The sequence below is a fragment of the Strongylocentrotus purpuratus genome, unplaced genomic scaffold, assembly GCF_000002235.5.
Source record: "Strongylocentrotus purpuratus isolate Spur 01 unplaced genomic scaffold, Spur_5.0 spur5_scaffold_17, whole genome shotgun sequence".
Lineage (NCBI taxonomy): Eukaryota > Metazoa > Echinodermata > Echinoidea > Camarodonta > Strongylocentrotidae > Strongylocentrotus > Strongylocentrotus purpuratus.
Window position 1 is genome coordinate 5,449,678 of NW_022145602.1, and position 58,762 is coordinate 5,508,439.

Below are 58,762 nucleotides of genomic sequence, written 5' to 3' on the forward strand. Positions count from 1 at the left end.
TCAATTATATATCAATGGAATGCTGAAATTTACAGTTAGGACACTTGTAATACTGAAGAAAATGAGGCTTGCTTTAGGCATGTTAGGTCTACATCTGATCTAAGAGGAATTAATAGAGAAAAAAAAAAAATAAGCAGAGCCTTTCTGCCGGGCGGTCCAGATTGACATATACATGTACATGTATGCTGCGGTTGCTCATGTATATTTATATTGTTCTCAGCGATATTACAACTTATTTCAACAATGTAGCAATAAAAGAAAAATATTATTGTTGCCAATTTGAAGAACATTATGTGATCAATTTAGCCCGAATTATAAATCCTGACCTGAAGGGGTAATAAAACTTCATGTTACTTAAAGGGGAAGTCCACCCTGAAATTAAGTTAGTTTTAATAGGAGTAGAAAAATGAGAGAAACAAGTCAGTGAAAGTTTGAGCAAATTATGATTAAAAATAAGGAAGTTAGGATTTTCGAAGTTGTGATCAATCAAACACAAATTGGCAACTCTATGATGTATCATGCGAGCTCAACTTCCATTTGCTCAGTACTAAAAAAATCTAAAATTTTCATTTTCCCTCAAGAAAAATTTCAACCATACATGCACCCTAAATATAATAATTGCAAATATGTTTCTATACTCCCCCTGCAAGGAACAAATATATATTCCGTCATCAATAACGAAGAAAACATGATTTTATGGAATATTATGCACAAAGCAAATGAAGGAGAGCTCGTATAATAAGTCACAGAGTTGCCAATTTGTATTTGATTGATCACAACTTCAATAATTCATAACTTTCTCATTTTCATTCAGAATTTGCTCAAACTTTCACTCACCTGATTTTCTTATTATTCTGCCTCTATCGAAACAAACTTATTTGGGGGGTGGACTTTCCCTTTAAAATGCCTGAACAAATATAAAGTGGAATGGTTTAGCAACACAGTCGTTTGTTGACGGCAAGAAAGGCAATAGAAAATGTAGGTCTGTGTAAAAGACATTGCGAGTTACAGCCTTCTGGCCATTTCCCCTTGACTGTGAAAGTGAAAAGTTGTGTAAATTGTGTTAATATTAATTTATTAGTTTGTTATTGGCTAAATTTCACACAAATCTCCTTTCTTTTAATGGAGAAGATTAGTAGCCCGACATATCCAAAATGATTTGCATGAATAATTTGCCATAGAGCAAGAATGTTAAGAAGAACCTTTAATTATTATACATGGAGGTTTACAATACATGTACATCATTTGCCTGTGACTATGCCTTTTAAACGAGAAGAATTTAATGCAGTGGTCATGGTTAATTAATGCAGTATTGCATAATATGAAAAAGTGGGATTATCTAGTGTAATCTTGAAAGGTCCATTATCCGTTGCTACGATGAAGGAAGATGAGTGGAGAATGTTGAGTGATCGTGAGGGGTTCGTTAGATGAGAAGGGTACTAATGGCCATTGAGAGAGATAGAGAGAGAGAGGGAGAGAGAGTTAGGGAAAGAGACAGGAGAGACAGAAAGAGAAGAAGAAGAGAGATAGAGAGAGAGAGAGAGAGAGACAGTTAGGGAAAGAGACATGAGAGACAGAAAGAGAAGAAGAAGAAGAGAGAGAGAGAGAAAGGGAAAGAGACAGGAGAGACAGAAAGAGAAGAAGAAGAAGAAGAGAGAGAGAGTTAGGGAAAGAGACAGGAGAGACAGAAAGAGAAGAAGAAGAAGAGAGAGAGAGAGAAAGGGAAAGAGACAGGAGAGACAGAAAGAGAAGAAGAAGAGAGATAGAGAGAGAGAGAGAGAGAGAGAGAGACAGTTAGGGAAAGAGACATGAGAGACAGAAAGAGAAGAAGAAGAAGAGAGAGAGAGAGAAAGGGAAAGAGACAGGAGAGACAGAAAGAGAAGAAGAAGAAGAAGAGAGAGAGAGTTAGGGAAAGAGACAGGAGAGACAGAAAGAGAAGAAGAAGAAGAGAGAGAGAGAGAAAGGGAAAGAGACAGGAGAGACAGAAAGAGAAGAAGAAGAGAGATAGAGAGAGAGAGAGAGAGAGAGAGACAGTTAGGGAAAGAGACATGAGAGACAGAAAGAGAAGAAGAAGAAGAGAGAGAGAGAGAAAGGGAAAGAGACAGGAGAGACAGAAAGAGAAGAAGAGAGAGAGAGAGAAAGGGAAAGAGACAGGAGAGACAGAAAGAGAAGAAGAAGGAGAAGAAGAGAGAGAGTTAGGGAAAGAGACAGGAGAGACAGAAAGAGAAGAAGAAGAGAGAGAGAGAGAGTAAGGGAAAGAGACAGGAGAGACAGAAAGAGAAGAAGAAGAGAGATAGAGAGAGAGAGAGAGAGAGAGAGACAGTTAGGGAAAGAGACATGAGAGACAGAAAGAGAAGAAGAAGAAGAAGAAGAAGAGAGAGAGAGTTAGGGAACAAGACAGGAGAGACAGAAAGAGAAGAAGAAGGAGAAGAAGAGAGTGAGAGAGTAAGGGAAAGAGATAGGAGAGACAGAAAGAGAAGAAGAAGAAGAAGAAGAAGAGAGAGAGAGAGAGAGAGAGAGAAAGAAAGAGGAGCAAAAGATAGGAAAGCTGGGTTTATATTTTGAATGGTCCATTATTCTTTTTGAGGATGAAGGAAGATAATTCTAAAAAGTATAAGTCAGTAAGTAAGTGATGAGGAATGCATAATATGAGAGATGGGGAGAGAAGAAGAAAATGAGGGGCAGAGATGGAAAGGCAGAAGGAGAAAAAGGAAAGAGGAGAGGAGGAGATGGGAATTATGGGCATTGAGAGAGAGAGATAGAGTGATAGAGACTGGAGGGACAGAAAGAGGAGAGAGAGAGAGAGAGAGAGAGAGAGAGAGAGAGAGAGAGAGAGAGAGAAAGAGGAGTCTATGTTTCGAATGGTCCCATTCTTATTTTGCTAGGATGAAGGAAGATAATTTAAAAGATGTAATAAGTGATGACGACTGCATGACATTAGAGCGGCATGAGATGAGAGATGGAGAGATATAAAGGAAATGAGGGGTAGAGATGGAAAAGCAAAAGTAGAAAAGAAAGATGAGAGAGAGAGAGAGAGAGAGAGAGAGAAAGGTGTAAACATAGAAGAGATTGTATCATGGAAAGTCTAGATCTTGAGCTAGGAAAAAGGAGTATGTGGAGTGATAAGGTGATGTGAGAAGGAAATGAGGGGCAGAGAGAGAGAGAGAGAGAGATGATAGAATCAGAATGAGAAGCAAGGAAAGAGGAGGAGAAAGATAAAGATTAGGGAAAGAGAGGTAGAACTGTTTGCATTGTGAAAGGTCCATTAGCTGTTGCTAGGTTGGATGGAGCTGGCTAAAGAATGTGAGGTGATGTGGGGTGGCGAGGTGGTGTGAGGTGGAGTTCATAGCAAGAATTGAAGAGAGTCGGGGGAGAGGAAATGAAAGGAGGCAGAGAAAAAGAAGGGGCATGGAAAGTAAGACTGATGGAAAGAGACAAGAGAAACAAAAAGAAAGACAGAGAAAGGAGAGAAATGGGGAGAGAAAGAGAGAGATAAAGAGTGAGAGAGAGAGAGAAAGAAAGAGAGAGAGAGAGAGAGAGAAAGAAAGAGAGATAGATAGAGAAAGAAAGAGAGAGATAGATGGAGAGAAAGAGATGGAGAGAGAGAAAGAGAGAGAGAGAGAGAGAAAGAAAGAGAGAGAGAGAGAAAGAAAGAGAGATAGATAGAGAAAGAAAGAGAGATAGATGGAGAGAAAGAGATGGAGAGAGAGAAAGAGAGAGAGAGAGAGAGAAAGAAAGAGAGATAGATAGAGAAAGAAAGAGAGAGAGATAGATGGAGAGAAAGAGATGGAGAGAGAGAGAGAGAGAGAGAGAGAGATGGATTTATAGGCATGATCAATGCATTTATTTATGCATTCATTACATAAGTTCTTCCCTGACATTTGCAAATCTAGTGGGGAGAAATATATTGTTATGTACTTTGTTTCCAAGTACTGTTGAGCTGGTTTTCCTTGAAACAGACAAATTAATCAGTGTCTATTTGCTTTGTGGCAATTAAGGAATGTACTCTTCGTTGGTGTCATTTTTATTTGACAAAACCATTTTTCTGTCCTATTTTTCCTAGTTGATTTTTCTCAAGGGTGCAATGAATGCAATAGAATTATATTGTACAAATTCAGTTTCTGCATTTTGATTGTTTATAATTTAGTTCACATGAATATAAACTATGTGGAAGTACATTATTAGAAAGGACATCATTGGAAGTCTTGGTTACATAGAATTGAATCCTTGGAATTGTTCAAATCTTATACTGGAAGAACACTTTTAGTACACATTTGACTTGATTAGTAGAATATTTTTAATGTAATTTATGAAAGAAAGCAATTGGATTTCAATTTAAAGATTACTGTTACTAGAAAAACCGTCTACAAGGCATAAAAGGGCAACTGACGAGAGGATATTATGTGCATTCCTAGAAAAATGTATAAAATATCAATTTCTAGAAAAATGCATAAAAATCAAAGTTATGACATTTATTTAACTACACATGACGTTTCAGTAAAATTTGATTTTTTTTTTGGTTGAAATTTGAGCAAAAATTGTGTCTGAGCCCTACACCTTGTAGCAAATTCAGCAATTTTCATAAATTACTAAATGTGAGCAATATTCTCTCATCTTCCCTTCTAGGTACACTACCTCATCGTCACAAGATAGTCATTGCAGGTAACCATGAACTTACCTTTGACCAGCAGCTCATGACGGAGAGGAATAGTCACGTCTTCATGAGCTTTGCATCTGCCTTTGAAGGTAAGCTGTTCACCTTGTTATTCACATTGACCATTGTCTAATGTTCTTCGGCAAGACATTATATTATCTACATTTGCCACTCTTCACCCATCAACATTAACCAATTGATAATGTCCTTTGGCAAGACATTAATCTACATTTGCCACTCTCCACCCAAGTGAAGTAAATGGGTACCTTGTCATTCACATTGACCATTGTCTAATGTTCTTTGGCAAGACAATATTAAATCTACATTTGCCACTCTCCACCCAAGTGAAGTAAATGGGTACCTTGTCATTCACATTGACCATTGTCTAATGTTCTTTGGCAAGACAATATTAAATCTACATTTGCCACTCTCCACCCAAGTGAAGTAAATGGGTACCTTGTCATTCACATTGACCATTGTCTAATGTTCTTTGGCAAGACAATATTAAATCTACATTTGCCACTCTCCACCCAAGTGAAGTAAATGGGTACCTTGTCATTCACATTGACCATTGTCTAATGTTCTTTGGCAAGACAATATTAAATCTACATTTGCCACTCTCCACCCAAGTGAAGTAAATGGGTACCTTGTCATTCACATTGACCATTGTCTAATGTTCTTTGGCAAGACATTATTTAATCTACATTTGCCACTCTCCACCCTGGTGAAGTAAATGGGTACCTTGTCATTCACATTGACCATTGTCTAATGTTCTTTGGCAAGACATTATTTAATCTACATTTGCCACTCTCCACCCTGGTGAAGTAAATGACCCGCGGTTGGAAGAAATTTTTGAACGCTTTAGCGCCTTATTATGGCAGCTCAGCTACAATCGAGGTAATAATGTGATACCTTGTAATATGCGCCGGAGAGTATTCACATAGTAACTGCGCTTTATTATATAAATATCATTTATTCAATTTCATTTATTTTTACATTGAAATAAGCTGTGAAAATTCAAGCAAAAGGTGCAGTATGAAGTGTAACCTTTGTTATATTTTAAACAATTGCTGATGGTGTGAGCCACGTAAACCCATGGAATGACCCCCATATTTCTTCTGCTTACCCATACATAATGAAAAGTGTAATGTTATTCATGTTTTATACAGGACTCAAGACGAATGAGTGGAAGGATATCAGATCTCTGCTAACCAATTGTACCTACTTAGAAGATTCAGAAATACAGGTGATGGGATTCAGGATCTATGGATCACCATGGTAATTTGTTTATCTCTTCTCACTCTCTATCTCTTTCCCCTCCACATCTCTCTCTCTCTCTCTCTCTCTCTATGTCTTTGTAGGCCTATCTCTCTCCTCTCTCTCTCTCACTCTCTTTCTATGTCTTTGTAGGCCTATCTCTCTCTCTCTCTCCTCTCTCTCTCTCTTTCGCTTTCTCTTTCTCTCTCTTTCTCTCTCTCTCTCTCTATGTCTTTGTAGGCCTATCTCTCTCTCCCCTCTCTCTCTCTCTCTCTCTCTTTCTCTCCCTCTGTCTTTGTAGGCCTATCTCTCTCTCTCTCTCTCTTTCTCTTTCTCTCTCTCTCTCTCTCCCTCTCTTTCTCTCTCTCTATGTATTTGTAGGCCTATCTCTCTCTAATCCACACTTGTTCCTTCTCTCTCTCTCTTACTATTTCTTTTTCTTTCCTTCTCTCTTACTTTCTTTTTCTAATCCACATTCGTTCCTTCTCTCTCTCTTTCTCTCTTACTATTTCTTTTTCTTTCCTTCTCTCTTTCTCTTTCTTTTTCTAGACCACATTCGTTCCTTCTCCCTCTCTCTTACTATTTCTTTTTCTTCCCTTCTCTTCTCATTTTAGTATGTTCTTCACAACTTTTATTTTCAGAGTATGTAAACTCTAAAATTAAAAAGCAAGGTTAAGGAATGCTTGCATAAAGTGTGTCGGCCAGGGGGAGGTGATTTAGAAGATAAAGAGTGAGCGCTTTTCCTTTTCATTGTCTTCATGCTTTCATCTACATGTAGGTAAATAATATCTATAAAGTGCTTTATCAGAGAGGGTATTTTTTTGATTAAGCGCTCTACAAATCTAGAATCCAGATTTATTATTATTGTCTCATGTTTTGTTTTTTAGGGGCAGGGGGAGGGGAAGGGGAAGGATGTTAATTGAAAGAGAACACTTTCTCTTTTCTCTTCTTCTTTTATCATGATTGTTCACCCTTTCTTAATTCTAAGTTTAAATTTTTTTCACGCAGTGTTCAATATTACCATCTTTCTATCATTTCTAGAGTATTCTTATTTGTGTCTTCATGTTTCTTTCTTACAGGCAACCAGTGTTTTGCGACTGGGGTTTTAATTTACCACGAGGACAACCCCTACTAGATAAATGGAACAAGATCCCAGAGGGAACCGATATACTCATTACACATGGGCCACCTCTAGGTAAAGAAAGCTTTTAAATATAATCTCTCTCTAGGCCTATCTTCATCAGCTCAAGATTGCCAAATATCCGGCTATTTTAACTATCCCCATTAAAGGTATAGACAAGTTCTGGTCATGCGATTGCATTGTGAAAGAAACGTTGTGGAATCGATCAGACAGGTTTTAGATGACTATTGTGAAAATTACCATGGCAACATATTTTTTTCTTCATCAGATAAACCTTTACTCTCAATCTAAAATTGTGCTGTATGAAATTGGTTGTACATGTACATGTCTAGGAGATTATTACATTGATTGCTTTAATGTCAGTATGCTTTTTATCACAAAAATCCTTGCTTTTGATCAGAAAGTGTGATTTATGAAGCAATCATATTTCTTGGATTATTATTAGGGTAATTATCATAGGATATTGTCATTAATTGGAGTGTACATGTACTTTTTATCCAATAGTACTTTTGCTTTTAAATTGAATGTTTGCTTTATGATATAATACCATATCTGGGTAATCATGGTTTTATATACTACTATAAAACCAAATATGTTTTCTATCCAAATTTGTTTTTGATTTTTTTAAAATCTAAAAGTATGTTTCATAATTATTTGTTTGTGTGTGTGACTATATCTGTGTTCCCAATAAAAAATGTTTATGAAAAAATGACATGTATTTTTGTTTTAAGCCCATCTGTACTAGTTTACAGGAGGGATAAGCCCACACTGCAAGGTCACTGGACAGGTGGGTTATCTCATCAACTCAGCTCTCAATTAACAAAAGAAAAAGAGGATGATGAGGGACCAATGGTCACTGATTAGGTATTGTTTTCTATATGGAGGGCGCAAGTAGCTTTAAGTAGTGCAGTGGTGCTTTAAACCAGATCATGAGTTGTAGAAATAATATCTCTTCGGCAATCACTGTCCTGAACAATTTCATAGTTAACTTTTTTATCTTCTTTTCCTTTTTTTTGTTCTTTTTCATCCTTGCAGGTCATGGCGATCTAGCCAGCAACGGTTGCCGGGCAGGGTGCGTGGAGCTACTATCCACCGTCCAGCGACGCGTCCGCCCGAAATACCACGTCTTTGGTCACATCCACGAGGGTTACGGAGTGACGACGGACGGCCAGACGACTTTCGTCAACGCTGCTATATGCGATGTACACTACCGTCCGTGCAATCCACCCATAGTTTTCGATCTTCCAACGCCTCGGGTACCCACAGTAGAAGCGGAGAGCTCAGTGTAATAGGGTTTATTTACACCAGTGTTTTTTCGGTATCTTCCGACGTAGCATGTATGGACATGGGTGGCAAAGAGGGCAATATGATGAATGTGTTTACCCTGCCTTGCTGTATTCTGATATTAGGATAACAGAAATTTGATGCAGAGATACTTTCGCACGGTTCAGTGTAAGAGGTTCATTTACACCAGTGTTTATTCCGTATCTTCCGACGTAGCATGTATGGACATTGGAGGTAGAGAGGGCAATATGATGAATGTATGTACACTGCCTTGCTGTATTCTGATACCGAGTATAAGGAAAGTTAATGCAGAGAGTTTAGTCTAATTGATGGTTTTCGCACAGGATTAATTGTGTTATTTTTTATTGAGACAGCCTGTATTAATTGTGTTATTTTTTTTGGAGATAGCCTGTATTGACAGTGGAAGCAGGGAGTTTAATTTTCTGCATTCACACCAGCATCAATCGCTTGTTTCCAACACCATGGGTGGTATTCTCATAAGTTAAGCCGGGACTAAGTCCAGACTAAACAAGAATATTTGGTCACACTTCTATGGAATGCTAGGTTTCATCTTCCTCCTTCAATATTCATGACAAAGATAATCTACCAAAGACTTTGTTGAAATTCAGTTCATACGGTACTCATATTGTCTTTTTCTTCCCATTTCATTGCAAAATTAATTTTTTGGACACTTTTCATTGAAGAATTAAAATAATATGTACAGGGTAAATGAGTTGGCAACAGGCATTCCATAAAAGTGTGGACTAACTTAGTACGAGCTAACTTAGTATGCGCTACCAGAATACCACCCAATGTGTAAAGACAGTGGAGACTGATACCTGGGCACCTTTTCACAAAGGCGCATAACTTCAAGTTTGCTGGCAACCTATTGAGACGCATATATGAAAACTCACTGTTTCAATGGGATGTCAGTGATTTGTGCGGGTGACGGTTTTGTGAAACGATGCCCGGGGTCTCATTGTTCCTTTCACACCTGTTGTAATGACGCTATTCAGACGTAGCATGTGAGGGAGAGAGGTTGATCTAATGGAGGTGTTTACACTGCCTTTGATTGCTCAATTCCAATGCCATGTTTACAGACAGTGCAGGATGAGAGCTAGGTCTCATTAATGAGTTCACACCACTATTAATCATGCCATTTGGGCGCATCCTGTTTGGACATCTGAAGGTGAGAAGTCAATGATATCTAATAAGCGTGTTAATTTTAAACCTCCATGAATCGTGCTATTTCAACACACTTGTTTACCGACTGTAGAGTCCGAGAGTGTGGTCTATTGGATGAGTTCACACTGGCATCGATCGCATATTGTGACTTGGCCTGACAAGGTGAGAGGGAGAGAGAGAGAGCAGTCAGATTGTCATTAATCACTTTATTCTGACACTGTGTTAACCGCCAGCGAAGGCCAAGAGCTCAGTCTAATTCTTGTGTTCACAACATCAATGATTGCTCTCGTTGAGTAACAATGGAAGCTGCAAGCTCACTCTCATATCGAGGCGTTCACACTGCAATAACTAAAGGTAGACCTGGGGAGCTTGGTTCAGTAGATACGTTCACACTATCTTTGATTGGTTTCTATTCCAAACCCCTGTGTATTGAGATTGGAAGTGGGGGAATCCCCTAGTTTTAATCACATGGTTTTTCACTCTCGAGTTCTTTCTTCCAGTACAAAGTGTACCGACAGAGTTAAGTAAGGAGAAACCTCAGTCAATGAATGTGTTCCGACTTGAATTGGTTGATCGCTTCTGGCTAAGCTTCTTCTTAACGATGTTTGCTGAGAACTCGTTCCAATAGACCTGGGAACATTTCATCAAATCGTCATAAGTACAAGTTTGCACACATTCGATTAAAACATGTGCATTATAATGAGCACACGATTCTATGGGATGTTGGCAAACTTGCCTTTATAACGGTTTAGTGAAACAATTCCTTTACTAACTGTATGCATACTTCTTGAAAAGAGGTTTAATTAACAACTCAAAAGCTTGCCAGGCATAGCAACAGTCAATGTAAGCAAAGATGATTCCATCTGTACTATGATGCCACAGTGCATAGCAGGCGAATCAAATAGTTAAATCCAGGGGTTGTGGAGAGAGAGAAACATGCATAAATTTGAATACATTAGCAAACAGGTCATTTCAGTGTATTCATACCCTGACTGATTTTCTGTGAATGCATGTGATGATAAGACGGAAAACTGACTCTTGTGAATTGTTAACACTTCCAATGATCACTCCTGCACTACGATTGAAACAACGTTTCACAGTAGGTGATATACGAACCAGCTCATTTCATTTGTGTCTTTCAGAGCTGTTGTGGTATTCGTCCTCTTTCAAAGATGACAGACAGAATTCGCTCAATCCTTCAAGAAAAAACAAAGGCTGATATTATATTGTGCAATTTTAGCAGAACGCATCTCAGCATTATAAAGAAATTCTTGTCAGTCTGATTTCGGTCGTGCGGTGTGACTTGGGTAATAGGGATAGATCAAGTGTAGAAAGCCACGCAATGGCATCATCTGAAACAAGAAAAATAATAATCATGAAAACATTTATAATGTGCTACATATCCGCCCAGAGGGTGCTCAAGGAGCTTACAATGTGCTACATATAAACTATACTTAGATACAATTATGCTTACATTACATTATACATGATGAAAAAAGATGATATAAGTTAAAGTTGGGCATTAGATAAGTTTTCAGACTGGCCTTGAAATGATCTACTGATTTACCGTCCTTAAGTGTGTTAGGGAGACTGTTCCACAATCGGGGAGTTGCTGGGGCAAATGCTCGATCTCCCCGTGATCGTCTGGTTTTAGGGGTGATCAGAGTTGATGTATTGGAAGAACAGAGACCAGAACGACCAGGCTTGCGAAAGTTGAGTAGAAAAGAGATGTACTGTGGTGAGGAGAACTTCAGAAGGATTTTGTAGGTGAGACGATGTTCAACAGGAAGCCAATACAGTTCCTTTCATATAATGTGTTGCAGCTCCATGTATAGAGACGGATCAAGTTTTACGAAGCCACGCAATGGCACCATCTGAAACAAGATGGAGTACCTTGAGGTCTCTCTGGAACAGTTTTCAGATCGTTGTTGAAGATTTATTGAAGTTGAAAGGTTAAAATCGGAAATACAATGATGATGTATTTCTGATAACTCCATCCAGACCAGAGGATGATTGGTTGGCTTTCCATTGAAAAGCAACAGAGTGAATCAAACTAAAGAATCCCTGTGGTGTAATTAATGTTGAATTTCTTGAGGTCTCTCTTGCAGCGATATCATTATCTCCTAATGCTTTAAACATTCAAGCAGTGGGCTGGAGCGGGGCAAATTCAGTGTGTTGGCGCTGGTCTGATCACCATGCCATTGTTTAGCACAAAACTTGTTTGGAGCCAGCAACCTTTACAACTTGGCCAGGATGAAGTCATACTTCGTTAATCTATAAGAGTCGAGAAAAGGGATGGTGAGCTTTACTTAGAGCCTTTTGGTTCTCAATGTTTCAATCGGTATGCTCTGAAGCTTTTTCAGCCTTGGTTTCTTAGTTGGAGGCGCAATGGCTCAGTGGTAGAGCAATGGTCTTGCAGCCGAGAGGTCAAGGGTTCAAATCCAAGTGGATGCGCTAGTGCCATTTGGTAAGGCATTAATCCTCAGTACCAAGTCCCTCAGAGAGGACTTGAAGCTGTCAGTCCCCTGGGCAGCATCTCATGAATTTGTCATAAGTACAAGTTCACCGCCATCCCATTGAAACGTGTGTTAAACTTAATACACAATTTCAATGGGATGTTGTTGGACTTGTACTTATGACGGTTTCGTGAGACGCTGCCCTGGTTACTTACTTATAGGCATATAGATGCTTTGTTAGCAGTCGGGTAAAAAAATATTCCACCAACCATCAAAGAATTGATCTACATTGTGGGCATATTGGATGCTAGTGTTAACCTTCAGTCAGATGTGGCGTGATGTACCTTGGAATGAAAGATGAGAAGTACAAATTTCTCCCTCAATCCTTACATTTACCAATGCTATGTCAGGTCAAAGAGATTTGTAGTATGATCTCTTTGGTCAGGTAGACTTGTATTTTGATGATGATGGTGTTTAACTCTTTGTATATGCCACATAAATAACATCCATATGTGACACTGTATTTATCATTGGATAGATATACCAAAGGTTTCAAGATTATGTAACCGTTTCCAGTGCAATATAAATCTATGCCGATGTTAAAAGGGTTGTCATGAAGCTCATCAAGACAGGTAATTGGTAATCCTGCAAAGCCGTGGTGTTGCATGAAGCAATCCTTCTGTTTGTTGGTGCATATTGTTTTGTGCAAAACTGCACGTTTGGCTAACAATTGACAGTGCAGAGAGGTGACGAAAGCAACCGAAGTGTTAATGAATTATTCACAGGTGTTTACAAAGCCAAGAGATGGAATGATGGTGGAAATATGCTGGAGCTGGGGGTGTTCCATAAAGCTGTTCGTAAAGTTACGCATGACTTTAGGAACGACTTGAATATGAAGTTCCAAATGGGATGCCCAAAGTTTTTCCTAATTTTTCCAATAACCTCAATTAAATTATGGCAAAAAATATACTTTGCATTAAAAATGTTTGTTATAATACGAATGTTTATTTACATCTGCACAGTTCAACTTTAGTTGATGCTGTTAAAAATGATTGAGCATCCCATTTGGCTTTTCATATTAAAGTCACTCGTAAAGTCATGCGTAACTTTACGAACAGCTTTATGAAACCCCACCCAGGTCTTTTGAAACGCTTCTATTTGATTGTTTTATTAATATGCAACTTACTGTATGTGACCAAATTACCAAAGACCAAAGTTTGTTTATGTAAAACCCCTTTGGTTCTTTTTTTACAAATCCTTTTGTATTTCATTTTTAAAGTCTAGCTAATAATAGTTTGTCTATATCTTGCGGGACTTCCATTTGTTCTACATGCATAATCATTTGATACATTTTTTTAGTACTTTTATGAGTATCGTAAATTTATTGTTATATTAATGTAAAATAAGAATTTAATATAACCTTTGATATCTGACACTGCCATTATTGTTTGTGGTTAAATTTTTTGTGGAAAGAAAGGAAATGTGAGAAGTTTTACATGATGTTAATGTTTGTGTGTTGGTAACAGTCAGAAAAAGATGGTAAATAATTGTTTGCGTGAAGTACAAATTATACTCAAAGACTCGCTATGGCTGGCTAAAAGGAGCACAAAAGCAAAAGAGGTCAGAATTAATTGAGTTGTTATTTTGTTGAAGCGTGACAAACCGTATTCTGAAAGTTTCTGTGATAAAGTTAAATGAAGCACAACTCTTGTATCAGAAAATATAATGTGCAATTGTGTCTGTTCAGTAAATCAGTGAAGATATTTGACAGAACAAAGTATTTCACTGTCACAGTTGATCTAATATGATGCAAAAATCATGGATTTGAAGATGGATGGTCATTCTAGTGAAATTTGAATAACTAATCAATATTTTGTGTCCAAAATATTGGCAAAAATGTGCAATATATATAGCTTGTACCTCTCATAGTTGTTTTATTAATGACTGCTACATGTACAGTGTACATGTTTTTATTAAGAGGAAAACATACGATGCATGGTACTTAACATTGTCCATTCGGAACCAGGGGGGTGCTTCACAAAGATCCTTAGTTCAACTTATCTTAAAGTTGGACTTAACAATTATGGAAAGCCATTAGCATGTTTGAAATTGTTTTGTAAAATTTATTTTAAAAGACATAAACTGTTGATTGAAATCATTCATATATTCTATCGTCAAGGAGATTTCATGTTCTTGATGTGAAATTTATGATAAGTCTAAAATACTTGAGTTTTTGCTTTTGAATATATTTTATTCTAAGACTACGAATGGCTCTCCATAATTTTTAAGTCCAACTTAGAGTTAAGTTCGACTTAGGATGTTTGTGACACATCCCGAGAAGGGCATTAACTATGTATTTAAGTATACAAGATACTGCCCTTCTGGCTCCAAACAGATTATATGATATAACAATGAAAGGAAAATAGACAGAAAGTTGCACATGATTATAGACGTAATGAAATAAAACGTGTCTCAAAGGAGTCGTAATCATGAGTTATAAAACAGCAATTTGTTAAGAGCAGATAAGGGGAGGGGGAAATAGAGGTTAGGGATATAATGGGGATGTCAAAGGTTATGTAAGCCACTGGCAAAGTTACATTCATCATAGGAAAAAAAAGTTTGACTCTGGAGTGAATCTAAACTATATTATGCTCATTGCAGTTAATGACATGGAAGTAATTTGCATAGTTAATGAATATGCATGTTATTAATATTATTTCAAGGTTGAGTTCATAAACGGTATGACAAAAGAAACTAGGGTCATGGTGATTTGATTTAAACTGAGGTTTCAAAAAGGATATTGGTGTGAATAACATTGCAACTACTCTTAAATTGTGTCACATTTATTAATGAGAGGATAGAAATGTTTCAGGAAAGTATCGGTATGTGATGCTCGGAATTGTGACATTAAATATCAATCGAGCATAATTGAGAGTTTTAAATGATGCATGTGCAATGTGCACATTTCTGGCCAATGTTGCATGAGATTTTACTGACATGGCAGTATCTGATGCACATAACACAGGTCTGAATAGTGAGAACGAAAATGTTAAAGTTTTAAAATTTGAATGTCGGAGTTGATGGCACTAGATTGGGTACATGCAATAGTGAAAGATATGTAGAATCTGGGTCCCTTTAACACAAAGCGTAAATTAGAAATAAACCAGTTTACTAAAATATTCACAGTAGCTGACCTGAGGATGGAAATGGGTTATATAAATGAATATTGCAAAATTGTTTACTTTACTTGTATCAAAGAGAACTGTTGCTGAGCTAGCGCCATGAGCGTCCTGCAGGTGTATGTGCTCTATAACTTTACACTATTATCATTATTATATTCATACTTTTTTAACAAAGGTTGTATCTGACAACCTGCAAGCATGCCTGATGCTTGACTGACATAGCAACACATAATGTATGCAGCAACACAAAATATATGACTGGATTCTAAGTATTGTAGTCCATTCATTATTAACGGGGGATAACTCGTAACAACGTCTGCAGGAAAGAAACCTCCATGAGCGTGAGTATGTTAGTAAATTGGTTTATTGGTCGCTATTTTGCATCTAATCAACCTTTGTGTTAAGGGGCCTTGGACCCTGTTTCATGAAACTTGATATCAATAACAAGTTACAAGCTATTGTTATAAGCTACTGAAATCAAGGCATCTGATTGGCTGAGAGCAAATTTATCATAGAAATCTAGCATTTGTTAAAGATAAAAAGTTTTATGAAGCAGGCCCCAGAATTCATGCTCTTAATGATGGGAGAGTTGGATCTACTCCCTTATGGGTATATGGCAATATTCTGCACAACAGAGTGAATTTATTTGAATTCTTATTTATTGTCTTGGTATTAGAAGTACTCGTCATATTGGGTAAGATGTGCTTCTTTTTATATTGCCATTTCATGGCCATTTGTACTTGATTGTTTTGATAACTTTTAACAAGAAAATGTTACAAAGGATTATCATTTTGTTGATGTCTACTTTGTTTTAAATTTCACATAATTGTGTGATCGAGACGAAGTATTGATTGCAATCGGAAGTATGGTAGTGATGTATGCAATAGTGGTGGCATGGAGATTTAGATCAAGAGTTGGGTACTTCAATTATGGTAGTGATGGTAATATACAACTTTTCTTATGTTGTTGCTGATGGAGGTGGTAGTGGTGATGATGATGATGATACTGATAGTGATAATGATGATGATGGTGATGATGATGAGGACAATGATGATGAGGAAGATGATGGTGGTAATGAAAGAGAAGAAGAACAAAGTAAAAGAGGAAGAAGAAGTAGGAGAAGAAGAAGGAACAAATAAATAAAAATAAATAGAAGATAATGATGATGATGATGATGATCGATGGTGGTGGTGATGAAAAAAAAGAAAAAAAGTAGAAGACGATGGAGAAGAAGAAGTAGAAGAAAGAAAAAAAAGACGAAAAAGAGATGGGGGTGGTACTTGTAATTCACTACCCTGATGGGACATAACATGGTTTTGAACACCCCCCCCCCCCCCCCCCCCCCCCCCCCTCATAGTCTAGTATGTAGTGCGTGACGACTGTATGTCATAAGATCACGAGATGGCGCTATGCACAATTGGCATCAGAGAGATTCGATCGGAGTCGGCTAACTCGGACCACGGGACAACTCGGCCCAGATGCAAAAACGGTCATTTTTTGCATGTTTAGGTTTATGGTTAGGGTTAGGGTTAGGGTTAGGGTTAGGGTTAGAGTTAGGGTTAGAGTTAGGGTAAAATGACAAAAACTTACCGTTTTTGCAGCTGGGCCGAGTTGTCCCCTAGTTAGCCCGGATCCATTCGATCATACACAATAAATTATGTCCTCCGTTGGCATACAGACCGGCATACAGATCCTAACTTGCCACGGACCCGATATGGCAAGGCACTGTGTTAGATCCAACAAAAAAACATTTGGTTGCCCTCGATCGCTTTTCTGGAGTAGGGGCGGGCGGGCGGATTTTTTTTATTTATTTGTTATTATTATTATTATTTTTTCTTCATTTTTTGGGGGTCTTTTTTTGATTTTTTTTTTCCCCCATTTTTTTTTTTTTAAACAAATAATTATTTGTCCATAAGTGTCAAGCATTTAAACAAACGAAGTCAATAAAACACTTGAATATGGTAAAAGACTAGTTTAATGTACAATGAATATCAAGACTTACACAGAAAGTAATTTTGGCTTTGAAATACAGCACCTTTTAAATCCCCACTGTACTATATAGCTACTTGCTCCCTCTATATAGCAAACAATGCCTAATCGGTGACCATTAGTTCCCCATGATCCTCTTTATCTTATGTTAAGTAAGAGCTGATTTGACCTTGCAGGGTGGTCTAATCCCTCCTGTAATCTAGTACAGATGGGCTTTAAAATGAGTTAAAGAATTCTCAGAACCTTATTTAAATGAACGGCATTTTGACATAGAAAAATAAAAAGTACTGAAAAGACCAAACTGGCAACGGGACGGATTTTGATCCTTGCAAAATGCATAACATGATAATGTTTGGCGTTTAAGATTGCTCCGCCCCCCTCCCCCCCCCCCCATGAATGATCCCGAGAATGATCACGCATATATCATTTTAACCTAATTTATGTTCGTCATTATAGATGCATCCAATTCAGCTTATATAGAGACCAAGCAGTTTGGGATTGGAGTGGGGGCGGGGGTGGGGGGGGGGGGGGGCAAACATTCCAGGGGGCTCACCTTTCACGGGCATGCATGGCGTAATGAGCAAAAAACGTTTGGGGGGGGCAGAAGAAAAATCTGCATCACCACAACTCTTATTATGTTACATGCAGGCCCCACGGAACGTTTTTTCAAAGTGGAGTAATAACGATCAAGTAGAGCGTAAGTTGGCGTGGGGTCCAGGGGATTTGCGCTGGCGGGGGCTGAGCCCGACCATGAATTAAGCTCAGGTTTTTTTTAGGCATTTAATTATGGTCAGGTAACCACTTCAGGGGCCCGACTTAGGGCTCCTGGTGGGTCAAGGAGACTGAGACCCCGGAAGCTCAGTTTTTTTAAGGCATTTAATTACGGTAATATGAGCATCAAGGGGCCCGTCTTAGGGCCCTTGTGGGGTCCAGGGGGCAGAGCCCCCGGGAGCTCATGGAAAAACAATGCCATTTTGTCATCACTGGTATCGAATTAGAAATAATCCGGGGGGGGGGGTGGGGGGACGCTTCGCCCCTTGTCCACACTAACCAAAGATGACAGAGCGCGCACGTCTATAATATTTTCTATAACTAGCTAGGCGGCGGGCGCAGCTAGGCTTCGGTCGGTAGTCTGGTCAATAGGCAATTATTACCCCTTTCTTTGTTTCCCCCGGTCGGACCCTGAGGGCTAGACAAATACCGGCGCGTACAGCAGGATTTCGAACCATTTTGAAAAAGGAGGGCCTACCCTTTTTTTTTTTTAAATGACCCGAAATTTACCCCTTTTTTGGGGGGGGGGGGTTGTGATGGGTGATATGTCGGAGCAAATATTCCAGCAAGTGAGTCTAAAATTTACCAACATGCCATTCAAGAGGGTCCTCCAATTTTCGCATTTGCCGCCAGATATTGTACATGATTTTGTAAACCGGCAAACAGATAAATAATTTAGAGAACGCGAAAAAAAGCAAGTTATCATCTTTCCCTAAAGTTCTCCGAAAAGAAGGAAAAGAAAGTTAAGACATTTTTCGATATTTTATGATATTTTATGATTTTATGACATCTGAATTAGTTGCTGGAGAGGGGGGGGGGGTGTGATAGGGACACGTTTGCCTTTTTTTTTGTTACTTGAAGAAACTATGTTCCTTTTGCAGCAAACTTCAAATTCTGTAGAACTTTGCAGGAATTATTATGAATATGTCATGTATGTCCTATTTGTGAAATTTAATCTTTTGGCAGTGTCCTCGTATCTAAATAGCGCAAGGAAACCCGTTTACTTTCTAAACTATAATAATAATCTTTTTAAAGTCCACTCCAAATTTTATTATGTTAAACCGAAAATGGCAAAAAATGGGGGGGGGGGGGGAGGGGGGGTTAGTGAGCACATTTTTTTTTTGGCCCTCGGAAATTTGAAAAATCGCACCCCCCCCCCCCTGAGCGCCAAGGGGGGGGGGGGCGGGCTCCCTCGGACCCCCTGGATCCGCCACTGCAAGGGTCTGAAAATCATACTATTACTTAATGGTCGTTATTTTTTCCACAAAAAGCCATTTTCCAACTCTTTCGTTTTGAGGGAAGTTCTAAAAAGTGTTTTTCAATTGCCGTTGGAATTGAACCTTTTCATATTTTTTAACCTGCAAATGGAAATAGTACCTTTAAAGGGCAAGTCCACTCCATAAATAAATTACTTTCAATAGAAGCAGACAAATCAGAAAAACCAATCAAAAAAGTATGAGCCAAATCGGATATTTAATAAGACAGTTATGAATTTTCAACGACATGAAAAACGTCATTGCCTCACTGTCCACTAATTTTTTTGTTTATATTGATATTACTAATTTCCCATTTCCCCCCTAAGAAATTTGTACAATTCCTAAATAGTACTCCAAATAGTATTCTCATATAGTACTTTTTCAGAGCAACCTTCGATACACTGTTGCTCATAAAGTTGGAATTTTTTTTTAACCCAAATGTATGGAATTATTTTGACAATGATTTATTCCTAATATACTGTCGCTCATATAGTTGGAATATTTTTTTAAACCTCAATTTATGGAATTATTTTGACAATGATTTATTCCTAATAGATCTAGATAATAGTATACATTCTCAGATTTTATTAAATAATAATTTGCCATTGTTTGTTTTGCGTGACTGCTAAAGCATGTGTATGCTACTATGCTTATCAACTAGGGGACCTACGCCCTTAAGTAATAAATGACAGTAATGAGGATTAATGCCCCACACAAGGGCACTAATATAGCACATCGACAAGGTTTTGATCCTGTGGCCTCACAGTTATGAGGCTATTGCTTTGCCACTGAACCATGACTGTAGGCCTACGCAGCGGGGGCTCGGGTGGGGGGCAGTTCCCACAAATAAATAAATACAAAGAAAATGCAATAAATTATCAATAATTCAACTAATTCCCCCCCCCCCCCCGGTCCCCAACAACAAAAAATATTCTGTGTGCCCATGCCTTGAGCCATAATGCATGGCCGTACAGAGGATTTTTGTATGTTGGGGACCGGGGTAAAATCCCGCCCCCCCCCCACTCAGTGTTTTTTTAGGGTACATATATGCATGTTCCCTCCTTTTGAAAACACCCCCCTAAGTCTGGTGTGTAAAGTCAATACGGAACGGATTTTTGCGTACTATTCGAGACGGACTTTGGTGCGTTCAAAGTACCCCTTTACCGGACATTTTGGGAACACGCATGGTATCCCTCCGTTCTCGGAGTGGGGGGGGGGGGGGGGGGGGGGGGGGGGGGGGGCGGGGGTAAAATGCAATGAATTATTGATAATTTATTGCATTTTATTTTTTTTAATTTTTTTTTTAATGTAAGCTAGAATGCGCCGAAGTCTCGGGTAGAAAGTTGTACAGAATAATAAGCGAGTTCGTTAATAGCTCTGGAACGCATGACCCCAAAATATCCACAGATCTTAGACACGATGAATACTTCCCACCTGTGCATTTTAAAATAATCACTGCCAAAGTGATGGAGGTGCTTCATGAATACCCGTTGTTTGCCTCTTGAGAAGAATACTTCCACCTGTGTATCAGATAAATGTACTGTTGGTGCATAAATGAGTACTGATTACATAACTTTCATGAGCACGATCCGAGTATAGAGTTGTGAAGTGTGACGTCATCAAAAATCTATTTTTAGAATTTCTCAATTTTTTTTCTTCATATTCCGAAAGAACATCAAAAATAATGTCCAAATGTCGAAAACCAATTGAATATGTTAAGTATTGGCTGAGATATGACCATCTGTATGAATATATGTCCTATGGGAACTCAGTGTTATATGCTCTGGCTCCTAATAGGAGCCAGAGCATATAACACTGAGTTACTATGGGGAGTATATTTATTCAGATGGTCATATCTCAGCCAATACTTAACATATTCAATTGGTTTTCGACATTTGGACATTATTTTTGATGTTCTTTCGGAATATGAAGAAAACATTGAGAAATTCTAAAAAAAGGCCCCAAAAAAGAAAAGGTTAAATTCCAATGGCATTTGAAAGATAATACTAATTTAGAACTCCCCTTAAAAAAATGGGGCTTGAAAATGTTTTTAATTGGGAAAATAACGACTATTAATAGTTGTCAAATCGACTTAGAAGCTAAAGAGCCAATAAGAAATAGTCTTGATTTTCAGACCATTGTACACATTGCACACAAAAAATCCAATCTCAGTAGATCATATGAAAATTTATATACACTTGGCTTAAAAATGTGCAGCCCTATATGCACAAGAATTCAATGATACACTGTCGCTCATAAAGGTTGATTTTTTTTTTAAATCCCAATTTATGGGATTATTTTAAAAATAATTAAAAAATAATAGATAGATAATAGTATACATTCTCAGATTTTATTGAATAATAGTTTGCCAAATGTGTGTTTTGCGGGACTGCTAAAGCATGTGTATGCTACTATGCTTATCAACTAGGGGACCTACGCCCTTAAGTCATAAATGACAGTAATGAGGATTAAAGGTATTACAAAGTTTTGGTATGGGGTCATGAATTTGGTTCAAATGAACATATTGGAAGCATATGCGTTCCTACAATATTCATTGTTCGTTGTCCCGGTTGAAATCGAGTCTAAAGTTATGAAATTATAAATAATAAACTCTTTATGTTGTATAGCTCCCTCTCAAGGTCAAGATATCAATTTAGCTATGAAACAATGTTTCTTGACTAAAATCGACCAATTAGCTATTCCCGTTTGGAAATTATATATCACAACTACATATTCTGAGATTTTCATGGTCGCAGCTACCTTTGTACGGCCGTAGGCGCTATTTGAAATTTATCAAAATTTACCGGGAGAACCGGTAAATTTTTATATACGATTTTTCTCGAAAACAGAAGTGTTTTAGGGGTTAATTTTTTTAGTGCTTATAATACATCCACAGGGGTATCCAAATATAGGTATATCAAAATTGTAAAGATTCACTATCCACCCAATTTTCAAAATTTCCCAAAACTTTGTATTACCTTTAATGCGCCCCACAAGGGCACTAGTAATATAGCACATCGACACGGTTTTGATCCTGGGGCCTCACAATTACGAGGCCATTGTTTTGTCACCGAACCATGACTGTACGCAGCGGGGGCTAGGGTACGTAGGGGGCAGTTTCCATAAATAAAATAAAAAACAGAAAATGCAATAATTTTTCAATCATTTATTGCATTTTACCCCGGTTCCCAACATAACCCAGGACCAAAATCCAATTGAAACCAGTTGAAATCTCCAACTGGTTTCAATTGGTTTCAACTGGTTTCAATTGGTTTCAATTGGTTTCAATTGGTTTCAATTGGTTTCAATTGGAATAGAAAATTTCCAGTTGAAACCAATTGCCGAACTGGAAAATATTGTTATGGGTACTCATTTCCAGTTCAAACCAATAAGAAGTGCAACTGGAACCAGTAAGATAATTTTTCCAGTTACTCAATTGGTTCCAGTTAGAAGTCATTTCCAGTTACCCAACTGGTTCCAGTTAAGTTCAACTGGAAACAGTAAGATGATTTTCCTGTTACTCAATTGGTTCCAGTTAGAATTCATTTCCAGTTACCCAACTGGTTCCAGTTAACATTCATTTCCAGTTAGAAGTCATTTCCAGTTACCCAACTGGTTCCAGTTAGAATTCATTTCCAGTTACCCTATTGGTTCCAGTGAGAAGTCATTTCCAGTTACCCAACTGGTTCCAGTTAGAATTCATTTCCAGTTACCCAACTGGTTCCAGTTAGAAGTCATTTCCAGTTACCCAACTGGTTCCAGTTAACATTCATTTCCAGTTAGAAGTCATTTCCAGTTACCCAACTGGTTCCAGTTAGAATTCATTTCCAGTTACCCAACTGGTTCCAGTTAGAATTCATTTCCAGTTACCCAACTGGTTCCAGTTAACATTCATTTCCAGTTAGAAGTCATTTCCAGTTACCCAACTGGTTCCAGTTAGAATTCATTTCCAGTTACCCAATTGGTTCCAGTTAGAAGTCATTTCCAGTTACCCAACTGGTTCCAGTTAGCATTCATTTCCAGTTAGCATTCATTTCCAGTTAGAAGTCATTTCCAGTTACCCAACTGGTTCCAGTTAGAATTCATTTCCAGTTACCCAACTGGTTCCAGTTAGAATTCATTTCCAGTTACCCAACTGGTTCCAGTTAGCATTCATTTCCAGTTAGAAGTCATTTCCAGTTACCCAACTGGTTCCAGTTAGAAGTCATTTCCAGTTACCCAACTGGTTCCAGTTAGAAGTCATTTCCAGTTAACTGGTTCCAGTTAGAATTCATTTCCAGTTACCCAACTGGTTCCAGTTATAATTCATTTCCAGCAACTGGTTCCAGTTAGAAGTAATTTCCAGTTACCCAACTGGTTCCAGTTAGAATTCATTTCCAGTTACCCAATTGGTTCCAATTGGAAATATTTCCAGTTACCCAACTGGATCCAATTGAAACCAGTTAATTTGCATATTATCTGCTTGTGTGCAGATCTATGTTTTATGTAATTTATTTTGATTTACAATGTATTCATTAATTAATTTTCATTTGCAAGTAATGCATTTGTTTTAGATAAATATAAAGATTAATTAGCAATGATAAGCATGTTCATTAGTAACATATTTTTGTAATTACACAGATTAAAAGACACTAACCATGTACAAAATACATCAAATACAAACATATATAATGGCAATACCTTCCTTGTTAAGTATATTATATGGTCTGCATATTATAATGCCCTTTACATTGTACTTAATGTAGACACATATTACAATGCTTCTGTGTTGACATGAGCGATAATTAGTGCAAGAGCTAATTAACTTATAACTAATTAAGTTTATGCCAACTGTAAGTTTCAATTGGATCCAATTGAAACCAATTGAAACCAATTAGGCAACTGGAACCAGTTGGCAATTGGTTTCAACTGGTTTCAATTGGAACCAGTTGGCAATTGGTTTCAACTGGTTTCAATTGGAACCAGTTGGCAACTGGTTTCAATTGGAACCAGTTGTTCCAATTTCCCTATTGAAACCAGTTGGCAACTGGTTTCAATTGGTTTTGCTCCAATTGGTTTCAACTGGATTTTGGTCCTGGGAAACAAATCCTCTGTGTGCCCATGCCTTGAGCCGTAATGCATGGCCGTCTAGAGGATACATTTCGCGGCTCATAGAATGACAACAAACTGAGTTGTGTATATGACGCGACGACGTGTTCGGAGGATCGAGGTGGAAGTTGTCGCTCGACTCATTAATACAAATTTATCTTAGCAAATCCTATACTTTAGTGCGTTTTATTATTTTGGGTTTCTAACTTCAGTTAACAGCTCTACGTGCATGTAGTACATACGTTGTGTCATATGGCCATGCACAGGGGCGCACACACGCAGATTTTAAAGTGACACACTGGTTATTGAATCTACAGTCCTGACCTACTTTTTCAGGGAAGGCATAGTCATGTAGCCTGGATAGGTAGGGACTAGTGGTGGGGATGGTGGGGGGGGGGGGGATCAGGAAGGGGCGTTAAGGGGATAAAAATGAGTGATTATTGCCTAGTTCGTTTTTAGGGGTTTTATTAATTAAGAACAGTGGGCAAGATTGGGGGGTTGGGCGTAGTGATGTAGTCTAGATGATTAGGGGCTCGGGAGGGGGGGGGGGGGGTTGGGGGTAAGGGGATATTAAGGAGCGTATATTACCTACTTCGTTTTAAGGGTCTTTATTATTAATGAAAAGAGGGCAGTATTGTTTAAGGGTGATGAAAAGAGATAGCCTGGATAATTAGGGGATAGAGTGGTGGGGGTGGTGGGGGGGGGGGGGAGGGGGGGGGGGGGGGGAGGGGGGAGGGGTCCAGGAAGGGGCGTTGAGGGGATACAAAAGGAGTGTTTATTACCTACTTCGTTTTAAGGGGTTTTATTATTAATGAACAGAGGGCAGTATTGTTTAAGGGTGATGAAAAGAGGGAAGGCATTGTCATGTAGCCTGGATGATTAGGGGCTAGAGTGGTTGGGGGGGGGGGGGGGAGGGGTCCAGGAAGGGGCGTTAAGGGGATTTAAAGGAGTTTATATTACCTACTTCGTTTTAAGGGGTTTATTATTAATGAACAGAGGGCAGTATTGTTTAAGGGTGATGAAAAGAGGGAAGGCATTGTCATGTAGCCTCGATGATTAGGGGCTAGAGTGGTGGGGCTGGTGGGGGGGGGGGGGGGGGGGTGTCCAGGAAGGGGCGTTAAGGGGATACAAAAGGAGTGTTTATTACCTACTTCGTTTTAAGGGGTTTTATTAATTATTAACAGTGGGCAGGATTGTCTAAAGGTGATGAAAAGAAGTAAGGCATAGTTACGTAGCCTGGATGATAAGGGGCGAGTGGTGGGGGTGGTGGGGGTGGTGGGGGCACCTGGAAGGGGCGTTAATTGGATAAAAAAAAGATGTATATTATCTACTTCGTTTTAAGGGGTTTTATTAATTATTAACAGTGGGCAGGATTGTCTAAAGGTGATGAAAAGAAGAAGGGCATATATAGTAACGTAGCCTGGATTATAAGGGACTAGTGGTGGGGGTGGTGGGGTGGTGGGGGCACCGGGAAGGGGCGTTAATTGGAGAAAAAAAAAGGATGTATATTATCTACTTCGTTTTAAGGGGTTTTATTAATTTTTAACAGTGTGCAGGATTGTCTAAAGGTGATGAAAAGAAGTAAGGCATAGTAACTTTCGGCCCCCCCCCGATCCACATGTTGTTGGCGGGATTAATCGCAACTGAATGTAAATTTAGGAATTTGTAATTCTTCAACAGACGCATACAAAAGTATAATTTACTAAAAAAAGAGGAAAAATCTCGGAAAATTATGTCATTTCACCAACATTTGTAAATCATTGGTATCGAATTAGATATGAACCACGTTTGAATTTTTATTGTGACACTGGCAGGACACTAATTGCCCCCCCCCCCATCAGTACGCCAGTGGCCCGATCTACACCTTGTTGGCGGGAAAAATCGCAACTGATCTCCCCTTCTTTTCACCCTTCTCTTTTCTTCTTCCTCTTTTTTGTTCCCTTTTAGCTCTCCTCTTTCCCTTTCCCTTCTCTCTTTTTTTTTGGCGTGGGGGGACAGGCAAGGACCTTTTGCCCCCCCCCCCCCGATCCACAACTTGTTGGCTGGAAAATAACAACTGATATCCCCCTTTTTTTAATTCTTCTTCCTCTTTTTCCTTCCCTTTATCTCCTCTTTTCCTTTTGTCTTTCCCTTTCCTTCCTTCTTTCTTATTTTTGATGGGGGGGGGGGGAACAGCCTGGGAGGCAAGGCCCTTTCGGCCCCCCCGATCTCCTTCTTTTTCCCCCATTTTCTTTTCTTCTTCCTCTTCCCTTCTGTTCCTTCTCTCTCTCTCTCTCTCTTTTTTCTTTCTTTTTCTTTGCCGGGGGGGGGGGGGAGGCCCTTTCGCCCCCCCCCGATCTCCTTCCCCCCCCCCCCATTTTTCTTCTTCCTCTTCTTTCTTTCCCTTTCTCTCCTCTTTCCCTTTCCCTTCTCTCTCTCTTTTTTTTTCTTTGCCGGGGGGTCGGACAAGGCCCGCTCGCCCCCCCTCCTGGATCCGTGCCTGTGGAACATTCCCTTCCGGAAATGACCCTCCTCGCCACATCCAAAACAAAACCCTGGGTGCAGGAAACTTCGCATTCCCCCGCGTACCGCCTAGAGCTGCCACGATCTTCTCGAAGTTCTTCTCTAGGCTATCCAGACTTTTCGCTAAACTGGATATACGGTTATTATCTAATAGTGTTACTGTTAGTGGCCACTAAGGCCCATTTAGTGACTATAAAACAAATATGCTCTTCCTGGCTATTTGGGAATGTGTCAGTTTGCAACAGAAATGGAGAAACGCTTTTTGTTGAAAATCATGTGATATCACGAACATTTATAAATCACTTGTATGGAATTGAAAATAAAGTCATGGTTTCATTTTATTGGGGGGGGGGGGGGCTAGCGCCCCTAAGCCCCCCCCCCACCAGTACGCCAGTGGTCTCAAACATGTAACCAATTTATATAGGGGAAACGATCAGGTTTCATAAATAATGTTGACGAAAATCTTAATTCACTTCAATTCAATTCAGTTCAATTCAAATTAATTAAAAAATAAAAATTACTTTCCTGCTGTTTCTGCAAATACATATAAGATAAATATACATACAATCAATTTATACAAAATCAGGAATAAATACAACACACAATTGAACATGAATACAAAATGATATAGGCCTAACATAAACATACATGTACATGACTAGGCAAAGCACAAACAAAAAACAGTAGAACCGTAGAGGTAGAGGAAGAGAAAACCAGATATTTGGTGAAACTAACGGAAGGAACATAAGCAGAGAGAAGGAGGTGGAGACATGTACAGCAACGCCCCACAATTTTTCTATCTAAATTGTTCCATTAATGCTGAAATTTCCATGTCATGTCATGGTAAGTACCGGTAAGCTTTAAAACGGGCATTTACGAAACTTCCCTCCCGTTCATCACCAAGCGATAGCAGAGTTTTCATTTATAAACAGAAATGAATTAATTGTAATTAATTATGTTGTCACTGATATCGTATTAAATGAATATGATTAAGACATGATAAAATAAATTGGCAAAAAGTTATACATGTGTAATTTCTTTTTATTATTGGACGAGTGGTTCCAGTAGGTCATTTGTGAAATTTAAATAACCAGATAATGAACATTACACAGCTCTGTTAATAATGTGTGAATCTTCTTTTAAACAACCCAACTATGCAATAATATTGAATAAACAACAGTGTTCAAATCTAAAACAACCGCAACGTTAAGGGGATAACAAAAAGGTGTGTTTAATATCTACTTCGTTTTAAGGGGTTTTATTATTAATGATATAAACACTCCTTTTGTGTCCCCTTAACGCCCTTTCCTGGACCCCCCCACCACCCCCACCACTCTAGCCCCTAATCATCCAGGCTACATGACAATGCCTTCCCTCTTTTCATCACCCTTAAACAATACTGCCCTCTGTTCATTAATAATAAAACTCCTTAAAACGAAGTAGGTAATATAAACTCCTTTAAATCCCCTTAACGCCCTTTCCTGGACCCCCCCAACCACTCTAGCCCCTAATCATCCAGGCTACATGACTATGCCTTTCCTCTTTTCATCACCCTTAAACAATACTGCCCTCTGTTCATTAATAATAAAACCCCTTAAAACAAAGTAGGTAATATAAACTCCTTTAAATCCCCTTATAACGCCCCTTCCTGGACCCCTCCCCCCCCCAACCACTCTAGCCCCTAATCAATCAGGCCACATGACTATGCCTTTCCTCTTTTCATCACCTTTAGACAATCCTGCCCAATGTTAATAATTAATAAAACCCCTTAAAACGAAGTAGGTAATAAACACTCCTTTTGTATCCCCTTAACGCCCCTTCCTGACCCCCCCCCCCCCCCCCCCACCATCCCCACCACTATAGTCCCTACCTATCCAGGCTACATGACTATGCCTTCCCTCTTGTCATCACCTTTAGACAATTCTGCCCACTGTTCTTAATTAATAAAACCCCTTAAAACGAAGTAGGTAATTTACGGCATACATATATAGATCTACATCCCCTTTTTGAAAGCAGGCCACTGAACAAGTAGGTCAGGACTGTAGATTCAATAACCAGTGTGTCACTTTAAAATCCGCGTGTGCGCGCCCCTGTGCACGGCCGTATGACACAACGTATGTACTACATGCACGTAGAGCTGTAAACTGAAGTTAGAAACCCAAAATAATAAAACGCACTAAAGTATAGGATTGTTCGCAGTTTTGTGAAACACTTAGCATTAGCCTAGAGTTGAGCGACATGACAGCCAGCGTCCAAAATTTTGTCAAAGAGCATTGTACTTCAAGTTCAACTGTAGCCGCATTAGATCCTCTCTAGGCTCTACGGGTACGCGGGTGAACTGGTTTATCTCCTTCTTCGATCTACTTCCTTGTTGAGTACAGACCTCTTTACAGAGTACCGTAGGCCTATGCTGGGCGTGCACGGTGTGTGCAGGTGGACCACTAGCTACACCGGGGTTTCCCCCTTCTCTATATACGAATAGTGCAGTGGGTTCTTAACGTGCAAAGGTAGTGACTCTTCTCAACACGGGGCCTCCATTTAACATAACCTGCGTCTGACTATGTCTATGAACAAGGGAAGGGGCACGTTAACACACAACGCAGGCTTCAATCATCCGCCTTGGTTGGTTGGGAGTCGAACCCAGTATCTTTGGTTCGACAGGCGGACGCTTTACCGACTGAGCCAACTCGCCTCTCACACATAGAGTAGACTAGACTCTAGACCTCTACTCTAGGCCTAGAAATTCTACTGTAGATCTAGATCTACATTGTACATGAAGCTACATTACTATCCTGGCTGTGTATTACAAACTGTAGACTAGCTATGTATACAATTACCTCTAGAGACCTAGATCTATTGGAGTAATGATTCTCAAAATTTCAAACACCACTGACACTGTACAAAATTCAACTGGATTCACTCAAAATCGGTACTTGATGACACCTAAATAGCAGTAAAATACAATCTTTTCAACTTACCGATGTCAGAAAGAATACTTTGAATTGAAATCGTGAGTCTACTGTCAAACTTGCCGATCATGATCAGCCACTTTGTATTCATTGTGTCCATTAGTGTGCAATGTATTGTGTGCAATTGCTGCCTCTCAGCACGTACAGCGCTAGATGTCAATACGGGCATGAGCATTGACTATGCTTTGCTGGAGTGGTTTATCTCCTAGAAAAGATTTGGAATCTCATTTGTAACATTTGGAAGTGGAGCGTAATAATGAGAGAAGTAGACGATTACAATTTTTTACAAAGATTAGTCTTTTTTTGTTAGGTCTTAGGATGTCTCATATTATTCTTAAACCGGTGTTTCAATTAGGCCTAGATCTAGATTTGTTTCTAGGCCTACGTGATTTTAATTTTTTATGGAAAAATTACGAGGGCATAAAACAGCTTCATGAGGCAGCATTGAGGGGTAACCAGGCAGACCAAGATGAAAACACATCCTTACATATAGATGTAGAGAAGGTGACTTTGGATGAACAAACACCCTTACATCTTGCTGCATCACTCGGACGTCTTGAAGCTGAAGCAACCAAATGTGTACTTGGCCAAGAAGACAAGGACAGTTACTCTGCATTAGACATCGCTGTAAGGAATGGTGATCTTGAAGAAGTAAGGCATTTTATCGGTCAAGGGGCAGAGGTAAATAAGGTGTACAAGGGTAGGACTGCATTATTCAATGCTGCTTTCAATGGTCATCTTGATGTCACCAAATATCTCATCAGCCAAGGAGCTGAGGTGAATAAAGCAGATAATGAGGGTGTGACTGCATTACACATTGCTTCCAAGAATGGTGATCTTAACGTCACGAAGCATCTCATCAGTCGAGGAGCTGAGGTCAATAAGAGTAATAATTATGACGGTTGGACTGCATTACACATTGCTTCCCAAAATGGTGATCTTAACGTCACCAAGCATCTCATCAGTCAAGGAGCTGAGGTGAATAAGGATAATGATAGTGGTTTGACTGCATTACACATCGCTGCTTACCATGGTCATCTTGATGTCACGAAACATCTCATCAGTCAAGGAGCTGAGGTGAATAAGGGTAATGATAGGGGTTTGACTGCATTACACATCGCTGCTTACCATGGTCATCTTGATGTCAAGAAACATCTCACCAGTCAAGGAGCTGAGGTGAATAAAGCAGATAATGAGGTTGTGACTGCATTACACAGAGCTGCTTCCAATGGTCACCTTGAAATCATCAAATATCTCATTAGTGAAGGAGCCGAAATGAATCAGGGAGATAGTGACGGCAGGACTGCATTACACATTGCTGCCCAGAATGGTCATCTCGATGTCACCAAATATTTCATCAGCCAAGGGGCTGAGGTGAATCAGGAAGATAATGACAGCAGGACTGCATTATGCTTTGCTGCTTTTAATGGTCACCTTGATGTCACCAAATATCTCAACAGTCAAGGAGTTGAGGTTAAAGGAGAAAGCGAATGGACTGCATTACACAGTGCTGTTTACAATGGTCGTCTTGAAGTCACCAAATATCTCATCAGTCTAGGAGCTGAGGTGAATAAGGGTAATGATAGGGGTTCGACTGCATTACACATTGCTGCCCAGAATGGTCATCTTGATGTCACCAAATATCTCGTAAGTCAAGGGGCTGAGGTGAATCAGGAAGATAATGACAGTAGGACTGCACTAGGCTTTTCTGCTTTTAATGGTCAACTTGAAGTCACCAAATATCTCATCAGTCATGGAGCTGAGGTGAATAAGGGTAACAATAGGGGTTTGACTGCATTACACCTTGCTGCTTTCAATGGTCACCTTGAAGATATCAAATATCTCATAATTCAAGGAGCCGAGATGAATAAAGGAAATAATGACGGTATGACTGCTTTACATAGTGCGGCTCGGAAGGGTCATCGTGTTATCACTGAAAATCTCATCAGTCAAGGAGCTGAGGTGAATAAGGGAGATAATGACGACTGGACTGCATTACACATTGCTGCTTTCAATGGTCAACTTGAAGTCACCAAATATCTCATCAGTCAAGGAGCTAAAGTGAGGAAGGTAGATAGTAACGGTAGTACTGCCTTAATCGATGCTGCATTTAATGGTCATCTTGATATCACCGAATATCTCATCAGTCAAGGAGCCGAGGTGAATAAGGGTAACAATAGGGGTTTGACTGCATTACACCATGCTGCTTTCAATGCTCAACTTGAAGTCACCAAATATCTCATCAGTCAAGGAGCTGAGGTGAATAAGGGAGATAATGACGACTGGACTGCATTACACAGTGCTGCTTTCAATGGTCAACTTGAAGTCACCAAATATCTCATCAGTCAAGGAGCTAAAGTGAGGAAGGTAGATAGTAACGGTAGTACTGCCTTAATCGATGCTGCATTTAATGGTCATCTTGATATCACCGAATATCTCATCAGTCAAGGAGCCGAGGTGAATAAGGGTAACAATAGGGGTTTGACTGCAGTACACCTTGCTGCTAGTAAGGGTCATCTGGATATCACCAAATATCTCATCAGTCAAGGAGCCGAGGTGAATAAAGGAAATAATGACGGTATGACTGCTTTACATAGTGCAGCTCGGAAGGGTCATCTTGATATCACTGAATATCTCATCAGTCAAGGAGCCGAGGTGAATAAAGGAAAAAATAACGGTATGACTGCATTACATAGTGCTGTTAGTGAGGGTCATCTTGATATCACTGAATATCTCATCAGTCAAGGAGCCGAGGTGAATAAAGGAAATAATGACGGTATGACTGCTTTACATAGTGCGGCTCGGAAGGGTCATCGTGTTATCACTGAATATCTCATCAGTCAAGGAGCTGAGGTGAATAAGGGTAACAATAGGGGTTTGACTGCATTACACCTTGCTGCTTTCAATGTTAAACTTGAAGTCACCAAATATCTCATCAGTCAAGGAGCTGAGGTGAATAAGGGAAATAATGACGGTTGGACTGCATTACACATTGCTGCCAAGAATGGCCATCATGATGTCACCAAATATCTCATCAGTCAAGGAGCTGAGGTCAGTAAGGGATATAATGACGGTTGTACTGCATTACACATTGCTGCCTTCAATGGTCAACTTGAAGTCACCAAATATCTCATCAGTCAAGGAGCCAAGGTGAATCAGGGAAATAATGACGGTTTGACTGCATTACACATTGCTGCCTTCAATGGTCAACTTGAAGTCACCAAATCTCTCATCAGTCAAGGAGCCAAGGCGAATCGTGGAAATAATGACGGTTTTACTGCATTACACAGTGCTGCAAAGAATGGCCATCATGATGTCACCAAATATCTCATCAGTCAAGGAGCCAAGCTGAATCAAGGAAATAATGACGGTAGGACTGCATTACACATTGCTGCCGAGAATGGTCATCTTGTTGTTACCAAATATCTCATCGGTCAAAGAGCTGAGTTGAATAAGGGAGATAATGACGGTTGGACTGCATTACACATTGCTGCCAAGAATGGCCATCTTGATGTCACCAAATATCTCATCAGTCAAGGAGCCAAGCTGAATCAAGGAAATAATGACGGTAGGACTGCATTACACATTGCTGCCGAGAATGGTCATCTTGTTGTTACCAAATATCTCATCGGTCAAAGAGCTGAGGTGAATAAGGGAGATAATGATGGTTTTACTGCATTACACAGTGCTGCCTTCTATGGTCAACTTGAAGTCACCAAATCTCTCATCAGTCAAGGAGCCAAGGCGAATCGTGGAAATAATGACGGTAGGACTGCTTTACACCTTGCTGCCAAGAATGGCCATCATGATGTTACCACATATCTCATCAGTCAAGGAGCTAAAGTCACCAAGGGTAATAATGACGGTTGGACTGCTTTACACCTAGCTGCCGAGAATGGTCATCTTGATGTCACTAAATATCTCATCAGCCAAGGGGCTGAGGTGAATAAGGGAGATAATGACGGTATTTCTCCATTATTATTTGCTGCTTACAATGGTCGTCTTGATGTCACCAAATATCTCATCAGTCAAGGAGCTGAGGTGAATAAGGGTTGTAACAACGGTAGGACTCCTTTACACCATGCTGTTCAGGATGGTAACCTTGAAGTCGTTAAAGTCCTCCTGACAGGAGGAGCACGCTCTGACACTGGAGACATTGACGGGCACACACCTCTACAGTTTGCTTTATTCCACGGGTACCGAAGCATCGTTGATCTATTGATCAACCATTCAAATTGCAAGGTAAACATATTAAAAAAAACACACTTTATGTTGAATTTATCTACCTTAAATAATGTATGTTATACATGACTGTAGAACAACAAGTACTGAAATTCAATGAAGTGAATATTAGTCGAAGGTTTCCTATCATAATTATGTTCAGACTTGATCAGTTTGATTTTGTAACGCCAATAATAATCATTACCGGGTAATAATTAAAACACCAGTTAGACTTCAATGCTGTACTTCATGGACAAATTATAATGGTCGCTTAAAACGTATTTGAATCATTGCAAGTAATTGATCATCTGGAAGTACATTTGTTCTCTGAAGTTGGACTTTACTAGCATTTAAGAAAGAAAAATGAATTCTCAAGTTTTTCTGCCGCGTATTTTCTTATGTCCAGCTCAAACAGAATGATTTAACAGGTATCCATCTTGCCATCCAAGACGGTCATACCTCCACTATTAAGAAGTTAGTTTCTGAGGGAGCTGATCTCAATGTCCAGTCAAGTGACGGCCAGACGTGTCTCCATAGAGCCATTAAACTCAGCTACAAGAGCGGCAGAATTATGCATGACACGGATACACTAAAAGAGGTGAGTTGTATACCAGGAACACAAACGAGACTGATGCCAGACCGACGAGAGTCTGAACAACAAATTACGATACGGCCAAATATTGGTATGTTTTTGGAGTCAACATGCAGTCGTTACGGCGGTGTCACTGACATATAATGCTCCTCTAGGTCATCAGGGAATCCTAAAATATTGTGGCGAAAATGCCTATCAAATTATTTTTATCTTTCTCTTATGTTGTTGAATTTGACAACACGGTAGATTTTCGGTCCAGAAATGTGACCTACTTTCAAAGCAAAGGTTTTTTTGCCCTTTTTAATTGATAAGCGTATTTTATATACGCGCGCGCAAGTTGAGTTTAGATACGCGCAATATCACTAATCAGTGCTAGCTACTGCAGCAGCAGAAACCATATATGGATTAGTAGGAATTTACGTAAAAAAACGTAAATAAAATGAATTATTAATATGCAATAATATAACAACTTACCTAGATGTGTGTATAGTGCATGGAAGTTGGAATTTCGGATTTTGGTCGTAGTTTCTTGTAATATTTATATTGAAGAGTAGTATTTTTCCTTTATCTGGAAAGTGATTCCTATGATGAAGCATTTGAATTAATCCTTATGGACGCACCGTGCGTGCGTAATAGTTTTGGTTAGGACATATGAGAGTTTTTGTGCGTAAGCCCTTAAGTACAGGAATAAGCGCGAAATACAAAATTTTGTCGGCTGCCCAAAATCTATAAATAGGGGTACATTTTTGGGAAGAATTAAGTTGTTGGGGAAGACCTCCCCAAGTGAGCTGGAGAAAAACCAGAACTAAGCAACCATCTCTGGACGTTTTGTTTTCCTCTTCACTGGATCTGGCCATAAGCAGTGAGTACACATTTAGCCTTAGGTTATTATTTAGAAGTTGAGTAGATTATTTGGGCATATCAAATTAGGTTTTGGCACCCGGTTATTTGGAATTTTCTGGTATTAGTGCCTCGCCTTGTCAACCTCGGTTGATCCTGGCATAGGCGCAGTGTAGCTGCATACACATTCATGATGGTAGCATTCTGATGACAAGCTTGTTTTTTTTTCCTACTTATTTTACATGCATAAGGATTTGAATTATAACAAGACTGAGGTTTTGTAATTATATAAACATACTTGGAATATTGATGGGTGTGTAAAGATATTGATATGTGATAGTTAATGTTTAAAACTCTCAGTGACATGTTCAAGTACATGTATAAATATGACAGTTGAGAATGGATATTGACTTTATTATAAACATGTGTTTTCTGAGGTTCGCTGAGTGGATCAGTTAATCTTATTATTTTTATACAAGATGTATTTATCTGAAATTATCTTCTCAATGCAACCAACCTGGAAAGAAGCTGTTTTGTTAGAGCTATTAAAGTTCTTGTCTATAATTCTGAAAGTTTAGTTGGTCATGAATTGATTGACATTTTGGGATGGTTATTCAGATGGTACACTGTACATGTATGTTAACATCAGCTTATTTCCAAATTGGTTCCATTTATCAATGGAATACTGGATTTCAAACGATAGACATAATTAGGCAATGCAAGCGAATTCATTGTTTGATTAGTGAATTCTACTTTAGTATTTATTCTTTTCTTCCTCTTGTGCTATTTCATAGTCACAAAACCCTTGCCCACCATGATTTGGGTTAGAATACTGCGATCTTTCGTTACGTAATACTGTCAAGCGTACAACTCCCATAAATAATAATCATTTAAATGATTATCGTAGCGTGTACATAAGTTAAATAGGAATTATTAATCTGACATGTAAATTGTAAATAGACATTTAACTATACAAATAGAAAAGTACAAAAATTACAAAGCCAATTGTAATAACTTCTTCAGCTGCATCTAGAAGCTGATAATTATTTGATGTTACAGTAATACAGATTATTTATCAGAGACATAAAAATGAGATAACTTAAGTTATTCACTTTAAGTAGTAATCAACTTGAGAGCTGTTTTATATTTAACTGTTGCTCAGACAGCAGAGAGAGGTTAGAGTTGGTCGACAAGTTCTAATGCTTAGAAAGATAACTGTGTGAATGTATTCTCGAACCCATAGTAGTTAGGGAGTTCAAGGAATCTGAGACTAGTCTACTATATAGAATGTTGGTTATATTACAAGTTTGCACCGACAAAGTGAGTGGAACTTGGTAATGAGCTATAAGGCTGCTGAATAAGGCCCGTTGAGAGGTTGTCAGGAATTGAATCAAGAGGAAGTTTCCCCACGGTTGGTAATTAGCAAGGACAAGTTATTGAGTAACTGCAGGCAGTTGAGATAGGATTATTCACATTAGTGCGATCGCCAGATAAGTTTCTTTGATCTTGGATCATTGTGGTTAGAAGCTTTCAGTATAAGATATAAATAACTTCTCGAAATTTTGATTACAACTCTACGGAGTAATAAGTACATGTAACTCAGAAGGTAGCATCTTAAAATTGTAACACTAAATAATAGGACTAAATTCTTATACTTAGCTAAATTAGACTAACATTTGTATATAAATTGCCATGCTCACTTATACTCAATGAATTGATGGAGTTGAAATTTATGGTACCAGTATTTGCAACAAGTTGGAATTGTTATGCATCTTGAACCTGTAAATATTTGGAGTTAGTGTTATTAAAGTTCATTGAACTTACTTCAATTCGTAGAATAATTTTATAACGTATACAATGCACACCTGTGAGAAAGAATTGAATGATTAGTGTTTAGCGATTGATTGTTCAATGAAGATTGATTGATTGATGTTGATGCAAATTAGTTTAGTCAAGACTTAAGTTAGAATTACAGTTTAAGATTAGAAGTCTTAGTTTAGATAATTAGAAGTTGAAGCTAATTAACTTAGATGAGAAGGCCAATCTTGTATATTTCAAGAAAACGGAACTCGCCATTAAGCTCGATTACTACGTCTACCTAGTGAGACCCAGTGAGAAAGGATTAAGTTTGAGAGTTAGAATAATTGATTGTTGGAGCCGTGTTTGGGATGATCGATTGATCCGATGAGTGATTGTGGTGCTACGTGTTGTAGCTGATTGTACGCATGTTGAACAAACACAGACACTGAGCGAACGTACGTATTCGTGTAGGTGAATGAGACGTGCCGCATGATTTGTTTTGTCAGAGACAAGGTTGGACAAAAATCTGAGTTAGAAATGAAATGTAGCAAATCACTCAGTGGGGAAAACTCACCATTATTTCCTGTATGAGAGTCCGGGTCATTTGATTATTAGATGATAATATTAAACCCTGGAGAGACAGCAAATTTCCTTCAGAATTCAGGAGCTTCATTTCACGATCTTGGTTCTGGCGGCCTGAGAGAGATTAGCACAGCTGGCGCGAGAATCTACCAATGACAAGGCCTGACAGTGGAGTTCGGCGTTATGAACATTACGGCTCTTCTGATTGGATAATCTTCGGCTCTTTAAAATAAGTTGAGGCGGAGGGATAATTTGTTTTATTGTTACCGAAGCATAATTGACTTCGGTCCAGAGCTCAATAACTCTATAAAATTATTGTGGTGGCAGCAAACTACTTTAAGGGGGGGGGGGGGGGGTCGCACGTTACAATATGATACCTGTGATTGACACAAGAAAATATGTGTGTTGGTGTCTGGGCGCGTGTTCGTGCGTGTGGGGGAAGTTTACAACGTAAATAGGGATTTCCACTACTGCGAATTGATGGACGATACTGTTCTAATACAAAAGTATATATTTGTGTAATGTTCCAGATCTCTGATGAGTATTACAATGGCGAACTATCTCCTGAGAAGGCCTTGGTGTTTTATCTCCTGGAGAATGGAGCCAAGTTAGATGTGAGGGACAAGAAAGGCAACTTACCAATCCACTATGCCAAAGACGAAGTGGTCAAGCAGATGATTTTGTCGAGGTGATACTTTTAAATATATTTTTTGTAAACCAAACTGAATTCGTTTCTTTTTAATGTATTGATTTTGTGAGAATTGTACGCATAGCCAGGTAAAAAAATGTGTATTTTTTTCTTTTTCTAGATTATCCTAAGATAAGAGTATCTTTCTTTAAATAATGGGCCTCGATTATCGATAAGTGTCTGACAATAAACAGTTGTTCGATTCATGTCGATACCATTTAAGTAATTTTTCATACGTTGAAACAAATACATCTGTTCACAGCACAAATTGTATATAAATAACTTATATCCACTTTATTACATTTGCACTGAATAATTTCAGATTACCTTCTTTGGAGGAGATCCAGTCTTACCGAGGTAAGAACGTCCTTCAAACACAAACAACTTTTCTCTTATCCAGAACGTCACATATTAAAGTCTAGCGATGATCATTTTTTTTTCCATTCCAAAGAAGAGAGAATTTGATAATTCATTGTCTGGGCCATTTACTTAATCGCACACACAAATTTCACTCGGGTACTCCCTAAAAAACGGCATTCCAAATACGAGCCATGAACGTTGGATGAGCCCCAAATTTAAAAAAGCATATATAAATAAACAAATGGATATAATAAAGATGCAATACCGATAATAAATTATAGATTTACCATATACCGTAATTCAACTATTACAAACCAGGAGGGAACGTCAGTGTTTGGGTAATTAACTCAACTTGTCAGTTGTAATAGAGTGAATCCTTTTTGAGAACAGAAATGAGATGAGAACTATATTTATATATTGGTATATCATTCCAATGACTATCCCGATCTGAATTTACAGTTACTTTGTCGATTATATCTGTTCTTATTATTGTGTCATTTTCCTTTGTTTAAAATAAATGACAGCTGAACCATCGACACCTGCCATCGTCTCCGTTGAAGTCGTAAGGAATACCAGTCAGGAAATTGAACTAGAAGACCATGGCGTATCAATGTTTATTCCTCCTGGGGCTGTTCATCAGAGTGACCCATGCAAGATCACTTTAACCCTCTTACAAGACACTCCTAGTGTTGACATCAAAGATGATGAATCAGTGGCCTGCTACGGGATCAGATGTGATCCTCCAAACATGATCTTCCATCAACCTGTTAAGATCAAGATACCACACTATGCCTTGGTCATGAACCCTGATCAAGTGAAACCAAACATCGTTTCCCGTGTATTGTATCCAGGCATGGGTAAGTCTATTAGATTAGAATTAGATTAAGAAAATTACCTATATTTATTGCTGGGATAAATGCAAATTGATGCACTGAGATCCATGTTTAGCATTGTTGAGCAAGCGCCATGAGCACCCATCTGAGGCGGAAACCGGCGCCATAGCATAAGCCATCATCATCTTAAAAACTATAATGTATTATTTTACCTCTTCGCTAGTAGTACATGTAAATCTTAGATTTCACTGTTCAAAGGACAAATCAGCCCCATGACGTTCTCAACAAAAAAAGTGCATTTTTTTTGTTATTCACTGACACCAGATGTAACAATAACATCAAGAAAAAGATCATCCAGCTCACCACACGAACCACCATACTGCAAAGTGTACAAGAGACATCTTGAGCTGTACATTGGAAAATGTGCTGAGTGGTGGGTTCTTATTCCTCTCGAACAACAGGTGATCCAACACCAACTTATATGCACTCCATACATCCCAGACAACATAGAGCGAGGACAAGAGTTTGAAGTTCACCTGCAGATGCATGCGGATCTTCCTGGGATGGAAACGGTCAGTAAAAAGCACCTGGGTATTGGCATCAATTGCAGCAATTTATTACTTACAATTTCTTACTTACAACTACTCCGCGACGTTTCACCAGTTCCTACTGGTTTCTTCAGGCAGTCTGATTTCTGTTTTAGGGGAAGCCCCTCTTATTCCTACGCGTTGAATCAAAGTCTTCATGAAACTGTAAAGGAATTATAGGCAATGTTTACTCGTTTTAAATGATATAATTAAAAACTGCAAAGCTATCAGACGTATTCAGCCCGCATTTATTTCCACAAGTGATATCAACCACTTTTGTGTTCACGCAAATGATCATTTCCGTAGTGTAATCAAATTTAAAACACAAATATCTGTTAAGTGCCTCGTTGCAAATCATTTTACGAATAACTGTATTTCAATTGTCAGAATGCAGATCGATTTGATTAATTATTGCTAGATACACATCTTTGTCAAGTGCCTTGTTACTAATTATTATACGAATAACTGTATTGAACTAGTAAAAATGCGGATTGCATACATTAATTGTTGCTATGTTGGATAAACACATGGCTTGTCCTACCTAACAACACGTAATGTATGCAATTTGCGTTCTGACTATTGAAATACAATTATTCATAATTGGTGAATGGAATACTTTGTAGCAAAACACTTCACAAAGATGTGTGCATTAAATTTGATTACATTACGAAAATGGTCCATAGATCTAAAAAAAAAATTCCCCAAACGCTGGGATTGTTAAAAATAAAAAAATATTAAACCTTCAAATGTTTCTAGGAGTCAGTATGGATGTTAACGAACTGCGATTTCTCACTGCCCATACATATTTAGAACCACTTCATTCTAAAAGTGATAAACTAGTTAATAGTTTTCTGTTGAGGTTCAAAACATTTTCTCCACCGTTTTCTCATTAATGTGTATTGACGATACCTAGTCTTTACCTATGAAATAGGACATACGAAAGGAGAAGCAGCAGCAGTCGTACCACAAGAGCCATCGCTCCATTCCCTTCAGTGTTGAGTCTAAGTCTGGTGACGTTACAGTGACGTGTCATCGTGAGGGCGACCAAGTTGATAGCAAGGTAATCAAAACTCAAAAGAATGTTTATGACGTGTCAATGTTTTCTATAATAATCTGTAGCAAATATATAACGTTTGTGTTTTCATAGCAAAGGTTATATTTGATGATCAAGCTATTTTTTCTTCTTAAAATTTACCCAGGTTTAATTAAAAATGTCAGAGATAAAAATGTTGGAGGTAAACATGTCAGAGGTAAACAAAAGGGGTCTGTCTCTCCTTTTACCCTCTATTTTTACCTTTGGCATTCTTACCACGGAAATGTTTACCTCTGACATTCTTACCTCTATCATTTTCTGGTACTTAAACTTTTTTTTAAAAGTTTGATAAAGTTATCCGACACGAACATCATCCTATTGATGCCTAAGGTTTGATGGAGATGCAGTTTTACACCAATGATGAAGAGAGGGGCGTTTACCATCTATCATATGAATTAAGTGCTTACCGTACGCACTCCTCTAATTGGTACGTTTGGTACTCTTGGGGAATATATCCATGGTAAACGCAATCGCATCTTCTTAAACAAACAAAAACTATATTATATTACCCTCGCCTAACACTTATTGAATTATGTGAAATGTAAAATTATGACAATGACGTAGTTGAACATTATTTGTAGGGGGAATACAATAAGGTATTGAAATCGCCCTTGAGCTGATTTATCGCAAAAAAGTCGTGATTAGTGTTGGTAACAGGAAATTTACACAACTCGACTTCGTTATATTTTTTTTAATACTTGTAATGACATTGTTTTAAATTTAGTATTGTTATTTTTTCTTTAATTCAATATCACAGGTTCTCTCTTTGAGGGATGTTTGTGGCAAGATGAGACACAACATATTGTTGTCCGTGACTCCTACTGATGATGATGTCAAATTCACAGTGATAACCATTACAATTACACAAGCTGGAAGACAAGAGGTGTCTCAATCACTTGATTTTATCATCAGACAAACGGGTATAGTTAATCTATATTTATCAAATTATCAGTTAGTTCGTGGTTAGTATTAAACTCAAGAGTATGATCAAAGAAAGAACGTGAAATATTTGGATAAATCTCACAAGAAAAGATTCTGGCGCTTAGAGATAATTGCATCCGAATGCAATGTTTTTCAATAAGCAATGAATGCCTAAGATTATCCGAAAAATTTAGCCAAAATACAGCTCGGAATGGGTTTTTTCATTTTTCAATTGGCATTTACGGTCATGAAATACGAAATGCGGGCATATGTTCATTCTCTTTTTTGTATATGTTCAATTTCACATGACTCATTATACATATACTTCTACTTCTATTAGTTTAATCATTAGACACAGGGTTCAGCAAACTGTTCGAAAACTAGAGACCATAAGCAGAGGAAGTTGTATAATATTAGTAATGATAATAATTATAAAAAAAGCTCAAGTCATTCTTGTATTTTCTCTTTAATTTGCCCTTTCTTCATTTTTTTTTTAGATGGACAGGAATACCTTTCTCCTTCTGAGCCCCTTTCATTTGTTGGGTAAGCTTAAAATCATACATCATAGATGATAATGCTGTTTCGTTTGGACAAAACTACATGTACATCAGCTTTATCGGAATGGAATTTTATAATCTTTAAGAATAATCGTTGTGGAATAAATCCAAACAATACTTCTGTTTTTCATTTTTAGGACCTGAAGAAAATAATTATAAATTCAAGTACTTTTCGTATCTCATTATGTCTACGTTGCAGAAGGTGAAAAGAAACGTATTCGATGACATTTCTCCGTTTCAACGCTCTGAAAGAGCCGATGAGGCAATAAGAATTTAAGTTGCCTTTATAGATTGAAATGAATGTAACATTTGGTCCTGAGTTGAATTTAGGCATTTGTCTAGTAAATAGATAATAAAGCTGTTTTATTTGAACAAAGCTACATGTAGGAATGAAACTTTATCCTTTTTAAGAATTTTGAATACATTAAACCAATACCTCTGTTTTCTTTCTTCACTTCAAGACTTGACCAAAATAATTATGAATTAGAATAGATCACGTGAAAGACGACCAATTTTGTTTCCCCACCTCATTATTTTTAAACTTTGCAAAGGCGATCAGAAATTGATTCGGTAGTCTCCGTTTCGATTCCGTCAAAGATATTCATAGGGCCAATGAAGCAATCGAACTTTTGGTTAATTTTATAAATCAGAATGGATGTAACATTTGGTCTTGAGAAGAAGTTCCTGTATCAAATTGTTTGATGCTATACCGGTACATATACACTATGAAGCCATTGCCTTCGGAACATTTGTCGTGTAGTCATTATTGGGTCTATAATGTATATGGACAAATATAAAGAAATGTCCTGCCATAATTCATTAGCGCCAGGTTGTTGTTCATACATTTACAACCATCGTTTTAAAGTAGTTTCAACGAAGCAAATTTATCAGAAAACCTTCACTTTGTCTTGCAGTGCTGTGGAAGAAGTCTTGAAAAGTGACCTGTCGGACATTGATGTCCTTACAATAGCCCAAACAATGACAGTAGACCAGTTCTATGATTTGGGAGTAGCTCTTGGTTTCACCATACAACAACTGGATGTCATAGAATACAGGAGGTTCCGTGACAGAGAGCAGGCCATCTATGACATGTTGGTGACATGGAGAGAGAGACAACCGTCCGGCCAAGCAGCAAAGGAAACCTTCCTCTCACTCATGGAATCTTTAGATCCACCAGCAGAAGGAATCGCCATAACAGGTCTGACTTTTGAACAAAGTATCGGTTTGTATTTCTAGTTGATGTCAATTTAAAATGAAAAAAATTACTCCCCTATAATACACTAGAAAAAAATAATTAGAATCAGGATAACTTTGGATCATAAATATGGTTACATGGCAAATTGACACCCATTTCAAATTGTATTTCAGTGTTGTGTGCTGATAGAAGTTAGGGTTGAGGATAGAATTAAGAATAGGTTTCAGTGAATCTATTCCGAGACGCTTATGAAGCATAACAGTCAATAAATATGTTAGAGCTGTAGATAACTGTTAATAGTGCATTGGACCAAGGGCTGAAATGTAGTGAAAATTAAGTATTTGAGTTATTTCGAGATATTATATACAGTCAAACCTGCTTTAGTGACCACCCGTCTAAAAATCCCACTTTTTGTGTTTCCCTTGGGCGGTCGCTGTAGACAGGTTTGACTGCAATACACAATACCGGTACATGTCATTTTATTCTACAACAGAGAAAACATAGAAAAAATAGTGGGTGGGATATCAAAAAAACTACTTTTCTAGAATTCGCACATCATACACGTAGAAGGGAGTGTGAGAGAAAATACATGACTTTAATTGGCTTGGCGTATTTAAACGAGGCTAACATCTAGTTTTATTTCATTTTTTAAAAATAAATTGTTTATTCTTACAATCTTATTCTTTATTTGTTTTTATGTTTATATCTTTATGTTCTACTTTTGCCTCACCTACGTGCACCAGACATTGGACTCACTGGGTAAGATTCTAATTTATGGCAACTAAGGTGTTTATAGAATCGATATTGTACGTGGGTTGTATTTATTACCGCCAATGAAAATAAACTGGCGGCAGTGTTATCAATACAATTTTTTACACAAACGCCTGATGATTACAATTGGGAAACTAGACATGGAATTCGTCACAGAGACGAATTAGGTGATCTGCTGCTTTGATGGAGACATAACACATGTAGAAACCCAAAGGAAGATTTGGTCTTTAACAAAATTACACCCTCCACTCATATAGTATGCCTATGTACAAGCTCAATTAGTAATCAAGGATGTAGAAACATTAGAAATGATTGCCATGACTATTGTTTAGTATAAACTGTTACCATTAAATTAATGACAGGAGTAGGCGAACAAGCAGCCAAAAAACATGTCGTTCATGAAGTTAAATTTCTGATTATTTATTATACATATATGTTGGATCGAAAACATGACACAAACTCAATAGGAGATAGCACGTACAAGTAGAAACCATAATGGCAGATTTTGCAGTCTTCATCTTAAATCAGAATTTTTACTACGCTCCCGTCTTCTTAAAAAAATAAATAATCACAGAAAATTTGTAGAGTAAATTCTAAGCTACAACATAGTAAAATATGGGAAACATTAGAGAAGGGATAGACGGGATATATTCAAAACAACAACGGCAAATATTACCTAATCAAATCATATTCAATCGTTTTTTTTTAATTGGCACTATGTTAACATCAAAGCATTCTAACAGCAAACGTGATACATGAAATCGCATCTACAATTCATACCCTATCAGAACATAAAAAAATAAAAAAAAAGGGGGGGGGGGGGGGGGGTAACCAGCCATTCTGAAGAGTTATAGAAATTAAAAATAGGTACTTTTTTAACCACTTTTGGAAATTTCTGCAAAAGCGTGCATGCGTCAATTTTGAGGTTAAATTAATGTTTATGAGCTAAATTTAGTTCAATAAAAGCAAAACGTGACTTAAACATTGCTAAGAATAGTATCAGCAACACAAAACAAGTGAAAAACTTGAATTAATACCATCAGTACGGACGGCACGCACAAGAGCGTCTGAACTTGCAGTAAATTAGTCCAATAAGCATCTTGACCAATTTTTGATTTTGAAGCACGCGTACGCATTCGCCGTGACGCTTGAACGTACATGGTTGTGACCAAAAGTGTACGCATGAAATCAAGTTTATGCATATCACATATCATTCAGAAATGACAATGTATGAATGAAATATGGTCAACATTGAAATGGAAATTAACAAAAGAGAACAAGATTTACACACGCGCACGCCCACATACCAGTACCTTGAAACTCTCAATATAATATCTCGGTGAGTTGATGCATTACTTTGAAGAAGCGATGAAACTATACGTGAGGGTTTCTTGACTTATGACTTTATCCAATGATACAGAGAAATTCCTGACAGGACACTGCTCGCGTTCGCCCGTCAGATCAGACCGGAAAAGTTCTTTGAGATTGGCGAGAAGCTGGGATTCAACACGTCAGAGTTACAACACATTGAACATCGGATACTATACAACAGGAAAAATGCTAACATCCAAATGCTCTCAAGTTGGAAAGCATCTCAGACTTCAGGGCCCGAAGCAAAGCAGACACTGAAGCTGGTTTGGGAGTCTGTGCAGGACGTTTCGAAAGCAGAGAAAACCAAGGGTATCATAAATCATGCAATTACAGTCTTCTACTTATCTCAAGTACAACATAAGAAGGAATCATTCAATTTTATCATTTTGGAATAGTTTTGGAATAATTGATTGGCCTAGTGAGTGTATACGACAATATTTAGTCAAATCACACTCTTGTATTCCACAGTTATATATTGAGAGTATTCCCCTTTAGCTTATTATATATCCAAAATATAATACTTTCTTCCTATATTCATATATATATATATATGTTTAAAATTGCGATGGGCAGCTTCAATGAGTATAAAGTAGCTTTTACGTGAAATAAACATTAAAGTAGATATTCATTGATTTTAAAAACTAACTTTATTTTCATTATTGCAAAGCTGAAACTTTGATTTGACAAGGTTATCAAAAGTCAATGCTTGGAAACTTTCGAAGTAATGATTATTATAAATTACAAAACGCTTAAACACAGCCCCGGCATAGCACCTGAAGAGCTCTCCGAACGCTGCTGAGATGTGTTAGATCACAGTATGGACATGACTTGCACAAGCAGACGATGTCCCATGACATCTCACACATTTTCAGTGCCTGTGTTTTCATCTTCTCTTGAGTTCTTTCTCTTACTTCACTACCGTCGGGCTAAATGTATAATCTATTGTCTCACCCTAAACCCCGTGCATGGTTTTATTTTGATGACAAATGCAGCAATACAAAAATAAAGGAATCTGTCGCTTGTAAACAAAATAAGACGCCATTGTATATTCAGCTGCACACACCGGGGTATGTTCGGCGTTTCGAGAGGGAACAAATGTCGTCCTTAATATCATTCCGGGGGTTTTTCAATTTGAAAGTCTGATTTCTTTGATTGTTAATTAACACCTATCCTGTTTATATACAGGCAAAAGATTTTAGTTCCCAGAATCGGGTCATATCCCCTTTTGAATGGTTTGACATGCCATTACATTTATATACACTAAACTCATTATAATTTGAGAAATTATAACTCTGCAATTATGTTCATTCTCTATGGGATGTCGTCTGCTTGGGCAGTGTTGGTCCATATAGTGACGTCATTAAAACATCGTTATTTTTCCGGCGAATCTCTCGTATATCCCAGCTGCTATGGAGGTGGTTGTATTTTTATTTTTTATAAATCACCCGATATGTAGGTGACCTAAAACTTGTCCGATGGCCATCTGTTAGCTTACCAGTTTCTAGTGATACATTAGTTGACATATTTGTGATCTTCTTTGAATTTCACCTTTAACATGTATTTAAACCATGACCACTGTAAATTCCTCGTACACCTCGCATCCATCGTCTACAATAATTTGATAGATTTAATTGTTGTAATTATTTTTTATTTCTTTTTAACTCTTGTATTTTGTTTTAGGTTATGTTTTAAATTTGCTTGACATCATAATGTTTGCTTTTACGTTAGAATGATGTCAAGCATCTGGATGTTCGGGGTGTTAGATCGATCACTTTCCTCCATGTATACTAAATTGTAAAGGATCTAACACCATTAAAATAATTTAAAAATTGCATTTTTGAATGTGAAATACTGTGCGGTGCGTGTGGGTTGGGGGTATCATTCAATATTTCATTCATTGGTACATGTATTGTATTGGCTTCTTATTTGATGAGGATATAAATTGATGTCGGTATTAATAATGGGATCATTCACATTAATTATAATCTGTCAGTACCCCATGTCAATACTGCCTTAATAACATTTCATTAATCTTCAGATAGTGGAAAGGGCATTGCTCTCTTGAATACGAAAACTGCTGGCACATTTCAAGCTTTAGCTGAGGAATCAGATCAGTAAGTTTAAGTGTTCATGAGTCTATCTCGCAATCTAATGTCATGTGCTGATGCTTGTATTACAGCGGCATTTCTCTTCCCGCTCACCTTCGTAAAATCAGCATGCAAATTAACATTCAGTTAACTCAGTATTGTGCGAAATTGAATGTTGGCTTTGATCATAATTCCCAAAGTGATATTTTAAATTCTGGTTTAATTTTAGGGTCATGGGTCATTTCATTTTGAAGTGTATGATGAGATTTCAATTTCGAAACACACGAAAAGAGCATCCGATTTCGTGCCTGTCCGTATGCAGCAGACATTCATCATTCTCGTTATAGTGAATGGGCATGCGATTTTGACACTTGTGCAATACATTTCATCAATTTTAAAAGGTAGTCAAGTTATGTCTTTAAACATGTATTTGAAATTCTTTGCAAACTTTTGCACAAGAAAATAAAAGTGAATGCAATGAAAGAATAGATCCTGTAGGAAAAGAAGATAAAAAGCAATACGTACATAGACGAAAAATGAGCGCCATATTTGAAAAGAAATAGAGAAGGCTGCACATTATGTTCTACATTGAATGTCCAAAATGTGGCTGTCCATTGGCGCAAACAAAATTGAAATACGGCGGGAAAACCCATATTCCAGTCAAGATCGCCAACAGGCAATTTGAAAAAAATGAAAACTGTTTGAATGGATTTGATATTTACAGTGTACTACTACTCGCTATTGAATTCATACATTTCTTAAATTTGTGATGTAGCTCACTATACTCTCCTGCTAATTATAGATAGGGATAATTATCTTTAATTTTCATTTTTGCTTCCGACTGCTATGACAAGGAAAATTCGAAGGCTTTCATTTAGAAGGTGTTGTGGTTTAGTGGTTCAAGTTGTTATCTCTCGATTATTGGGTTGTTGATATGAATCCCACCCATACGAAAGTCATTACAGTTTGCTCAGCATTGTGGGCGGATATGAGCATCAGTGCACAGGCGGCAAAGCAGGTTTTTTTTTAGACATGAAATATTATAAAGGGTGTTGGGTATCAACATGTCCAGAGCACCTCACTAGTTCTTCTTGGACAACCTTGGATTTAAATAAATTTATTTAAAAAATGGCCGTCGTGTATAACTAATGTTGAACGATAACTCAATAGTGTCTGACAGTGAAGTCTAGAAAGTAAACGGGTTTCCTTGCATGATTTGAATACTGGGACACTGCTAACGTTTAAATTTCTCCGATATGACAGATTGGGTGTCCTCTAAATGAAAGATAATTCACTAAACGTTAATAGGTACAATGTACATGAACTTCAACGTAGTTCAATGTACAGATGATAACTAAATTAGTTTTGTCATCATTGTGTAAAAAATTGATTTGCCCCGATGTATGTTTCATGAGAATATGACATAATAAAGTTTACATCTAAAAGTATTCAACAAATGTCCTAATTTAACCAGTCCACTTTTCATTCTTAAGTAACGAAAAATTTACCAATTTATAAGGCTTTTATAATAACGTAGTGGTTAAACTGTTTAATTTTTTTATTTTATTTGTTTGTTGTTTGTTTTTTCAACAGAGGAACTGCGGAGGCCGAGAAGAACGATTATGACAATCTTCCGGAAGAGGCGCAAAGTGATGGAACAGACAGTGTAGAGCCAATAGACTACGCCTTAGGTGAGATACGTTTTATGCATCTGAGGCAGGTGAATATTTTTACGCAAGAACACATAGGTATATTCACCTCCAAATTAGGAATCTTTATTTTGATATAGATCTGTGTAGTCAGCAGTGATTATGTTGATCAAGATTTTTTAAACAAAATATATGTCTTGTAAATGATATGGGGTTTTCTTTATTGTGTGGTTTGTGTCAAATATCTCGAGTCCTAAATATTACCTTTTCTCATTTCCAAAAAGCAGGACTAGATTTCCTCGAAGCAGCGCATGAGCAAGGGCCCTCAGGAGGACAGACCATGACACAGGAGCCTACAGCAACCACTAACCAACCTCTTCTAGATGACAAGTCCTCCAAGAACCAAGGCAATTTGGCCAGTGGAGGTAAATTGATTGTCGGCCTATTCCAATATGATATGCGTTGTCATTCAATTAAATAGTTTTTGATAGAGAACTCACAAGAACGTACACATGGCACTGTATCGTAAACATGCATTGTTATATGGTGAGAGTATGATCGCTTTTAAAATTTGGTGGAAGATGAATATGAAAAGAGGACAAACAGACAAAATGTTGTTGACTTGATTTGTCACCTGACCTTAACTGAGACATCAGCAGAAAACATTCTGCGCCTCTACCTAATTAAGCTAATACACGATTTCGCCGTCAAGAAAGTTACTGAATACTTAATTGAGCCCTGGAGACGAAGGAATCGGAAAGAGAGCTAAGCGGAAGAATAACTCGAAACATTAGGTGACCTGTATACAAGTATTTTGCAAACCTTCAACAGCCGCTTTGAGGTCAAACAGTTTGTTTTGCCAGGTCCATAATTATATTATTATTATTCCTTCATTACTACCAAAATTTGTATTTCAAATACAAATACCACGACGAACAGATACATAACATTGGTAACAATAATGTACACAGTGAAACCGTTTAGTATGATACATTAGTGATATGAATGACAATGTTAACTCATGATACAATATTGTTTAATGATTGTGGCGCACTTATGCACTCACCGCACAATCATTTGTTTAGGTGTGCGCATATGGTTGTCTTCGGTCTGAGGATGAAGATGAAGTAATGAGTAGGATTATGGTGACGATGATGATTATAATGACAGTGATGCTGATACGTCAGTCACACCAAGGAGACCGACACCAGACCGACGACAAACCAAACTAACGATGACATTACACCCGGTCTTTAGAAAGGTCTGCCAGTGTGACAGAGGAATGGTGGTGGTAGTGGTGATGATGTTGACGGTGTTGGTGATGGTGGTGTGATGGTGGTGAAGATGATGATAATAATGATGGTGGCAATGATTGATGATGGTGATGATTTTGGTGATAATGTTGTTGATGATGATGGTGATGATACTTTGCTAAATAGCTGAAACTGTCATTACTAAGTGGTTGTGGGAAAATATTGGTGATGTCAGATGTGATTGAAAAAAACCAGTAAGGAAATCGTCGCGACCTTTTAAATTGCCATTATTTTATTGGAAAGTTACATAATTTATACAAAATGCAGATTTAAAAAAAATCAACCATAGTTTTAACCGATTTTTAAAAAGTGTTTGACGGGATTGATCATAATATTTGTATTTGTAAACTTGTTAAATTGGAAGTTCGACCATGTGTCATTTCGTTAATAGTAGATTTTTTAGAATGCTGCCAACAAGTATCACGTATAAAAGTCGTATTTTAAATGTTCTCGGAGTTTATATACAATGTGATTTAAAATGGGATACTCAAGTAAAGGAAATGTTAAAGAAGTGCAATAGAAAGTTATATATGTTACGTACCTTAAAACGGAATTTACCCATTAGTGTTCTCGTTATTGTTTATACTGGATACATAAGACCAATATTAGAGTATTGTGCACCACTTTTTCATTCCAATCTAATGCGTAAACAAACAGATAATATTGAACGAATATAAAAACGGGCATGTAGAATTATTTTTGGACTTAATTATGAAACATATAATCATGCTCTACAATTATTGTGCGATTTATTAACGTTGGAAGAACGTAGGAATAAACTTTGTTTTGATTTTGCCATTAAGTGGATTTTGTTCTTTATGGCTACCAAGTCAAAGAATTGTTAATTTTGATTTACGAAATGAACACAAATATTCTCAATTTATTTTTAAACCAAACGATTTTAGAATAGCTCTATTCCCTATTTTGTTCGCATCTTAAATGATTAGTATTACAAAAGTAAGCTTCGTGCATGTTGTATATTTGTTTTGTTTAATGATACTGCCTATATATTTTGCGTATGAATGTATCTAGTATATTTATCCTTTTATATTGTCATTTATTTGATGTTTACATGTATAATGCTGCATTTTAACCATCATGATGTGATTTACCTTGTAAATAACCATGCAATTCAGCTTCGGCTGCAAGAACGTCATGTTGAATAAACCCTTATTGAATTGAATCATTAAATGATGGTGATCATCGTATAACTTTTGAAATCATGCTAGTCAAGTACATTATATAATATTTTACACTTGAGAAAATTAACAAACTTTGTACATCCTACCAATTTTTGTTTTTTAGTTGGCAAGAAAATCCAGTGGGATCTTTTGACAGACAGTCCTCAAGAACTTACCCTTCAAGATAATGAAGTAGTAATATCATGCGGCGTCAGATTTACGACTTCTGGAGCCAAGCTCAGCGAAACTTTTAAGGTCACATTGGATCATAATGCACATTTCACCAATCCAAGACGTGCAGAGATCGTCTTCTACACCCGCAACAAAGGTGGGGCAATTACCAAAGGGACCGGACAAAAGCTCCTGCGACAACAATAAATGTTTCCGAGCTTTATTTCTTCACAGTTATAGGCATTTGGTTAGGGTAGCAATTGAGTTCCAGATTGGGTCTAGGGTTGGGGATATGGTATAGGGTTAGGTGTTGTGTTAATTCCATGGTTAAAGTTAAGGATTGGTGTATATTGGAGGAGATTGAAGCGGAGCAATAGTCGCAGGAGCAAGTTCATATCAAATTTACAGCAGCTCAAATGCATTTTAGACATAGAAATATAACACGGAATATAAATAAAATTATTGTTACATTTCAAAATAGGAAAAAATACGTGTCACTTTCAGTTTCCTTTCTTATTTGATTTTTATTTAATTCAGTAAAGTTAGTGATAACTTATTAATGGACCAGTTGATGCCAACATATCTATTTGCTGTCTCTCAATAATTTGTTGGATTATATATATAGATAATGGTTATACACTGTAGATTCACACATAATATAGCATTTGTCCAAAAAAAATCAAATGACGTACAAGTTTATAGTAGACAGAATATTTATGTTATGAATGTCGTTTCTATATAGACTCAACAACTTTTGTGAGAATTCCCGCATCCATGGACGGTTGTCCGGCACGTTGTGACGTCAGATCGAAGGACTTGGATCTCTACGTAGATCATTTTAGTGATTGGTGGATTGTGGCCGTTTTCACTCGGTACTTCATCGGAAAGAGGGTCCGGTGCACGCCATATGTACGACCACCTGTCACGAAAGGGTTGACGCACTTACTGCTACTTTGCATATATGACGATCTCGTGGATGTTAATAAGGTGAGACAGAGATAAGGGTGTTAGGACGTTGTAAATAATTTTAGATGGGGGGTGGGAGGGGGGGGGGGGGGTGTCGGAGCAAATATTCAAGGTATTGAGTCGAAAATGTAACAACATGCCATTAAAGAGAGTCTCCAGATTTTCGCATTTGATGCCAGATATTCTTCACAATTTTGTAAATAGGCAAAAAGATAAATTAATTAGAGAACGAGAAAAAAAGTTATCATTTCCGCCTAAAGTTCTCTGGAAAGAACGTTAACACATTTCTGGCTATTTTATGATTCATGACGTCCAAATTAGTTGCTGTGTGTGGGGGGGGGGGGATAGGGACACATTTGCCTTTTTTTAATTTAAAGATACTATGTCCCTTTTACATCCAACATCATATTCTGTAGAACTTTGCAGGAATTATGAAGTTGTCATGTATGTCATATCTGTGGAATTCAAACATTAGCAGTGTCCTAATATTCAAATTATGCACGGAAACCCGTTTACTTGCTAGACTTCATTGTCAGACACTATTGAGTGACTGACTGGCCTTTTTCTTCTTTGATATTAACATACATAAAATGATCTGTAAAGGGTATATGAGCATTTGTCTACATCAATAACCCACTTCTTGTAAAGGCCAAAATTAAACTGATTGAATCTTTGTGCAGCATAAAACGTACGACCATTCGGTACAACGGTCTGAAAATCAGACTATTACTTACTGGCTCTATAGCTCTTAAGTCGATTCGACAACTAATAGCCGTTATTTTCCCACTTAAAGACATTTTCAAGCCCCTTTTTTTTAGGGAAGTTCTAAATTAGTATTATCTTTTAAATGCCGTTGAATTTAACCTTTTCATTTTTTGGGCCTGCTAATGGGACATATATAGTAACTTTAATATGTAATTAATATCCTAGAATTGTAAAAAGAAAAATATATATTTGTTTATAACTATATTTGTAGCTATTCATATAAAGATTTCTCTCTTTCTTTATATATACATATTTATATATATATTTATATAAAAAGAAAGACATTGAGAGGGGGGGGGGTTTGTCTTCTTTACCATCCATTATGTTTTGCTCCAACAGAAAATAAACGAAGAAATGAAGGAGTACAGGAAGCTCTATCCGCCCCAGCCAATGTTCGTAGAATGGAGGTCTGGTGACATCAATATCGAGTTGTTCGATGGCTCAAAGGAAAATATGGAGAACATTGACAAACAGGTATGTTTTGTGTTTCAAAGCTTTCTTTCTGTGGCATTAACTCCATCGTTTCTGGCCAAAGCTGTACCCTTTTTCGGATTTAGATACTTCAAGATAGGCCCTTTCAAGCCAATGAAAATGTTGTATACCCTATCACTGACCGACTTTACGAAGATTGCCCTCCAAATTTGTACAAGAAAATTGCGAGAAAAACTTTAACTTCAAAAATTGCGATCCTTACACCGACGTCAATAAAACTTGTATTCATTACACTTGACAGCTGACTTGACGTCGTCACAAAGCTATGGCAAAAAAAGAAAATCGATGACGCCATCGCGAAGTCATAGCCAGATATAATGAATGTACTATGCATTATAAAACAATCGGTTTAACGCTTGCAGTACTTTGAACGCACATACAAATGGTGTCTAAATGACCAAATTGGAATGCCTTTTCGAATGATACCAAATACGGTATATGTTCACACAGAAAACTTTAGGTAAATCGCATTTGAAGAAGGGTCACAATACGAATTCCGCTGGGTTTCCGTCCAATCATGACGTGTATTGGCTTTGTCATTTTACAGAACTCTTTTGCTCCCTTTCCAATGTTGTTTTTCCTTGAAATTTGGAGAACATATTCTGGGTGGCCAAACGTAGGGCATTTCAATGCCGGATTTAAAAATTATGTCAAGGGGGCTACTCCCTCTGTGAGACATACACACGTTAATACATGCACACGCACAAAAGCCAACTACATACGCAGACACAAGACACATGCATATTATGCACACCCTTTCTCATTTACCACCAAAATGGGGATGGGGATGGGTTTGACTTTTAAGTGAATATGAACGTTTCAGAAAAAGGAAATTTTGATAGCATTATTGAGTAAGTAAAGTCCAATCACAGTTTTGCTAGGTCGGAACTCAATTGTCATATATTTTGTAACGTTCTTGTCAAATTTATTTAAAATATTTACTAACCCTTACGACTATTTTCATTCATTTGAAACGAAAAGAATTATTGAGTGAAACGTTATAATCTATGATTTCAAAATTGTTGAATAAAAGTGTATGTTACTTTTTACCTTCATCTACTTAATTCACAAAACTAAGAAAATGCATTGGAACGCAATTACGCACATTGCCCCCTCTCGTTCTTGCCTTTTTTCCTTTCAATTCATTTTTACTTTGGCATGATAATATTTTTTTAAAGCGTGTGGTGATGTTTCAAATTCAGGTTATGCTTTTTAAGTTGTTTTTAAATGAGAAAATAAACTTTAATTTACTTGAATTCATTCTTCTTTTAAATTCTTTTAAAATAGATACTAGGTGAAAGGGATATGTACCTCTTTGACAGTAAACAATTCTCCTTTGAAGTGAAGCCACTCGAGTCGGAGGCAAGCCAAAGGTTCCTCGAATTTACCTTGGATCAAAGAAAGTCTTCTTCTTACCCTACCCTGATTCGTTTCGACTTGAAATATGATGGTATGTATGATGAATTATGGACCACAAGCTGCACACTTTGATCTGAAAGCCTAAAAGTCTTCTATTTCCTTGATTTTAAGACAATGTCTTGTGGAACTTTGTTGACTTCTGAGAAAAATTACGACTAACATTGTCAATACAGTACGTGTTCCATTTGAAGTAACTTTCAATCCCTGTTAAAAAATTTCAAAACAAAATTAAAGGGTTCATAAGCTACCCATATGTAATAACATGCATGCAATTCTTAACTACTAGATGTACATTTCACCTCAATTTGAAACTGCTGACGATCAACATGGTTACGAAAGGAAATATATGTTTCGACAGGATAAGCTTTTAATGCTGTTAATTAGCTTATTTCAATGGGGTCCTATATAGGAATAATAGATATGTATAAATCATACTTTTTGGTGTGTGTCATATAATGAAGAAAAAAAAGCAAGAACAATACAAAAAAAGTTCAAAATTATGACAACCAAAACATAATATTTACCAACATTTTTGTTTAGCATAAATAATTTTTATAAGCATATAACGAGAAAAATTCCGCATTAAACTTTGCGGAAAGCCCGTGATAAATGAATGAATACCGAATATGATGAATAAGGCATATAAAAGTAAATTTCAATGGGGTACAGGGTATTTCAAACATAATCATAAAATGATATATTTATTTAAAGCTCAAGATGGATGTGTCATGTGACACATTTCTACTTCTACTGCAGTAAATACTCTCCTATTTGATATCATTATACAAGCATAGAAGTAATCTTAACATGTGTTTTTCTTTAAAGGAGTACCGTAGTGCCAGTTTATACAGGATATAGTTATTCACATACTTATACAGTAGATCAGGCATTCGGAAGAGCGCAGTACCTCAAATTATAGCCCCAGCCCCCTTTCCCCATATCATCTCTTAAATAGTAGCCATTATATATATTATTTGTTTAAGTTGTATGCTAAAAATGCTCTAAGACCAACCTTAATCTGGGTACACTCTGTTTTCATGACATTGGCCGGAATGGACCAGGCTTTTTATTAATTCACAAACTCACTTCTCGTTTTTTTTAATAATGGTATGAAAAAACAGCAACAACAAACGTGGACATGACAACAGCGGCAGGAGCAGCATCCTGTACCATGGATGCAGGATCAGCAGGGGTGTCAACGCTATCAGGGTTAGTAGCCAATCTATACTGTATTATTTCAAAGAGCAGGCTGAGTTCTGGTAAACATAAACAGCGCACACGGCGGTTCGGAAAAATATCTTGGTAGAAGTGAGGAGTGGTAGTCACTGGTGGTAGTAATATTATAAGTATTGGTAGTAGCAGAAGTTGTACTACAGGTAGTACCAGTAGTGGTATTGTCATCAATTTTCTTTTTAGTATCTGAAAGTCTGAAATCTAGAACATCATTCCTAGACAAACAATTTGTCACTAATTTTGGCTGGTGCCGCGCCTTGATTGTTTATTAAAAGCCCGCTTATCCAAATACATTGCTCGTTCTCTTGCAAGTGCATTTTCTAATATATTTATGAAATAATTTTATATGGTACAATTTCGAAGAGTTAATATTTATTTCTCATATGGGGCAGGAAATTAAAAAATACCAGGGACTTCTTGCCTAAGCCGAATACAATTTTAATTCTTAAATTTCAGTGCATCGGATGAACAGAAAGTGACAGATGCGGATATCCTGAACCTAGCAAAGCTTCTACCACCTGATCGGTGGAGCCATCTCTATGTTGCTCTTCGCATCGATTACAGCACAGCTGAAGGTATCAGAAAGGAGTTTACAGACAAAACTGAGCAGTACATACACCTCCTTCAAAATTGGAAAGCTGCATCAACTCGGACTAGAAAGGATTTAAATGCAATCCTCGTTAAGGTAGAATCAGGGGGACTTGTAGACATGTACGTGGATGAGGTGTAAAACCAGAACGAGAGGGTAAGAGCGCGCGCGTGTGTGTGTGTGTGTGTGTGAGAGAGAGATAGAGAGAGAAAGGAGGGGGCCGAGGCAGTGTGAAAATGAATATATTGCATCTCTGTCACACACCTTCTACTTGGTGACCCTGTTGTGTTATAAGACAGATGCCGTCTAACACTATAGAATAAATGGATAGTTGTCAGCTGCAGAAACACATTATTATCCATAATCGTTCGTCACAATGTTGTTAACATTTGATAGTTCTTTTTCTTTTCATTTTTTGGGGTTTAGGGAGGATGGTGTTTGTTTTAGAAAGCAATTTCGTACTTGCCACTTCATACAGGGTGATTGTTCCATATACATGTACATATCTCAATGAATACCGTTCACTAAACATCGAAATATGACTATTCCTCGTTTTGCAGATATTTCCAATGGTCAGTTGTAGAAATGGGATGACAGATCTTAAATTATTTGTGTAAATTGTACTTTGCCTATAAATTGTAGAGATTTATGTTTTTATTTCCATGAGCAACCCGCATTTAACGACAACTTCAACATGCAGATGGATACTCTACTATTGATTTTTTGGTGTGTGGTTTTCAGTGTCCCCCCCT

General features: G+C 37.7%; 3 protein-coding genes and 1 long non-coding RNA gene across 5 annotated transcripts in view; all 4 read left to right on the forward strand.

Moving 5' to 3' along the window:
• The window catches only part of LOC577091 (metallophosphoesterase MPPED2), a 37,250-nt gene extending 28,620 nt beyond the window's left edge, over window positions 1–8,630 (forward strand). For both annotated transcript variants that reach the window (XM_030988535.1, XM_030988536.1), the window contains 4 exons: window positions 4,627–4,746; window positions 5,824–5,932; window positions 6,991–7,106; window positions 8,088–8,630. In XM_030988535.1, the coding sequence (XP_030844395.1) occupies window positions 4,627–4,746; window positions 5,824–5,932; window positions 6,991–7,106; window positions 8,088–8,341 (599 nt within the window). In that variant the 3' untranslated portion in view covers window positions 8,342–8,630. The remainder of the gene's footprint in view (window positions 1–4,626; window positions 4,747–5,823; window positions 5,933–6,990; window positions 7,107–8,087) is intronic.
• A 24,108-nt stretch (window positions 8,631–32,738) lies between these two features.
• On the forward strand, window positions 32,739–51,113 carry LOC763160. The gene is made up of 17 exons (XM_030988130.1): window positions 32,739–32,884; window positions 33,421–33,976; window positions 34,362–34,553; window positions 38,300–38,457; window positions 38,780–38,814; window positions 39,342–39,674; window positions 39,975–40,222; window positions 41,169–41,297; window positions 42,088–42,250; window positions 42,749–42,794; window positions 43,723–44,006; window positions 44,747–44,762; window positions 46,195–46,454; window positions 48,184–48,259; window positions 49,826–49,923; window positions 50,169–50,306; window positions 51,052–51,113. The coding sequence occupies exons 1-17, from the start codon at window positions 32,739–32,741 to the stop codon at window positions 51,111–51,113; spliced, it is 2,940 nt and encodes a 979-aa protein (XP_030843990.1).
• A 1,391-nt stretch (window positions 51,114–52,504) lies between these two features.
• LOC115925045 lies at window positions 52,505–53,533 on the forward strand. Its single transcript, XR_004064535.1, has 2 exons — window positions 52,505–52,703; window positions 53,289–53,533. It is a non-coding gene; the product is annotated as an uncharacterized LOC115925045 (long non-coding RNA).
• Window positions 53,534–54,625: 1,092 nt separating this feature from the next.
• Window positions 54,626–58,151, forward strand: LOC115925010. Its single transcript, XM_030988131.1, has 4 exons — window positions 54,626–54,751; window positions 56,057–56,219; window positions 57,310–57,397; window positions 57,878–58,151. The coding sequence occupies exons 1-4, from the start codon at window positions 54,632–54,634 to the stop codon at window positions 58,149–58,151; spliced, it is 645 nt and encodes a 214-aa protein (XP_030843991.1). The 5' UTR covers window positions 54,626–54,631.
• Window positions 58,152–58,762: the final 611 nt, after the last annotated feature.

What these genes read in the sequence shown, in the direction of transcription:
- LOC763160 (XM_030988130.1), top strand. Translation starts at nt 32,739, where the DNA reads ATGGCCATCATGATGTCACCAAATATCTCATCAGTCAAGGAGCTGAGG. An exon ending in GCGACCAAGTTGATAGCAAG is followed by an intron (nt 41,298 to 42,087) that starts GTAATCAAAACT and finishes TCAATATCACAG; the next exon opens with GTTCTCTCTTTGAGGGATGT. An exon ending in AGGCAATTTGGCCAGTGGAG is followed by an intron (nt 50,307 to 51,051) that starts GTAAATTGATTG and finishes TTATAATGACAG; the next exon opens with TGATGCTGATACGTCAGTCA.
- LOC115925010 (XM_030988131.1), top strand. Translation starts at nt 54,632, where the DNA reads ATGAAGGAGTACAGGAAGCTCTATCCGCCCCAGCCAATGTTCGTAGAA. An exon ending in TTTCGACTTGAAATATGATG is followed by an intron (nt 56,220 to 57,309) that starts GTATGTATGATG and finishes ATGAAAAAACAG; the next exon opens with CAACAACAAACGTGGACATG. An exon ending in GGGGTGTCAACGCTATCAGG is followed by an intron (nt 57,398 to 57,877) that starts GTTAGTAGCCAA and finishes CTTAAATTTCAG; the next exon opens with TGCATCGGATGAACAGAAAG.